General features: G+C 44.6%; 1 protein-coding gene across 5 annotated transcripts; it reads right to left on the reverse strand.

The window, feature by feature from the left end:
- Positions 1-12851: 12851 nt before the first annotated feature.
- Positions 12852-50511, reverse strand: SPATA2 (spermatogenesis associated 2). Of its 5 annotated transcripts, XM_039499473.1 has the most exons (4): positions 50352-50477; positions 44661-45088; positions 41848-41927; positions 12852-12954 (listed from the first exon to the last, which is right to left on the reverse strand). In XM_039499473.1, exons 2-4 carry the CDS (start codon positions 44976-44978, stop codon positions 12942-12944), a joined length of 411 nt encoding a protein of 136 aa, XP_039355407.1. In that variant the 5' UTR covers positions 44979-45088; positions 50352-50477; the 3' UTR covers positions 12852-12941. The 5 variants fall into 5 exon arrangements, with proteins under 5 accessions (XP_039355407.1, XP_039355405.1, XP_039355403.1 ...); XM_039499471.1 differs by lacking the exon at positions 12852-12954 and having other exon boundaries at positions 39789-41927; positions 50388-50511; XM_039499469.1 differs by lacking the exon at positions 12852-12954 and having other exon boundaries at positions 39789-41927.
- Between the last annotated feature and the right edge of the window lie 5558 nt (positions 50512-56069).

Genomic DNA, 56069 nt, shown 5'->3' on the forward strand with positions numbered 1-56069 from the left:
TGTCCAGCAGCTACCTATGGGTGGGTATTTTTGCCCTCGAGTAGTTACATGTTTTTAAAAAGTAGTTAAAAGGTTAGAGCAGAGCCTGGAAGTGAGGATTCCTGGGATCCATTCTTGATTCTTCTGCTGAATTTCTCTGTGACATGGACTAGTCTGTGCCTCAGTTTGGAAAAAAAAAGTACGGGGGGCAATTTTGAACTGGATCCTGAAATGAATGGTGAGCCAACAGAACGGTTTCATGAGGGGGATGCTGTGGTCACATGTATGAGAAGTGGGCAGGTGCGTGTGCTGGAATCTGCAGAGCTGGAACTTGGGCAAGCCACAGAGAAAGGAGCTGCACAGGTATCAGCCTTGTCAACATTAATAGCTGTGCATGCCTGTAAAGGGTTGATACTGTGGGTGGCAAATTTTATAATTATCAAGTAAGTCACACTCACAGAGGCCGCAAGTGGCAACAGTAGACAATACTGGGCCTACCTATATGTTTTCCAAGTCTCCTGTGTTTGAAGTGTACTAAACTGATTTAGCTTGAATTGAGGCCAAAAAATGATTGCAAAAAAGGCACTTTCTGTGAAATAACACAAGCTTTCGCTACAGCTGATTGTCTCTGTCCAGCAAAATCCAGGGTAAGGTGGTGGAGGTTACTGAATGAAAAAGATGAAGCTGACAGGAATTAATCAGCCTCTTGGCACTTATGTAGATGTAGAGAGACATTCCTGGGCAGGACTTTCTATTTCTTTCAATACAACTACCAACCCCAGGAGCTAACACCAACACTACTCATTTGGAAACAAGTTTAACCAGAAAAAGCAAGTCCTGTGGAACCAGAGCTTATGCATGGGCATGTAGGAAAGATGGTCAGTGGACAGAGCACTGGCCTCACACTTGGGAGCTCAGCTATCAATTCCTGGCTCTCATTGCTTCCCTGTGACAGCTTGGTTTGCCACACACCTGTGCCTCACTTCCTCATGGGGCTAAATACTTCCCTACCTCATGGGTGTTGCGAAGATAAAATCCATTCATGACTGAAGTCATTACATGGCAAAGAGGGTCATGTCAGCATCCCTAGATAAAGCAAAGGGTTATGCTAGAAGAGAGTTTTACAGGGCTTTGGAGCTGTGCTCCGGCTCCAGGCAAAAACCTGCAGCTCCACTGCTCCAGAGCTGCTCTGCGCTCCAGCTCCAGGCTCCGCTCTAAAGCCCTGGTTTTACAAGGTTCATTGGCGAGCCTCAGTGGTTCAGAGACAACTTGAGGTTGTTTACTCAAATTGAGCCCATACACGAAATATTTGCAGACTCACCCATCATTACTGCAGAGTCCGAATTCCTATTGCTCTGGACTCAAATTTCTGTGTATTTGATCCAGAAAAAATAGTTGGCCCCAGAAACCATCTTGTCCACAATAGCAAAGAAAACAGTTTCCCCAGCACAAAGATATCATTGATGAAGACGACTTCTCCCTGTCACCCTCCTCTCACTTCTGAGAGCCAATGCCACATGGGATAATAATATCTCAGTGCCCCATCTTGGCATTATGGCAAGGGGACACACGGCAGTAGGTCTATATAACACTGACAAGGAGAAGTGTCATGGAGAGAGATTGTCTCACCTTGTCCTTATCTTTACATCTACCAGACGTTTCTTTCTTTCAAGTGTTCAGTTGGAAAAAGGAGAATTCTGAATGCTGTCACCTTTCACAGCCCCAGAACAACTGTGTATTGGTTTTAACTTTCTTCTCACCTTGTAAATCTCATATCCAATAATAAAGGTCAATAAAGGTAATAGTGTTGATGTAGCATACTTAGACGTCTGAAAAGCATTTCACTTGTACTTCATGATGTTTTGATTAAAAAAACTAGAACAATATAAAATTAACATGGCACACATTAAGTGGATTACAAACTGGCTAACTGATAGGTCTCAAAATGTAACTGTAACAGGGAATCATCATCTAGCTGGTCTGCTTCAGTGGGGTCCCACAGGGATCAGATCTTGGCACTATACATTTTAACATTTTATCAATGAACTGGAAAAAAACATAAAATCATCACTGATAAAGTTTTCAGATGACACACAAATTGCAGGGGTGGCAAATAATGAAGAGGACAGATTCAGAGTGATATAGAGTGCGTGGTAAACTGGGCACAAGCAAACAATAGCTGGTTTAATATGGCAAAATGTAAATATATACATCTGGGAACAGAGACTGTCAGGGGAGGGATAACTCAGTGGTTTGAGCATTGGCTTGCTAAACCCAGGGTTGTGAGTTCAATCCTTGAGGAGGCCATTTGGGAAACTGGGGTAAAAATCTGGGGGTTGGTCTTGCTTTGAGTAGGGGGTTAGACTAGATGACCTCCTGAGTCTCCCTTCCAACCCTATAGGTCAGATTCTGATCTTATTTCACAAATTCTCCCCTTGAAGGCAGTGGAATTACTGGAGTAGTGTGTGACTCAGCATGAATAGGGGACTCAGAATATGACTCTGTGTGGCTTTCTTTAGGACACAGCTGTAGAATGGGTTTTTGCAGTCAAATTGCTACAGGTGTGAACATCTGATCTGCTTCTAGATCAACTGTAACTAGAGCTACGGACCATTTCCACTGAACGGAATGAGAAACAAGAAATTTGCAGTGTCGTGCACTGCACTGCACACTATATGTGTTGGGGAGAGATGCCCTGCTGGATACTTCAGTGAAGCAGTGAGTGAAAGTTCCTGTGTGGGGAGCTTGTGTCCAGCATCAAACAAAGGTTCAAATACTTTACCCTCAGCATCCAGCAATAACAATGGCAAAGTGGGAGAATGATTCTTACCAGTCACACACTTCTCTTGTCAGAACATGACACCCTGGGTCAGATCCTCAGCTGGTGTAAATTGGCACCACTCCATTGAATACAATGGAGCTACACTGATTTACACCTGCTGAGGATCTGGCCTCTCTGTGTTCTGGTTGACATTGGACACTTGATTAATTTATTTCCATAAATCATTCTCTACAGTCTTGCAATAAATTCCTAGGGCCAAATTCAGACCTGGGATAAGTGGGTGTATCTTCTTTGTTTATAGTGAAGTTGCACATTAAGCCTGGTCTGACTTTGGCCCCGGGAATTTAATACTGGGGAAAGGTGCTGGAGGTCAAAATCAGACACCTTTGAAAGAAGCTGGTACTGCAAGGGTTAACAGGTGCCTTATAATCCCCACCTGAGGGCATCGGGAGTGGTGGTAAGGTCAATTAGCAGATCCACCTGGCAAGGTATCAGGTTTTCCTTAAAGGCATGAGACAGTTCAGTTAGTGAAAAGATACAAGAGAAAGGAGGTGGGAGACTAGTTGCTGCTGCCTATCTTGCCTAGCTACTCTGTGTAGTAGAAATCAGGAAAGAGGAGAATTAAGAAAAGCCAGGGGATGGGATGGAAAGGAGTTAGTTCCTGTGGTGGGGTTTTGAAAGAGGAACATAATTCTAGGGAGGCAGCCGTGGGGAGCTGGTGCTCAGTTGAGGAAAAGGGTGTCAGGAAGGATTAAAGCTCAAATCCAATGAGAGGAGAGGTGGTTTAAGTCTATATCTTTGGGTTTGGATTCTTTGGAGAACTTTGGGGGAATCCTGCAAACCACAGCCCTGAAAGAAGGGTGGAGCTTGAGCCCTTGGGGTCAGGGATGTTGCTATGGGGTCAGCCCAGAAAGGAGCTGTTGGGGAGACCCATAGATGGCTGAGGTAGGAAAAAGCTCCAGAAGGATGCAGGGGCACTGAGTAGACAGACCTTGCCAGCTTAATACTGGCTTCCTGGGCTGCAACCTACAAGAGAGGGAGAAGAGGGGTCCCCCCCACCAGTCACTGGAAAAGGTGGTGTGAGGACCCCAGAGAGCAGGGGTGAAAGGACTACTGAGTCCAGACCTGGGGGAAAGACTTGGCTTGAGTACTGCTTGCTGGACTTTCTGTTACCCTCGAAGGCTAGGATTAAAAGTAACCTGGCTGGAGAGCTGAGTGAGGAGAAGGTGCAGATGACTGCAGGGCCAGAACAGCTGTTGGGGGAGCTCAGGCTACATTATGCTCTGCTTTGCTGCAAGAGGGGCCTGGTGCGGGGTGGGTGTTAGCAGTGAGTACAGTGTACTGTGCAGCCCTGGAGATCAAAGGCCTCTAGTCATTCCCAGAATGGGTATAGCAGAAGTGTGAGGTTCCCCAGGGGGAGCTCTCCTAGGGAGAAGGTATCTAACTGTCCTTAGGCTATAACTTTAGTTTTCAGCCTGTCTGCTGCAACTGGAAACTGCCACTTATCATCACTATGATGGTCTTTGGTGGTGTGAATACAGGTCACTAAACAGTTGCCAGATGGTAACACTTGGTGCCATACTGACCTATGCTGCATGTGTATTGGTGGTCTTAAGGTCAGATACTCCACTGGCCATTACCAATTCCTTGGACCCATCCAGTCCCCTAGATGAAAAAAATCTTAGTGGGCAGAGTCCAGTTCTGGATCTGATCCTTTCTCTTGTACTTTGTTTCATTATAAAATAATCACGTTAGCAGACTTCTGGCAGAGGGTTTTTATAATAAACTGCAGTCCTAACTCATGCCTTCATTCAGAGGGTGAATTAATCAGTCATTTCAATCCACCTGGGCTGCTTAAATGAGCAAGGCAGAGTTCCCTGCTTCTACCTCTTGAACTGAGAGATCTGTGCATGGATTGCACACATTTGCAAGCCATTTTAGCTGTATAAAAATGCTATTAGGCTTCCATGTGTTACTGACCCCTCTCTGAGGCACCTAGTGCTGGTTTTATTACATGTACCTCCTACCTCCCCAGTTTATTATTGGATTTGTTCTTTTTATTTTATTTTTAGTGTAAGAAGGGAGGAGGTGAGGATCCCAGAATTGCATTAAGGGTTTTTATAGTGTTATGGCTGGGAGGTAATTTGTGAATTTATTGGATTTCAGTGGTTTGGTTGTACACATGTTTTATTTTTAAATTAGATGAGGTTATCTGGCACTCCTTTGCAAGCACTTTAGTCATTGTTAAAAGCATTGATTCACTACAAGTCAGAGAAGGTTGTACATTGCGGCTGATCAGGTTGGCTGAGATTAGCTTGATATCTATAGATTTCCCATGTCTGTGGGGAATTTACTTAATGGTTTGTTAGTGATGAGTAACAGTATTTGATTAATCACTAATGATCTCTTTGGCCCTCTTTGACTGCTACAGGTTTGTTTACCCTAGCTGGCTTTAATGTTGAGTCTAACTGGACTTTCCCAGCATAACACAAATAGCCTGCAGCATTATTGTAGCCTGCACCCAGCCTACTAGGAGGGATACACATTGCAGTCACATGTCTCTGTAGTTTTATGTACTTCTGGCTGGTGGGAATGCATTTGGTTGCAGTGGGGAAAATGCAGAGTGCATCTTTGTTCATGAAAAGTCTTGAGTCTTCAGTCTCAGAACAATTTTTCTCCTAAATTTTACCAGTTTTAAGTTTTATGGTAGCTTCTTTTTTGTTAACTTTAGGGAAACAATGTGGAAAAATTGCAGCCTCCTATTACTTTATTCTGTAAATAGGCGTGTGCATTTATTTATCTGAATGGGCTTTTTCATGCAGTGTCCGGACAAATGTGTGCAGGACATAAGTTCTCTTGTTGCCTTAAGGTATAACTGTCTGTGACATTCTCCCCAGACAAAGGGTCATGTGGCATAGTGGCCTTATCACAAGACTCAGAGCCAGAAACCCCTAAATTCTGAATCTGTGACCTTGAGCAAGTTAATCTTCATTCCCTGTCTACATCCTGAGGATACTACATATGAAAGTGGCTGAAGTATGTTTATAGTGGTGCTTGACCTACTTATACCACTAATAACATTTAAAGATGAGTAATACCTAGCGCTTACCCAAAGCTGTACAAGCAACTAACAATTTTTCAAGAAATTAATGAACAAAAGGTCAATGAAGAATAGAGAACAGGGTCTTGAATCTCAATTTCCTGCCCTAAACATTAGGCAATAGCTTTCCTTGGCCTGGGTATGGAATCATAGACATACTTTGCACAGGGGTGTACATACCTTGTGATCTTTGAATGTCAATTGAAACTCTCAATACCCAAAACAAAAATTAGCCCCAGAATATCAAACTCTGCATCGTTCCAAGACAATTAATGTTATACAGCACTATAGATTTGCACAGTACCCTACGGATGAATGAAAGGCATGTTCCAGGCCCCCAAAACTTGCAACTTAAGTAAAACAATGTGTCTCTGATATGATTTCCTTGTAACAAAATGATTAAAAAAAAAAACCCTCAGTCTTACATTCTGCAAGTACAGCTGGATTTTTCAGAGATCCAGGGATACTTGTACAACCCTCCACCTGAAGAATGAATTTGAGTCTACACAGCTCAGAACTTCACAGGACTAGAGACTGATCAGATGTTTGACTTTAAAAAAGGAAACTCATTTATTTCCATTAGAAAACTGTCAAGAGACCAGCGCATTTTTGTGTGTGGGAGGTCTTGAAATTAACTCTTGCCCTTCCTGGTGCCTTCTAGACTACTGGATAAGTGAAAGATTAGGACACAGTCTTCAACGGTTTAATCAGTAAAATGCTCAAAATGAAACATTAAGGAGCACTAGTTCTCCAAGGAAAGCAATGGGGTTTAGTATGTTAAATATTGAGCTGGGAGCTAGGTACGGCTGAGTTCTAATCCTGGCTATACCATTGACTCATGGCCATTGGTAAGACACTCAACCTTTCTGGCTCACTTTACTCTTCTGTATAATGAGTATAACACCTATCTACTTCATTGAGGATGGGGGAGGTTAATTAGTTGTTATACAGTGCTTGGAAAATGTAAAGTTCATATCAGAATAAAACTTAGGGCTGAAAATTCTACCCTTAACCTCTAAATGAAGGCTTCATCTTCTAAATACCCTGAATACTGAATCTGGACTTCAGCAACTGCACATGTGAATCATTTGTACCCACAATGACTGTGATTGCACAAACTAGTACTTTAACAACTCTTATGGGAAATTTTTCATAGGAGTCTTTAAAACAAATGTGCATCTCCAGAGTCACATGTGCTTTTGCGGAAGGTCTGCGCACATTTTGTAGATGCAACTTAAATTTCCCACATTTGAAAATATGGCTACCCCTTAAAATCATTCCAGAGAGTGGGAAGTGGAAAAGGGGAAAATTTTGCCAATGAAGATAGTGATGAAGGGAAGGTATAGCATACTGTGAAACCTGAGTAGAGAAAAAAGGCTACACAATACTTCATTTCAAGTTACCAGCCCCATACAGCACAGAATACTTCTAGACCAGGAATGCTGATCAAGAATCTTAGCTCCAGTGAAAACAATAGAAAAAAAATCCCAGTTTGACATCTTAAAAAGACAAGACACATTTTTGGTCTCATTATGAACTTATTAACAAATAAAAGTCTCTCCTGTAGCTACAAGAATCTGGCTTTACTCCAAAGATTGTGAGAATGATCTCTCTCATAAAATTTATAATTGGGATAAACTTGTAGTAATTTACAACAATACTCTGTTTCAAATACTGAAGGATCAGTAACAATTTTTTTAAATCACTCGTCCTTTTATGTACATACATAAAATTGGCTATAAAATATAACAAGGACTAATGTGAGGGGTGATTTTTTTTTAACAAGCAAGCATGCTGGTAATTTTATGTTTAGAGGAAGTGATATGTAATGGTTAGTCTGGGAGCCTGAACTCCTGGGTCCTAGTCCTGTCTTTGCTTCTGATTTTAGCGTGACATTGAGCAAGTTAAGCTGAAAATGCTTATGGGCCTGGAGGAACTAAGTTATGAAGAAAGATTAAAGGGACTAATTGGTTGATGCTGGGTCCTGCTCTAATGGCTTATGGGAGATAACAAATGAGGCACAAGAGGTGGGTGAAGAACTTCCTGGGTGGAGGAGCAGCATAGGGCCAATAATGTCTCTTTACACTGCTCCCTCTTGCAAGCCCCACTGTAAGGAGCATTCCTGAGGCTGATGCAGAGCCAGGGATGGGAAAGGGAATATTCATAATGCTTGATGTCTGGCCCACAGCGGGGTCCATTCGGAGCCCAGACAGGTTGCGAACTTGCGGTAACTTAGAGCAGTCCCTGGCATGAGACAAAAAGGAAATAACTAGGAATGTAAAGAGATGGCATAGCCACTCAAAACTCTCCTGGCCAAAGCACAGCTAAATGTCCTGCAGAAAATAACCCTCAGTAGCAGGGGACTGGCTAGGATTTGCCATCTCTAGTTATGATTCTCTCAGAGCCTCAGTTTCCACATCAGTGAAATGGGTTGATGACAACCTGCATCACAGTGGTGTTGGAGGTGTAATGTATTGCTTGTAACATGTTTTAAGATCCCTGGATAAAAGGTATTATCATCATCTGTTTATTTATCTTAGCACACAACTCACCCAGTGATAAGAGGTTTAAAACAGGTCATTAGGCGACTCTGCAGGAGAAACAAGGTTTAGCTTACACAAAGTGTAATTGACAGCCATGGTGTGGGAACATGTTCCATGACATGAGCATGAAAGCAAATTGCAAGCCGAGGAGGTAGTGAAGCCTGAAAGAACCAAATTTGTTTATATGCAAATGAGAGAATTGTCGGCAGAACCATGAATCAGTGCCAGGCTGTGTGGATGAAGCGGTGGGAGCGTACTGCCCAGTCCCATGCAAAGGGGACAGAGATGCTTACTCCCCGCTCATGCTGTCATGTAAACCTAGCTTATTCCTGCTGAATAAAGCATCATGTACTACAAACTGTTCTCATCAATAATCGAGACGAGAGCAGCAAAACAATGTGACAAAGCGCAGGGACCCGAGACTCCCCTAGTGAAAGAACTCTGGGGATTTTGTATTCAAAAGAGCACGAGAGAAAAGCTATTCGCTCTAAAGATGGGTCTGAATCATCGATCTGTGTCAGTGGGAGAAGATGGAGACTCTGGGCCGGGGGGTTAGGCTTTGCCCTTCACAATGTGTGAGATGTGATTTCCCCCCTGCAGCTTCCCGACAGCTGTGGAGGAGGCGAGAGAGGAGGAATTAGAGCTCCCAGTAGTGTAGACAAGACCTCAGTCCCCACAGTCACTCACCTGTGATGCTAGAGGCTCTGGGAAGTGGGGTGAGGTAGAACAAATGCATGTGGGAACACAAGATCCAGAGGGGCCATAGGCAGGAGATGGACAACTCCTGTTACACAAATGGGAAGGTTGTGTCATGAATGTGCAAGTGACTAGAAATAGCACTGCATCCCGACAGGCTCAGACAGCCAGGCGTGCAAGAGGGTGGGGAGGGAGTCCTGAGCGATACAAGGCAGCAGCGCTGTGCGCCCAGAGCTACATGACTGAGTCTGTATTGTCTGAGCTGAAAGGAGGGTTGTCCTGCAGGCAAATGAAAAATTAGCCAGTGGTGTATTCTGCATACAAGGAAGCACGGAGACAATCAGGAGGGAACTATTTCCAGGGTAACCAGGATTAATGACTTGGAGTGTGGGCCAAACAGCTGTCTCTGATACTGACGATATCTCTAGGCAGCAAAAGGCTGGGTACCACATGCAGCCAACTATCTCCTCCCTGCAGGCGGATGCTGGGGTACTGGAGAAGGCCTATATTTAGACTACCTGTTGGGATAATATAATGTTGCGGGGGGGTTCAGGCCCAGTAGTGATAAAAGATAATTGCACCTACTTGCAGGGCCAGTAGTAATGACACTTAGCACATATATAGCATGTCACCACACCATAAAAGCATTAATGAATGGAATCTCACAACCCCACTGTGACGTAGGTAGCTAAGGGCTATTTTCACCATTATAAGGACTTTCAGTATTGCCTGTGTGAGTCATCAGCACAGCTTGAATTGCAGCATAAATCTCTATTACATGAGCTAATGAAGTAAAGCCTTTGGGTGGTAATAGTAGTAGTAGCAGTAACCTGCTAACTTATAGTGGAGTAGTCATTAGAAAGAGATGCACACAGACTTTGCCAATGTTTTACATATGCAAAGATGTCCATACATTTTCATGCATAATTATTGCAACTGCACATGCAATAGTCACTTACATATCCAACTGGCTATTTAATGGGATATTGTGTACAAAAAATGCCTGAAAAACATGCAGTTGCATGCACATGTACTGAAAATCTGGCTGGCCAATGGGTTAATGATTTTCCCAAAGTCATACTGTGAAACAGTGGCAGAGGTGGGTTTAGTTCACAAGAATTCCTGGCTCTGTCACCTTCTCTAACCTCCAGACAATGCTGCTTCATTAAAACAAGCTGCCTCTAAGAACAGCAAACAGCTTCTTAGTTTTCCAAGCACAGAAGTCTGCAGAGGATCGTCCAGGTGGGCAACACTACCCATCAACCAAAGCCAAAATCGAGGTTTCATTTCAGAAGCTATATAAATATAAAAAGCATTACCTTGAAATTGGTTTCTCTCTTTCATAGTTTTTCACTTAAAAGTTCTGCTCCATTAGGCTCCCCCTAATGTTTATCACCTCTGTAGAACTATTTGATAAATCCTTTTTCCTTGTGAACCTCCGCCTGTGCTGTTAATTCGTTTTCATTTGACACAGTCATTTCTTCCTGCCCTTCGAAAGAGACCTGTGTTGTGTTGCGTATTGTGCAGCACGCTCAGGACGTGTTTGCACACGTGGTGGTTAGAACGGGGGGTGGGGGCTGTGAACTGGGACACCTTACTTCTAGCTCAAGCTCTGCTTCTAAACTTCTGTGTGACTTCTGGCAAGTGACAACCTCTCTCTGTCTCAATTTCTCCAACCATTAAACACGGCTCATGCAATTTCTTTACCTCAAAGGGGTATGCTGAGGCTTAATTACTGTTTGGGAAGCCTTCAAGCCCCTCAGAGGCAGACTTATTTCAGTGAAAAATCTCACTATCCCTCTTAGTGCTGGAACACACATAATGCTAATATATAGCACTCTTCAACCAGAGAACTGTTACCGCTTTACAAAGGAGATGTGTCCTTACACCCACTTTACAGATAAGGAAACTATGAACTAAAGGACAGTGAAATGACTTGCTCAAGGTTGGGGACAGAGCTGGGAACAGACTAGCCATTACCCGATTCCCTAGTTTGTTAATGAGAGTCTTTCTGTTACCCAGGATAACCTCCAGAATAGTATGTCACTCCTGCATATCAGGACTGGAGAAGTTACTGTAGAACTAGCTGTTAGAACCCTAATCCATTCCTCAGAGCAAACCTCCATTAGGTTAGATGTTTGGATCAGCTCAGATAAGGATTCCTGTCCTTTCCCTGACTCTGAGCATGCCTACCGCTCTCTCTTTACCAGCCCTGTGACTTTTCAATAGGATCTGCCACAGGCAAGTGGGAAATATTAAAGAAATACTTGGCAGGCATCCAGCTGAGATTCATTCAAGTTAATCAATGAAAAGAGCTCCAGTACCCAGCACGGTTCCACAGGGATTAACAGATCAGAGCAAGCAATAGGCTGATAGCTTTTTTTAAAAATGTTATGGGCAAAGATCTATAAAAAAAAATAAGCAGTGGGGTGTTAAAAGGATAATTAGTGAAGGAGAAAGAGCCCCTGGATGCCAACCTGGGGAATACTTCACTAAAAATAAAAAAGATCTGCAAATACGTTATCAGTAAATACAATGGAAAATAGAGAATTGATCCATTAAATAAAAATAGTGTGGAATTGACAGCAATGGGTAGGGGAGAGTCAGCTTGTTGACTGTTATATTTTTACAGATGGGAGATAGGTTAGCAAGCTGGCTAAGGCAGTTGGTAGATCCTTTCTAAAGCACTTTCCATCATCAACACACTTCATGAACACAGTATGGTAGATAGGCACAGATCGGTTCAGAAGTCAGTAAGTAGGTCAATGGCCAATCCAGAAGAAGACAGGCCCATAACATTATGAAGGGGGTAAAAGAGATTTTCCCAAGGGCTTGCACCTGTCACATTGACTCCAATGGAAGAAGGACTGAGCCCCAAGTCCTGTGAGAAGTCAGATTCTTAGGAACTAGGAAAACTGCTAAACTTTCCCACAGATGGGCCCAACTCAAAATCCTGAATCTAAACCACCTCTGAGTTTGGGTGTTTGAAATTTACATTTGGATTTGGAGTTGGATTCCCATTTTGAAGCTTGAACCCCTTCCTAAAGAAGGGAATTGCAGAGCAGTCACAGTATCTTAACAGTACTGGTGAAAGCAAGTCAGCAGCAATCAAGCTCTTAATGTACCCAACTTTTAGGGTATGTCTACACTGAAAAAAGAGAGAGAGATTTCTTAATTTGGGTTAATAAACCCAGAGTAAAGATTGCTTTGGATCTGCCCCCAGTGCTCTATGCCTAGCTCTGGAACAGTGTGGGCTAGTTTTTAAATCGGGGGTCTGTGAGCCATGACTGTATCCTGCATGTTATTCCTGGCTCTATTGATCTCTTTATGTCCCAGTTTCCCCAGCTGTAAAATTATAATATTGTAGCCTCACTGTCAAGCAGTAGAAGATGTTCAGGATCTTGCAGGTTGACTTCCCAGTGGAGGAGAAATCAGTGATGAGGAGTGTGGGTATCTTAAATACAACTTCTTTTATTTACACATATTTTCCAATCCTTGAACAGAGGTGGTCAAAAACAGCATGCAGGCAAACCAATGCCAGGTTCCCAAGAAGCAAACTCCCATCAGTTACCAAGGCAGAGAGCAAACTCTCCTGCTACTCTCACATCTCCCTTTACCCAGATTCTTGCATGACCAAAAATTAATACACAAGATGTCTTCCCAAGTCTGAACACATGCTATGAAAGACACCTTGGAAGACTAGGAATAAAAGTAACACCTACCATAACAAACTAGATAATTTTTATTATGTGTTGTGAGATCTTTGGATGGAAGGATGTAGGCGGTTTTATTCACAGCACTGTTCTGTTGCCTTGGGTAAGTCGCATAAGCGCTCTATGCCTCAGTTTCCCCATCTGTAAACAGAAATAATATTTGATTACCACAGAGAGTGATGAGATTACATTAATTGCCTGGGCAATGTTCTGAAATCTTCTCATGATCGGTTCTATAGGACAGCAAAGTAATATTTTTCTCTCCATCTCCCAGGCACATTCTGTACCTACTAATCTTATCTATTAGTCTACTGTGCCTCCCTATGTCAAATGTCTTACTGAAATCTGTGTCCATCGCTTCCCGCTTGCCTCTCTGCTCAGTGCATTATCGCCTTAAAAAAAAATCCCCACCACATTTGTTTGACAAGATTTATCTGTGATGAAGCCTAGCTGGCTGGTTTTTAATCAACTCATATTTCTCTTGATGTTTTGTGATCTCATCCCTTATTAATGTCACTAGGATCCTACCTACGACTGAGGTCAAACTCGCTGATCTATAATTTCCTGAGTATACATTTACTGAAGCAGCATCTTTGTGGAGTTAAAGAAGCAGCTCCGCTCTGATGAGAGAGAACTAAAATCAGAACTCCTTCCAATTTTCACAGGGAGGGAATTCTGATTAATTTCTTTGGATCCAAACCCCATCCTTTTGAATTTCGTTATGGTTATGGGTTAGAGCCAAAACTGGAGAGGGGCCTATTTCTTGAGTTCCAGTTCAGATGCAGTCAAAAACTTTGGCCAATTTTACCAGTCCCAAGCATTAAAAATCATGAGTTTGGCTCATACATTTTTTTCAATTGACTTCTGGCTTCTAAGCCTTTAGTATTCACTTGGGTCCCTTTTTCAAGCTTTTCTCCTCAACTATGAGAGCTAGAAACTTTTTTTTTTTTAATGAAAACTGAGATTTTCCACAACCCCATGAATCCAGGAGCTGGGGCTTTAAGAAAATCACCAAATATGCTAAGATTTGGAATAAAATTGAGAGTTCTGGAAACACTGGAAGCTCCCTATCTGTATGTCAGCTGAACCTTCAGTTAAAAAAAAAAGCAATCAGTGTAATTGCTTATTAAGGGCTCTATTCTTCCCTCAATAGGCACACACACAACTCCCATTAACATTAGTGGAGGGGAAACACGAACTGGAACTTCCTTTCAAACATGGAGGAGGATGTTGTGTTGCAATCCAATACACCATTACAGTATAAAGAGAGCTGGTCAAAACTCAAAATCTCCATTCCATGGGAAATTTTTACATCTCCAAATTTTTTTGTTCCAAATCAGAGCAAACCCCTAGAAATATCCCAGAACATGACATTTAAAAAAAAAACATTTTGGGTAAATTAAAAACATTCAGACTTTGATTTTTTTTTAAAAAATTATTATAATTTAACATAAAATAAACATAAAACAGTCATTTCCATATGAAAAATCAAAGCCTTCCATTGTAGAAAGGTCAAAATGGAATGTTTCAACATTATTGAAACACTTGGTTTCTTTTCTAAATGAATTTTTTTTGTGAAAAATCAACATGTTTGCACAGAAAGTTTTGATTTCAACAAATCAGCATTTTTATTTTCTTGTGGGGAAAAGATTGTAGGAAATTTTTTGGCCGGCTGTACTTATAAAATACACAAATACATGGGTGGAAGGACCTCGGTCTAGAACCCCAGACCTTCAACTAAAAGTAGAACGCCTAGAGCTAGAAGCATTAGCAGACCCCTTGGCCAGGCTCTGAGCTAGAGGGTAATATCCATAACAGTTCCTTGCACAGCCAGTATATTACAACTTGACACTGAGTAGGTTGCCATTCAAACCAAAGGGTGGTGACAACACAGGCTATAGGCATTCATGTTGCCTGGTGGGCTGAGGGTATGTCTACACTACGAAATTAGGTCGCTTTTATATAAGTTGATTTTTAGAAATCAATTTTATACAGTCGATTGCGTATGTCCACACTAAACATATTAAGTCGGCAGAGTGCGTCCTCACTACCGTGGCTAGCATCGACTTACGGAGTGATGCACTGTGGGTAGCTATCCCACAGTTCCCGCAGTCTCTGTCGCCCTTTTGAATTCTGGGTTAAGCTCCCAATGCCTGATGGGGCAAAAATATTGTCGCAGGTGGTTTTGGGTACATGTCATCAGTGCCCCTCCCTACATGAAAGCAATGGCAGACAATCATTTTGTGCCTTCTTTCCTGGGTTACCCGTGCAGAGGCCATACCACGGCAAGCGTGGAGCCTGCTCAGCTCACCGTCACCTCTGCTGTTGTGGGCAAGTCTACTGTGGGGGCTGCTGTGATCCAAGTAGCCAATGCAATCATTGATGTTCTGTTATCAAGGGTAGTGACTCTGGGAAACGTGCTGGCCTTTTTAGATTTTAGGTGCATCATATTCCTGTCCTTTGTCACTGGTGAAGAAGTCTTGCGGCCGTACATTCCAGTCCGGTCGGCACTGTAACACCCCATAGCACTTCTGTGGTTGACACATGTAACAGCTCCAGGGCTCTTGCTCTTTTGCCTTGGCCGAGGTACCTTGCCCTACCCGGACCTCCAAGCATTCGACACAGAAACACCTCCAGCAGCTGGCATTGCTACACAGCAGCAGCTCCTTGCCTTCGCAGCAGATGGTGCAGTAGAACTGCTAACAGTCTTCATCCACTGCTTCCGCTGCACCTCTGCTCTCCTGCTCCCCAGTGATGAACTTGGGGGATCCGTACTGGTCCTCCTGGATGCTGCTGGCAGCAGATGTTGCAGTAAGACTGGTAACTGTCCTTGTCGGACATGTAGCTTAGCTGTGGGTTCTGGGAACGTCTTCCCTGCCCGGCTCCTAGCAATGTCCAGGGCATGGTGTATGACTCCATCACTTCCCCTGCAACTCTGCACTCCTGCTCCCCAGTGACGAGCTTGGGGGATCCGTTCATGAAGCCTGGACAGTTGTAAGGAGCAGTTCAACTATAGGCTGAGCAAGAGCAGAATGGTGGCAGAATGTGCCTTTGGACATTTAAAAGCTTGCTGGCGCTGTTGGTCAGACCTCAGTACAACCAACATTCCCATTGTTATTGCTGCTTGCTGTGTGCTCCATAATATCTGTGAGAGTAAGGAGGAGACGTTTATGGTGGGGTGAGAGGTTGAGGCAAATCGCCTGGCGTCCGATTTTGAGCAGCCAGACACCAGGGTGATTAGAAGAGCACAGCAAGGCAAGCTACGCATCAGAGAGGCTTTGAAAACCAGTTTCATGACTGGCCAGACTTTGGTGTGACAGTTGTGTGTGTTTCTCCTTGATGCAAACCCGCCCCCTTTGTTGATTTTAATTCCCTGTAAGCCAACCACCCTCCCTCCTTCAAAAAAAAGTAACTATTGTTTTGAAACCATGCATTCTTTCTTTATTAATTTTTTTTAAAAAGAGAGATAACGGACAAGGTAGCCCAGGTGGGAGGAGGGAAGGACAAGGCCACACTAAAAATCAAACTGCTTGAATGACAGCCTTCTGTTGCTTGGGCCATCCTCTGGAGTGGAGTGGCTGGCTCCCCCCACCCACATTCTTGGGCATCTGGGCGAGGAGGATATGGAACATGGGGAGGAGGGCAGGTGGTTATACAGTGGATGCAGTGGGGGTCTGTGCTCTTGTTGGCTTTCCTGCAGCTCCAACTGATGCTTCATCATGTCCGTTTGGTCCCCCATTAGCCTCAGCATTGCGTCCTGCGTCTGCTCTTCACACTCACTTAATTCTTTCCTGGCCTCTGCCACTGAATGCCTCCATGCATTAAACTGTGCCCTGTCAGTGTGGGAGGACTGCATGAGCTTGGAAAACATGTCATCGCGAGTGCGTTTTTTTCGTCTTCTAATCTGCGATAACCTCAGGGACGGAGATGATAGGGGGAGCATAGAAACATTCTACGCCCTATGATTCTGGGGGGACTGCATGGTCACCTGTGCTGCTGAGTTCACCAGGCTGACCAAACAGGAAATGAAATTCAAAAGTTCCTGGGGCTTTTCCTGTGTACCTGGCTCGCGCATTGGAGTTCAAAGTGCTGTCCAGAGCAGTCACAATGGAGCACTCTGGGATAGCTCACGGAGGCCAATACCATTGATTTGCGTCCACACTAACTCAAATTCGACCCAGCAAGGTCGATTTTAGCGCTACTCCCCTCGTCGGGGAGGAGTACAGAAGTCAATTTTAAGAGACCTTTAGATTGACGGAACGGAGTTGGTTGTGTGGACGCCGTCATTTTTAAATCGACCTAACGCAGCTAAATGCGACTTAACCCCATAGTGTAGACCAGGGCTGAGAGTTGCAAAGGGGAATGTTTTTAAGAACAAAAGAATGGCCATACTGGGTCAAACAAAAGATTGATCTAGCCCAGTATCCTGTCTTCTGACAATGGTCAGTGCCAGGTGCCCCAGAGGGAATGAACAGGACAGGTAATCACCAAGTGATCCATCCCCTGTCGCTCATTCTCAGCTTCTGGCAAACAGATGCTAGGGACACCGTCCCTGTCCATCCTGGCTAATAGCCATTGAAGGACCTATCCTCCATGCAGGGCCGGCTTTAGGCCTATTCCACCAATTCCCCCGAATTGGGCCCCGCGCCCAGTGAGAATCCCTTCCCTGGCTAGAGGCGCCTTTTTAATTTTTACTCACCTGGCAGCGCTCTGGGTCTTCAGCGGCACTTCGGCGGCGGGTCCTTTACTTGCTCTGGGTCTTTGGCGGCACTTCGGCGGTGGGTCCTTCAGTGCCGCTGAAGACCTGGAGTGAGTGAAGAACCCGCCGCCGAAGTGCCACCAATAACTTGGAGCACTGACCGGTGAGTACAAGCCCCACGGGTTTTTTATGTGTTTTTTTTTTTAAATCATCCCTGCCGGGGCCCCATCGAAACTGTTCGAATTGGGCCCTGCACCGCCTAAAGCCGGCCCTGCCTCCATGAATTTATCTAGTTCCCTTTTCAACCCTGTTATAGTCTTGGTCTTCACAACATCCTCTGACAAAGAGTTCTACAGGTTGACTGTGTGTTGTGTGAAGAAATACTTCCTTGGATTTGTTTTAAACCAGCTGCCTATTAATTTCAGTTGGTGACCCCTAATTCTTGGGTTATGAAAAGGAATAAATAACACTTCCTTATTTACTTTCTCCACACCAGTCATAATTTTATAGACCTTTATCATATCTATCAAGTCCCACTCTTTTTAATCTCTCCTCATACGGAAGTTGTTCTATATCCCTAATCATTTTTGTTGTCCTTTCTGAACCTTCTTCAATTCCAATATATCTTTTTTGAGATGGAGTGACCACATCTGCACACAGTATTCAAGATGGGGGCGTACCACGGATTTATATAGAGGCAACATGATATTTATCTATTCCTTTCTTAAAGATTCCCAACATTCTGTTCGCTTTTTTGACTGCAACTGCACATTGAGTGGATGTTTTCAGAGAACAATCCACAATGACTCCAAGATCTCTCTCTTGAGTGGTAAAAGCTAATTTAGACCCCATCATTTTATATGTATAGTTGGGATTGTTTTCCAATGTACATTACTTTGCATTTATCAAAATTGAAATTCATCTGCCATTTTGTTGCCCAGTCACCCAGTTTTGTGAGACTTTGTAACTCCTCACAGTCTGCTTTGGATTTAACTATCTTGAGTAATTTTGCATCGTCTGTAAACTTTGACACCTCAGTTTACCTCTTTTTTCCAGATCTTTCCTGAATATATTGAATAGGACTGGTCCCAGTACACACCCCTGGGGGACACCACTATTTACCTCTCTCCATTCTGAAAACTGACCATTTGTTCCTACCCTTTATTTCCTATCTTTTAACCAGTTACCAATCCATGAGAGAACCTTTCCTCTTATCCCATGACAGCTTATGCTGCTTAAAAGACTTTGGTGAGGGACCTTGGCACTATATCCAGTGAATCTCCCTTGTCCACATGCTTGTTGACCCCCTCAAATAATTCTAGTAGGGTGATGAGGCCTGATTTCCCTTTGCAAAAACCATTTGGTGATCATGTACATGTTATTACTTACAATACCCTTCTAGTTCACAGCTATTTCATAAAAGGGTGGTGTCTGAGCTGTGGGGATAGGGTGTTGTTTTCATAGCTTGCTACGTGGTGTTATCTTAAAGGGAACAGATGTGCTGTGATCAAATAGCATTCCCTAGCTCCAATTTCTTATGTCCTTTGTGCATTGTGGTGTCTCTTTGGTAGCCACACCTGCCTGCTTTTCCAGACAGAACTGTGGAAGGGTTTTTCCAGTTTTAGGTTCCAGTCCTTAATTGAAGAAATTGGGAAGTTAAAGGCCTAATTATCAGCAGAATATCTGCAAATGTGCTTACTCCTGCACATCCATTTATGTCAACGAAGCCTTGCATTTGTGTACGCAAACAGAATCTGTGCCCCGGACTGTGTACGTAGGGGCATGTCTGCTTTCCTAAACTATATCCACAAAAGCTTATTTGCACATCAAATGGAGAATTCCATAGGCACTAATGTGCCAGTGGCGGGTACATTTTGTTTTGGCCACATGAAGGGAAGAATTTAGGATTTCATAATGTTTCAACTCTGATACTTTATAAAGTCATTCTACAAGGATCCATAGCCCTTTACCAAACCCCAGAGCTGGCCAACCTTCCTGCACAATGGTTTTCTCAACACCTCTAACTTTCCCAATGTTCCTATGCTTAGGGTGACCATGTTTTCCCAAAGAGAAAATGAGACACCCCTAGGGCCAGCTCAAGGCCCCCTCACCGCCCCCCACATGGGGCTGGCCTGAGCCCTCCCTGCCTCCCATCTGCACAGGGCCAGCCTGAGGTCCCCTCCCCCTGCAATGCACAGGGCCGGCCCAAGCCCCCCTGCCACCTGTCAGCATAGTGCCAGCCTGAGGCCTCCCCCTACCCCCCATGCACAGGGCAGTTCAAGCCCCCCTGCTATCCACCCAGGGCCAGCCTGAGTCCTCCCACTCCTCCCCATGCACAGACAGGCCTGAGTCCCCCTGCTGCCAACCCCTGCGCTGCCAGCCCAGTTTTGCAAAAAAAAAAAAAATTGGGGTGACTGGGACAGAGCTTAAAAAAGGGACTGTCCTGGCCAAAATAGGACCTATGGTCATCCTTGCTCTCAGGCATTCTCCATTTTTTTAAAGCAACTAATTGGATTCCTCTTCCCCCTCAGCACTGGTGTGAGAGGAGGGGAAACCTGAGTTGATGTTAGCTCCTCCTTCACCAAGAACAAGCGGGTTCCCCCCACCCCTGGCACACAGCTCTTGCTACTTCATGTTAACTAATGATAATAAAAACAGTTAGGGTCTAGATGCTGGAAGCACCCAGGAAACAATTGACTCCTTCCTGCCAAACCTAGCAGTCATAGGTGGCAGGTTATATACATCTGCCGTGCCCGGGCTCCAGGAATATTTGGAGCTGGGTCTCTCCCCCGGCCCCCGCAGGCCTCCCGCCCCGCCGCGTCCCTGCCTGGAGCAGGTCCCAGCCCCCGCCTACCACCCCTCCCCCTGCGTGTCCCCCGCCGCGCCGCGTCCCTGCCTGACAGAAAGCAGTGCGGCGCCTCTCCCCTGCCTGCTCCCGGCTCCTGGCAGAACGGCTGTCTGCTGCCCCAGGGTCCCAGTGCCTGCCCGCCGCTAATGGCGAGGCAGACTGCCCTTACCCCTCATCCCCCCGCACCCTAATCCTCAGCCCCAGCCAGAGCCCTCATCCCCCCGCACCCTAATCCTCAGCCCCAGCCAGAGCTCTCATCCTCCGCACCCTAATCCTCATCAGGGCCGCCCAGAGGATTCCGGGGGCCCGGGGTCTTCGGTGGTGGGGGGGCCCTTCCCTGCCGGGACCCGCCGCCGAAGTGCCCCGAACACCCGCGGCGGGCCCCCGCCTCAAATTACCGCCCGGCGGGACCCGCCCGGCGCAGCCGGTCTTGGCGGTAATTCTGCGGCGAGGGCCCCGCGCTGGTCTTGGGCACTTCGGCGGCGGGTCCCAGAAGGGAAGGGCCCCCGCCGCCAATTACCGCCGAACCGAGCTGAACCGGCGGCGGGTCCCGCTCCGTCTTCGGCGGTAATTCGCCAGCGGGGGGTCCTTCCGCCCCGGAGCGGAAGGACCCCCTGCCGGCGAAGACCGGGAGCGAAGAAGCTCCTGCGCCCGGCCCCGCGAAAGTTTTCCGGGGCCTCTGGAGCGAGTGAGGGACCCTGCTCCAGGGGCCCCAAAAAACTCTCGTGGGGGCCCCTGTGGGGCTCGGGGCCTGGGGCAAATTGCCCCTCTTGCCCCCCCCCTCTGGGCGGCCCTGATCCTCATCCCCAGCCCTGATCCCCCCCGCACCATGAACCCCTCATCCTCAGCCCCACAGCCCTCACCCCTGCACTACCTCCTATCCCCAAACTCCCTCCCTGAGGGTGCACCCCTCACGCCTTCCTTTGTCCCCACCCCCAGCCCAGAGCCTGCACCCAAACTCCATCCCAAAGCCTGCACCCTGCACCCCTCCTGCACTCTAATCCCCAGCCCAGGATCTGCACCCCAGACCTCCCCCCCGCCAAGCCCACTCCCAGAGCCTTAGGCAGGTGGGGGCAGAGTTTGGGGGGGCAGGGTTGGGGGGCGGGTTCTGGGCACCACCAAAATTTCTACAAACTTGCCACCCATGCTAGCAGTCCGTTCCTGTAACTCAGACAGCAGCTTTGCTGCAAGGCTACTGGCATGGAAATCAGCCCTACCAGCATCGCTGCAGTTAACTAGAGTAGGGCTGGCCATTTCAGACACAAGTGGAGTGAGCGCCTTTGAAAAAATATTTTTTTACCTTGAAAGCAGCCAGTTTTGGTACCTTATTAAGTTCTTAGCAAATGTGACTGCAGCGAATTCCCTTTGAAAATATCTTAGTTTAAATACATCTTTGCACGTATAGTCAATTTGTTTCTAATTAATATTCCCTTTGAAATCTGTCAACTCCCTTCACACCCACTGTGCTTCTCTGACTTGGAACACAGAACGAGAGTATTTCAGGAAAGACGCTTAGGCATGTGGAGGCATTAGATACCACTTCGTTATCTTGCTCAGTTTTTAAAATCAATTTCTCCTCCTTTCCTTTGAAGAATTTCCAGGCCAATGACTTCCTCACCTTATCTCCCTATTCATACTACTATTTGGTCTAGGTGTTACTTAATGAGCATTCTGCCCTGAAGGTGCAAATTGAATGATATTTCTATCCCACATTTCCTTAACTCTATACTTTGTTTTTAAAATAGTTGAATTGTTTTAAAATTGTTTTAAAACAGTTGAATTCTTTTGTCTTGTGTTAATATTTTGGGCCTGATCCTTCTCTCTCACACTAGTGAGAATCAGGAGCCTACTGCTCTGGAGTCAGTTACATCAGTGTGAACCCCAAATTACTTCTTTGAGAACTGAGGGTGCTTAGCACACTGAGGGATCAGGCTCTTTTGAAGAAACACTGTTCAATTCCTGTCATCTTTAAGGCCACACTCTGCTTTCTTCTATTACATTTTTTTGGTGACTATAGTGCCTGTGAAAGAGGTCAGATTACAGCTATGCAGCCTGAAGTCTTATTTAGCCCCTGAGTGGGCAGTGGCAGTGCAAGCTTCCCCCAACAGCCAGCCTTGGCCGTGTGTGCTAATGATGCCTGAATGAGGGGAATTCAGTCCTCAGCTTCTCCTCAGGCTGCCAACAAGTTGCCAATTGGTGATGGGTTCTGTGATGGTGAATATTTATCCCCAGGAATTGTACTGACAACTAACACAATAATTACACACCAGTCACCAAACTAAAAGACAGCCCCAGTCAGGGGGTAGATAAGACTTCAGGCTGCATAGCTGCAATCTGACCTCTTTCACAGGCCCGATAGTCACCAAAAAAGGTAACAGAAGAAACCAGAGTGTGGCCTTAAAGATGACAGGAATTTAACAAGCAGCAAAGAATCCTGTGGCACCTTATAGACTAACAGACGTTTTGCAGCATGAGCTTTCGTGGGTGAATACCCACTTCTTCAGATGCAAGCAGTGGTGCTTGCATCCATAGGCGCCGACTTATATGGGGCTCTGGGGCTTTAGCCCCATGAATAAATCCCAAGCAGGGGCTCTGCCCCACCAATATTTTTTCTCCCCTGCTTGGAGAGCCCCCCGCCGCGGCTGCCCAGAGCCCTTTAAATCCCAGCCGCGGCCGGGAATCAGAGGGCTCTGGGCTGCCTGCTGCAGCGGGAAGCCCAGAGCCCTCTGATTCCCGGCTGCGGCTGGGATTTAAAAGGCTCTGGGCTCCCCGCGGTTGCAGGCAGCCCAGAGCCCTCTGATTCCCGGCGGCTGGGATTTAAAGGCTCTGGGCTGCCCGCGCAGCAGACAGCCCAGAGCCCTCTGATTCCCGGCTGCGGCTGGGATTTAAAGGCTCTGGGCTCCCGCGGTTGCAGGCAGCCCAGAGCCCTCTGATTCCCGGCGGCTGGGATTTAAAGGCTCTGGGCTGCCTGCGCAGCAGAAAGCCCAGAGCGGTCTGATTCCCGGCCGCGGCTGGGATTTAAAGGGCTCTGGGCTCCCCGCCGCAGCAGACAGCCCAGAGCCCTCTGATTCCCGGCTGCGGCTGGGATTTAAAAGGCTCTGGGCTCCCGCGGTTGCAGGCAGCCCAGAGCCCTTCATCCCAGCCGCGGCCGGAATCAGAGGCTCTGGGCTGCCTGCAGCAGAAGCCCAGAGCCTCTGATTCCCGGCCGGCTGGGATTTAAAGGCTCTGCGCTCCCGCGGTTGCAGGCAGCCCAGAGCCCTTTAAATCCCAGCGCGGCCGGAATCAGAGGGCTCTGGGCTGCCTGCTGCAGGAAGCCCAGAGCCCTCTGATTCCCGGCTGCGGCTGGGATTTAAAGGCTCTGGGCTCCCGCGGTTGCAGGCAGCCCAGAGCCCTTTAAATCCCAGCCGGCCGGGAATCAGAGGGCTCTGGGCTGCCTGCTGCGGCGGGGAGCCCAGAGCCCTCTGATTCCCGGCCGCGGCTGGGATTTAAAAGGGTCTCAGCTCCCCCCGGTTGCAGGCAGCCCAGAGCCCTTTAAATCCCAGCCGCGGCTGAGATTTAAGGGTTCTGGGCTCCCGCAGCGGGCAGCCCAGAGCCCTCTGATTCCCGGCCCGGCTGGGATTTAAGGCTCTGGGCTCCCTGCGGTTGCAGGCAGCCCAGAGTCCTCTGACTCCCAGCCGGGCTGGGATTTAAAGGGCTCTGGGATCCCGCGGCTGCCAGCAGCCCAGAGCCCTTTGAATCCCAGCCTCTGTCTGCTGATTGCCCCCTCCCAGACCCCTGCCCCAACTGCCCCCAGAACCTCCACCCCTATCTAAGCCCCACTGGTCCTTGTTCCCCAATTACCCCTCCCGAGACCCCTGCCCCTAACTGCCCCTTGGGACCTCAGCCCCTATCTAAGCCTTCCTTCTCCTTGTCCCCAACTGCCCCTCCTGAGACCCCACCCAACTCCCCCAGGACCGCACCCCTACCTGTCCCCTGATAAACCTTAGACTCCCATGCCTATCCAATTGCTGCCTGTCCCCTGGCTGCCCCTTCGAACCTCTGCCCCATCCAACTCCCCCTGCTCCTTGTCCCTTGACTGCCCCCCGGAACTCCCTACCTCTTCACCAACCCCCAAACCGCTTCCTGTGCCACTCAGACCAGCGTATCTGGCTCCATGCAGCTCCAGACAGTTGCTGCCATGCTCCCCCATGGAGCCCACAGCCCTCTCCCACCCCCAGCACCTGCCTTCCAGATTTGAACACCTCAAAATTCAGGAGTGCTCAAGCTCGGTTTGGGCAGCTTTTACTTCATTTCTCCCAAATCAGTTTCCCCTGCAAGGTGCCAACTGAAGGTGTTGGAGAACAGAGAGATCAGGTGGCCTCCTAATGCCTGGAAAAGAGACAAAGGCCGGAGGAGAGAGTGTCAGTGCCTGTGCGGACTTCTGGGAAGTGCACGGTGTGGAAGGGGATGCTGTGATGCTTTGGAACATCTCCATACAAAGCCAGTCAGGACTCTGGGGGAGCCTCCTCTCTCGGAGCATACTGTCTCCAGGGCAAGAAGCTTACACCTTCCTGGGTCTGACCTCGGAGCATTCAGCATGCCCTTCCACGTCATGCACTTTCCAAAGTGAGTCTGCCCAGGCTGGTCCTGGGGCAACCAGAGGTCGCTGCACCCCAACTCTGCAGTCAGATGTGACTCTCAGCCAGACAGTAAAACAGAAGGTTTATGACGGGAACACAGTTTAAACAGAGCTTGTTGGTACAGAAAACAGAACCCCTCTGTCAGGTCCATCTTGGGGGGTGAGGAGCCCAGAACCAAGTTCTGGGTCTCTCCCAATTTCCCCAGCCAGCTCCAAACTGACACTCCCTCCTCTGGCCTCTGTGTCTCTTCTGGACAAGGAGGCCACCTGATCTCTTTGTCCCCAACACCTTCAGTTGGCATCTTGCAGGGGAAACTGAGGCACCCACACAGTATTCAGAGAAAATATTAAGAACATTCCCACTTCATCACAACAGATGCAACAAAATATAATACTGTATATTGAAGTAGGCAAGTGCTGCTTCTGACTTTCCACTTTTAATTGACCCTTGTAATCTTGTGGCACTGACGCGTTGTAGCTTCATTTTATATCGGCTTACAGGGCGGGAGCGGGGGGGCACCACCATTTTGGGCCCCACCAAAAATTATACAAACCTGCCGCCTATGCTTGCATCCGAAGAAGTGGGTATTCACCCACGAAAGCTCATGCTGCAAAACGTCTGTTAGTCTATAAGGTGCCACAGGATTCTTTGCTGCTTCTACAGAACCAGACTAACACGGCTACCCCTCTGATACTTGAGGAATTTAACAATGTTTCTTCAAAAGAGCCTTTTGATGAAGATGAAATTTACCTGGACTTTTAGCCCCCTTGGAAAAATAAAGAGAAAGGCAAGGGTTATGAAAGAAAAAATTAGACTTGTGCTTCACTCATCCTGTCACTTTAAGCAGATATTGCACTTGTGTTTTAAGACTGGTTTTTATGTGGTCATATGATTGCTTGACTGAAAAATATACAATGCCTACACTGACAGGGAAAATCTCTGGCTTCAGCCATTTTCTGGTCATGAAAATTTATTCTGACTGAGGAAATAATAAAGTTCTTCACTGGAAAGTTTATGAGAGTGATATGCCTCAGGCTGAAAAGCAAAATCAAATTGCTATCAAGCCAACATTTATTCATAATACACGTCACCTGTCCCACTCGGAGAAGAATGAAAGGCTGGTCACAAGGCTTTGGGCTTGTAGTGATGGGACGAAAGGGGGTTTAAATGTAGGCAGTGGAGAGTGCTGATGAACACCCAGATCATGACACTTTATTTCTTCTGAGGTCCCAGACTGGTCAATCCTACCTTTCAGTCTGAAATCACGAGGCAGATGCAGCGGACACACACATTTTGGCAATAGCCAGACTTTATAACACAGTACACTTGCCACGGCAGCTGCCCTCAAAGCTTACAGAGGGCAGGTTTCAGCTCTGCTGAGACTGGAGCAGGGCATTCTTAGTGACGAGAGAACGGGAATGGAACTCTCTCCTGGAGATGAGTGAGCGCCTGGCTAAAGCCTGACTATTTTTACAGTACAGGGCGAACACCCCTCTTGGCAAAAGTCATCCTTTGATCACGAAAACAGACAGCGAAGGCATTAAGTGCTGTGTGAGTATTCTGAGTCACAAAGCCTGAGTTTAGGAGTGGTGAAGAGCAAGGATCACTTTATGATCAAGCTGAACGCAAGGTTTAACGTCTGTATTGGGAGTCTGGACACTACAGCTATGGGGGCATTAGAAATATGCTGGGTTGTTCACAGTAATGCTTAGTGTGATACTTCCACCCATAAACAGATGCCAAATCCTGTTCCTTTTTCCAAAGAGCTGGAAAGACCTGCCTGCAGTGGAACCACATGCAGGGGGCAGGATCTCTACAGCAACTTCCTGCAGAGAACCATTGCATGTGCTAATGCATAGACCCATGCTAATACATACAAAGAAAGTGAAAGTTATTCCAGGCCTGAGGCTGGAGAAGTTTTTTCCTCTGCAGAGACCCACAGTGCCAGGCCATCCTGGATAAACAAAATGATAAATACACTGCAGCAAGAAATGTACTTTGTTCACTTACTGTGATGAATATCACTTAGTTTTGATTGTTCAGGATAGTTCAGAGTACAGTAGAACTTCAGAGTTACAATCACCTCAGGCATGGAGGTTGTTCATAATTCTGAACAAAACCTTATGGTTGTTCTTTCAAAAGTTTAGAACTGAACATTGACTTCATACAGCTTTGAAACTTTACTATGCAGAAGAAAAATACCTTTTAACAATCTTAATTAAAACAAACAAGCACAGAAACAGTTGCCTTATCTTGTCAATTTTTTTAAAAATTTCCCCCCCTTTTTTAGTAGTTTATGTTTAACACTGTACTGTATTTGCTTTTTGAGGGGGTCGTGGGGGGGCGGTCTCTGCTCTTGCCTGACTGTGTACTTCCAGTTCCAAATGAGGTGTGAGATTGACTGGTCAATTCGTAACTCTGGTGTTCGTAACTGAGGTTCTACTGTATCCTAGGGCCTTAGGGCCTGCAATTCTACGGCTGCAAAACTGTCCTCCTGCATCTCTCTTCATTTTTCTTTATTAATTATGGTTCTAGCCCTCAGCTGTCCAGAAAGCCTTAATGTAAATTTTAAATTAGTCTTTCTGAGTTTGCAGACAACCGGAAACATCTGTAAAATATGTGAACTGTCCTGTTCATCAGTGATAACTCTGAAGCCTAAAGATGACTATTTAAATGTCAGCACTGTTAAGTATTTCACTAACAATGATTTTTTCAGAAACATCCAGGTAACATGACTACCCACAATCCTAAACTGCCTTCCATGCTTCCTTAAGTACCAAAAGCCCCAAATGTGACATACCTCCCCTTTTCCCCTTGACAACTTGAGGCCATTACACATTAATACAAAATCAGCAGCACATTGAAAAGATGGGAACAGCTTCAAATAAACTGTATTGAATATCAGTAAGTAACCCAGGGATTACTGTATGCATTATTTAATGTCACATCTAATGGAATGAGAACCTCCATTTTCATATTTAAATAAACACAGTAGCTGCACCAGAATGCCACACAATCCAGGGAGCCTAGCTGCAGAATTTAGGTCCAACTTCTTACTAAGCACACAGGGCCTTGGTCTAAGTACTAGCAGACCTCATCACAGAATCACCTGTTAACCTCTGCTCCTCCAGTAGGGAAAGCCTGCCTGGTCGTGGATGCAAATGAAAGTCTGAGGTCAGTGTCACAGTTCAGGGCAAATGCACCTCAATTCCCCCTCCATGGTCACTCGAGGGCACCCACTCTGGGATTCTAGTTCTTCAGCCATCACCTCTCTTGGGTGGAGCCCTGTGCCACACTCCCTCCTGACTTGAGTTTTTCCATACTGAACAGTTCCTTGTCTTCACTGCAGGTTTCCCACCAAGCCATACGACCTAAACAGGCCTGTGTCTAAGTTTCGGCTTTCTCCTCAGAGGCTATGAGCAGCTGTAATTGCCCAGAGTTAAAAGTTACCACACAGCCCTTTCTAGGCAAGTACGTTTATTCTTAAGGTGAAGGCATTATAGTGAAAACATATTAAAAACAATAAAGGATGTACATGCAGGCTAATAAGCTTACCAGATGTCGCCCCTCTGTCTTATAGTGCATCAATAGGCCAAATTCTTCCAACCCTCCCCAGGAAGGACTGCAGACCTCCTTGAGCAAAAGGGCCTGGGTGTTTGCTGGATCAGAAAGAAGCCTCTGAGTCAGGTTAAACTCAGGCTATTTATCCAGAAGTTCTTTCTCTGCCTGTTGGGCTCTGGAGAGTCCAGTTTGAACCAGTTTACATGAGTGTCTTCAGATGGTGGGACTTCTCTGGAGCCCTTACAAGCTGAGTGAATTTGCCTAATCACCTCCCACTCCCTCAAGTCCTGGAGGGCTGTGATCCCCCTCCCCCGTGGAATTACATACAAACCCTGACCCATAATGAAACATAACTTAATACAGTAAGATGTCCCAAAGCTACTGCAGGAAATTGCCATGTCTGTCACAGACAGGTGTGCCAATTATATTTACCTCCTCAGACTATGTCATTTATATAGCACCTTTCATTCCAGGAGTTCTGATTGCTTTATAGACATGAAATTAAAACTCAGACCTGCTCTGGGGTCATTCATTCTCTCTCATTTTACAGATGGGGAAACTGAAGCACAGAAATAAAATGACACACCCAAGACTGTGCTGACATTCAATGGCAGAGCTGAGACTCGAACCCAAGCCTACTGACCAACAGCCTAGTGTCCTAATTACAGAACCACATGGCCTAAAAAAGGAACCGGGAGAGGGGGAGGAAGTGTCACAGGGTCTGAGCTATGCCCCAGCCAGTCCTCTGGGAATGACCCCTTTAGTGCACCAGGCCCCAAGGACCCACACAGTTCCACAGGAGTAGGCCCATACCCTCCAACACTCTGAGGCTGTCTACACTATCACTTATGTCAGCGTAAACTTGTGTCACTCTGGGTGTGAATAAGCCACCTCCTTGAGCAATATAAATTAGACCAACCTAAGCACTGGTGGTGGGCAACGCTATGTCAGCAGGAGAGTTTCTCCCAATGACCATAGCTACCGCGGCTCGTTGGGGGTGGATTAATTAAGTCGAGGGGAGAGCTCTCTCCTGTCAGCTTAGAGCAGCTATGCTAGAGAGCTTACAGATTGGACCATTGGCACAAGCATTCCCTTTCTCTCTCTCTCTCTCTCTCTGTGGCTCCCTACAGTGAATCCTGCTTGTACTTTGCCCCATTCAGGGTGCAATACTCTCAGTGAGTATTCATAGTGACACAGGAAGCCTTTTCCAAACCAAGATAACTAAGATTCTGTATGCCAGGTGACTAATAATTAGAGGCAGAGGTTAACACAGAGAGGCAGAAGGTAAGCCATGGTCCACCCTGGTCAAACCAATGCCCTGATGGGCCAGCCAAGCTGTGATGGGCTCTACCTGTTTCTCTCTGTTCTACCCTTTGCTTGCCCTGTCCAGGCACCTGAGGCCCTAAAAAAAAAAAAAAAAAAAAAAAAAAAACCCAAAACACTTCTACTTACCTGCCCATCTTGTTTTTCAGCTTCATTCACAAGTCCCACTTGCTGGGGTTTCCTGCTGTTGGGTGTTGATTTGTGCCGTTGTTGGGGCATCTCTTTCTCTTGCTGTTTTCAGCCAGCTCTTTAATGATCCTATTCATTTCCCCCAAATAGCAAGGTGATACACACACCTCTTGTCTGCTGTGCCATTCCAGGAGCAATGTTCACCCCACCCACTAGTTAGCAATGCCGCATGCAGAGAGAAACTGAGGCATGCCTGGGATTTATAAAAATATTACAGAAAATTCCCACTTCATCACAGGGAGTTTATGGATATAGTTTTCTATCCCCTGCACAGAACATGGTGTGACTATTTCTGAATGAAACAAAGGTGCTGAATGTGTCCATCACCACATCCTGCTCACATTTTCACTTGGTGGATTCAACACAAGGGGATAGTAACAGTCAGACCCTAGACTGCAGGAGTAGGCAGGATACTGTGATACTTAACATAGTTATACTTTACACCAGTGGTCTCCAAAGTGGGCTGTGCAAGAGGATCCTTCGGGGTGTGCAGCAGGAGGAGCGCTACCTTCCCCCTCCACCCCCCACCCCCAGCAGTTTGGCTGGGAGTCCGAGTGGCTTATTTATTTATTTATTTTTGCTTTGACAGTTTGGCTGGAGCAGGGGGTGCACACTCATTTTTACTGATGGGGCATGCGATGAAAAAAGTTTGGAGACCGCTGCTTTACACAGCAGGCAGTGAATAAGAAGAGAACCTTTAATTCCTGGTTGCAGCTAGTGGAGTTATACCAGGGCTGAATTTGGTCTAAAGGCTTTTGGGCTCAGCTACCAGGATCTAGGTACCTACAACCTCCCTTCCCTTATGAAGCAGGGTTTGTGTTTTAAAAATAGGACACCACCGCATTTATTAGCAACTCTCCGTGCTCACTGCAGTACATACAGCAATGCATTTGTCATGCTCTATTTTGCACCATTAAAATTAACTAAGCTCCAAACTGGTAAAATCTTCACATCAAACACACTAAAACACCACGGGCTTGGGGACTGTAGATGATTGTTGTGTGTGTATGCATATCTCTGAAGCATGCTTGTGATTTTTATGTCAAGCAAAAAAGAGTCAGATCAGAGATTTCAGTGTGTTTCAGATATTGGGGGTCAAACAGAGGAATAAGAGTGAAAACAGAACATTTTAAAACCTTGAAAAGTGTCTACATTTTTGCACTGCCTGGCAATGATCTCTGCTAACCTTGTGGAAGGAGACAGAGATGGATTTCAACAAAGTCTTGATGCTGGGACCTGTGGAGTTTAAACCGCCAGGGCTAAGGAAGAAGAAAGATGATGGGGATCCTGGAGATTATCTGTGCACAGAGGCAAAACAGAGGTGAGGGTGACATTTATCCAAGCCTGCACAAGGTCATCCACACTACTTAAGACCCTCTCCTCTTTGTGAGAAGAGATATGGGCAGAATAGCTGCACCTGCTTGTGTGTTAACTTCTCACTAATTCTAATGTTTCTTCGGCTTAGTATCTGAAATACACTATTCTATTCTGCACACACAAGCTCAAAATCAGTGGGGGAAGGGAACAGAGACAGTGACAGCCCCTGCCTAGTACCAGGTAGTTGGTCAATGCCATAAGCCAACCTTGCTCAGGACTTCCACAGGAATTGCTCTCTACTCTTCGGGCTACAGCAAGAGAGGACTTGTGGCCCTAAATCATTAATGCAGGTGTCTCAGGCATCACAGAAGAGAGCCTGGAGAGATTAGCACCTGATAATTATAACACACACAAGTATCTAATGTGAGCAGAGAGAGCTTTCTGGAAAATCACATCTCTTTGATTTCAAAGTATTTTTCCAACAGCTCTTCCCCCTAAAGTCTCTATTTTTCACACTGGAAACAGTATTTTCTACATTGTATAGCTTCCACTGTGTTGTCAACTGTTATCCTGTTCTCATTCCTTAAACTGAATGCATCTCCTTCCCACCATTAATTATGGTCCACACTATGCAATTAATTCACTGCAGAAACCTAATAAATGTACCTTTTAGAAACTGGCCAGAACTGATATTACTCCCCTAAATCAGACCTTCAACATGGAAACTGCTGTGCACAACTAGTAACTGATACCGGAGTGCCATCTATAGCTACTTTACCGCAAAGCAGAGGATATGCATACTAGAGTTGCCTTCATGGGGTTTGATTTAAAAAAAAAAAAAAAAAACTAGATGAATTTATTACTGGTGAGAGGTGCCACACTAGCACCCCTGGAAAAGGGTTCTCAGTTGAGCACAGTGTAGGTACACAGAAAAGCTGCCCCAATCCCGATCTGAAGCTGACATCTCCTAGAAGGGAGAGGGTAGGTCAGTCTCCATGGCTCATTCAGTCCCTGGCTTTTCTACAGAGACATCTCAAAAAAGAGCTGATTACAGATGCCCATTAAGGCCAGAGGATTCCATCCTGTCTTGCTAGATGACATGAAAAAGATGCTCCCACAGTGTCCTTGATTTTAGATGCTGGAATCAAACCCAGGTGCCCCCAGCATAAGGAGAAATAGAAGTGGCAGTCTCTGCATCATATAAAATCTCAATGCAGAGAAGATAACTGAGCCCCACACACCCCCACAAAACATGGGCACATGCACTGGTTGCTAACATGACAGTTTTCCAAGGGGAAGTGGTGGAACTGAGTATTTGGTGAAATTTTGCTGTGTTTACAGCAGTGTTAAGCAGATCTCTTAGGACCATAAAGGGTTAATCCTGCTCCCATGAATACAGTCTGAGTAAATAGGCTTTGGACAGGATGTATAAGGTAGGTAGAATCATCATCCCTCTCAGCTCCTGTCAGAGTAAAATAGCATTAGTTGTGGTCAGTGAATCCACATAGCCACAAACCCTTCCCCCAGGCTGCCATGGACAGAGGCATCAAGCTGTGCTCTACACACCCCTAGCACAGTCTCTTTGGGACTGAGACACCCACCGCCATAAAAAATCCACTATTTCTCTTCTACTACAGGCTTTCGATAGCCCTAAGCATTTAGGCCATGAACTGTAACACTACACTATGTGCCTGGCTCTACCTGATAATACATCAATATCGTAAAAAAATTCACTGCCCAGACCCTCAGGGGACACAGACACACCTGGTGTGGGCAAGCGAGCTTTATTGGGAAGGGAGAGGGAATGTCTCTTTCTCCTCTCAGTCAAAGATTGCTGATGAGAAGTTCTACCAGAATATACACTGGGAGTCCAATCAGAGTCACAGGGTTATTTAGTGTCCATGCCCGCTCACTTTTTGCATCTTTGCTAAAAAGAAAATCCGTTGTGATGAGAAACTAGGCTGAGACTCACCAAATTCACTTCACAAAGGCATCAGAGGGTAACTTTTCATCACTATTGCCTTCATTCAGATTTGGACCAATGACCTAAAGGTGCAGGTTCTCTCTCTGTTTCTTGCTCATTCTCCATTTGCCATCTCTTCTTGGAGAATCTTAGAGGCAGCCTGTCTTCCAACAGAACAATTTACATGCTAAAGAGTAAAGATACTGAGATTGTTTAAACACAGAATAAGTCCCAAAACATTGACTAGTTTTCAGGCCATAACACCTGAGTGAAGGAGTGGTTTTAATGAGATCATCAACGCCGCACTTCAAATCACATACACAGAGATTTATGATAGACCGAGCCTGCATTTCCTTTGGGACCTTTCCCTTCTCCAGCAGCTATATGTTGTATTTATCAACATTAGAGAGTTGAAAACTGTGTGTGTTTTAGCAACTGGAGAGTCTTCAATATTTGCCTCTCTAAGGCTGGGTGTTGACTGTTTCCTACAGACCTGTCGGTGCTGGTGTCTAATAGTGTTCCTAGCATACGCTAAGGATTGATGTGTTATCCAGATCCTTCTTGTGATTAGTAGTAGATTAGCAGATACCGGACCACACAAGTTACAAATACAGAGTGCTTTTTTTCTACAGTGCACAAGGGATGGGTTGAGATGTGTCAATCACAGACCATGTGGGAGTAGGCAAGGCAGCTTGTGGAGATTCTCTCTCCCTCCTCTCCTACAAGGAGGTTCAGCTTGAATATAACTAGAGTCCTGTAAACAGGCTGTTACTTTCAGACCTGCTACTTGGTAGCAGCTGTTTTGATTATCCAAGTTTATAGCTTACATATGCCTCTGGCAACAAACCTCAACTAGGTCACTCCTGGAGTTCATAGTCTAGCTCAGGGGTAGGCAATCTATGGCATGCGTACCAGAGGCGACACGCGAGTTGATTTTCAGTGGCACTCACACTGCCTGGGTCCTGGCCTCCGGTCCGGGGGGCTCTGCATTTTTATTTAATTTTAAATGAAGCTTCTTAAACACTTTAAAAACCTTATTTACTTTACATACAACAATAGTTTAGTTCTATATTATAGACTTATAGAAAGAGACCTTCTAAAAACGTTAAAATGTATTACTGGCATGCGAAACCTTAAATTAGAGTGAATAATTGAAGACTCGGCACACCGCTTCTGAAAGGTTGCAGACCACTGGTCTAGCCTAATTTGAAAGTAAATAAGAGGTTAGAATTTGTGCATGTGCAATGATGAGATGTGCAATATTGCCTCTAGTCAGAAAGATAACAGCTCAACAATACTGATAACAGCAATTTGGTTTACAATAGTATAGTGTGAAACTCTTAGATAGGATAGTTAAGACAGAGCCTGTTGCATACAAAGGAATGCAAATAAAATGGGCCCTATTTAGGGGAGGGCAAAAGTTTCCTTTCCACCAAAAGGAGTATTATTTTTAAGTTAAGCCTTCCCTTTCCCTCCCCACAGCATGCTTGGCTCCTGACCCCAGAAGCTGGCTATGTTCCACTCCCTGCCCTGCGTGGCTGCCAGATAGAGTGGCCAAACGTGCCGGGGAGTGTGGGGAGCCAGCACAGTGGAAGAAGGAAAAAGCCCCCCCCCCCCCCCCAGGTAACGTGTAGGGAGGGGAGAGCGCACTCCTGCTGTAGTGTCTGGTTTTTAAATATTACAAAGTTGGCAACCCCAGTTGAAGATGAAGTCTCCTCTGGGAAAAGTACTGAACTTGTAAGCCATTTCCAAAGCAGGGAACCAGGTAGGCCCCAACTGGCAGCAAGTAGCTGGAACGCTCATTATACTAAACATCTCAGGCCTGCTCCTGCACCACTGAAGCTAAGGGGAGTTTTGATGTTGTCTTTGAGAATGGGATCAACTGAAAATTCACTGCAAGAAAAGTTGCTAAATTTCTAGAAACATAGTTCGGAAAACAATCTGAATTCTCACCGTAAAGCAGGAATTGCTTTGATAGAAACTAGCCACCTTATGAAAATTACAGGAACAGTAGTAGTCTGACCTTGGGCCCCCCGCAGCCAAGAAAGGAGCCTATTAGTAACTAATAGACACTGTTAAGATAATTAACATTTGACCTACCTTGAGCTAACTATAATCTAGGCTTCAGTGGCTTCCAGATTCCTAATGTGTGAAGAAAAAAATCCTTTTTGATTCCAAGCAGTTAACAAAAACAAAAAAAAATTAAAGTAAGCCTTGAAGTAGGTTATTTTTTTCTAAATTGGGCCCCCCATCTTCCCCACCCACATTGCTATCATATACACCCTGAAATAGTCAGGGCCTGTGCCGACGACTCCACAAGAGTTTATTTCACTCTCATAGCCTCACATGGGCAGCCCAACCTTCCATGTTGCTTCCCTGACTTTGGGTTTGTCTTTACTGCAGAAAGTTGTGTGTGTTCTTAACTCAGGATAGCAGCTCGATTCAACTCCAAGGCTCCCCTACAGGCTTTAACTCGAGCGCTAACCCAAGTTGCCTTGTCCTCACTGCTATTTTAACCAGTTAGCTAACTGGGGTTAATAACCTGAGTTAAGTACATGCTTCCTCCCTCTCCTGGTGAAACACACCCTTTGCCACACAAGCCTACTAGCAGCTGTTAGCTGCTCCACAGCACAGGTACCTGTAAAGCCATACTAGAGAGTTTGTTGTGTTATTACCCAAAGGTCCCAACAATCTGAACTGGGTTGCTGGCCACAGTATAAACATGAACTTTATTCCTATCCCAAAGTTCTTACGATGCTGTAAGGAGCATTATTATCTTCCACACATTACCACGTGCTTGGAAATTTATTAAATAAGCCTATCAGAGAAAGGAGCTGCTCTCTGGCTCTATCACTTGTATCCTCACAAACCTGTGAAACCTTAACCATATAGTGTACATACAGATTTTCATGGTTTCAGAACAAAACTACCACTGAAGGATCCTCAGCATCACCCCTACACAGAGCAAAGGGTCAGACAGATTACCTGATCCAGTAATTTGTGACTTTGTACTCTGGAGCACAATGAGGTAATTGCCATGAGGCTAGTGCATACAAGCAGAAATTTATTTTAATTGAAAATGGACAGGGAAGAGAAATAGCAAATGGAAGAGGCCATTGCCAAAAAATGTTTTCAAGATGGGTACAACTGTAAAACACGAGTGTAATTATAAAGAACAGATAAACAGTGCATTCAAGTTAAAAGCTCTCTCACAAGAATAAGCACAGATGCCTTAATAAAGCTGACCTTAAAGAAATAACACAATTACATAATTTTCAGAATTAGATGTAGAACATCCTCCCCACCCCCCCACCTCCCAAAAAAAAAAATCTAAGAGCGTTCTTAGCCTGGCTCTCTTGCTAGCTACATACTACAACTGACACATTAAAAATATGATCCAATGCTCAAAACGTTAAAAGAAAGCTGGATCATAGCCTAAATAGATACATTTGATATGTTACCTTACTTTGTTTAACTCCCACCTTTGTCTCTCACTCAGAGGCTCAGCATGCGGACAAAATCATAATCACTACAGAGATCAAATCAGTAAGATCTAAAAATCTCTTCAATATTCTTTAAAAAAAGGCAACTATATTAGAGCCTTTAACAGGTACTGTTGGATATTTTTCAATAACACACACTAGGTGCTTAGAACCCAGAGGGATATCCTCCATACAATACCTTTAGAGTGCAAATTATACAAGCTGTCAAGCTAAACTACTTGACAATGTGTCTAAACTTTTATCAAGGCAATAGAGGAAGCAAAACAAATTGAACATAACTAGAAGTGTCAGGCAGTAAGAAAGTAATTTTTTTTGTATATGCACTAGAAATACATTAGCTCTACATACACAGAAGTCCAGGATGCAAGCCACTGCAAAAATGTTTTAGTTAAAATTCTTGGGCCTGATCCTCCCAGACATGCATCTGGAACTCTGATTTCTCAAATGATCTGGAAATAAAGAGCTTGCAGGACTGGGCCTCTACTGGTTTAAGACATTCACGTAATAGTTTTAAAACGTATTCAAACCCAAAGTCAGTCTAGTTTGGAATTTGGAAGATAGTTTTACTCCAAAACCAGTAGGATGCAGGCAACAAGCTCAACTCAACTGCCAAAAAATGCATGTGAACAGTTCCACTTATTTTACACAAAAGCTATAGCATATGTATGTACATCAGGAAGCTGATTTTAAAAGAAGCACATATGTCCTCATAATGGTGACGTCAATCAAGTCTGACAAGTAAACTAAAGGAGGATCTCACACCATACATATCTGCTCTGTATATCCTCAATAGTCTTAGAAAGCAATATGACAACCTTCACATTATGGACCAAGCAAATTCATGCTGCTAGGTTTCTAAAATAATTTTTTTAAAAGTCTACATTTAATGAGAAATGTTCTGAATTTCCATGAACTTGAGGCTCCTGGTTGACATACACTTACATGCGGGTCAGTGCCCAAATGAGAAACTTTTGTGCAAAGTGTGTATGAGAGACATCTAAATGCACTCAACTTCCCCTCCCACCCTCCATAAAGACACAGGCCTTTAAGAGAAGGCTTCAAAACATGTTCAGATGTTTTAACAGAAATCAGATGCAAAACACCTGCATTTTAAGTTAGCATATATTTTACTGTCTCAATCACAGCAACCCATACAGTAAGATACACAAAAAATAGAGCATGGTATCACTAGCAATTCAACACAGTTTTGTACTACAGTATTCAATGACAGATATAAACACAGGACTTTTCCTTTTTAAAGCAAATATAGTAGTCCCTGCTATGTTCACTGTATAAGTTACGTGGCATCACAGTTTGAGTTAATTACTGTAGTGAAAGTAACAATATGGAAGTTGAACTAGTGAACTAGAAGGTACATTGTATAGCAGCCAAAAACAGGCGTGACACTTCAGAAAGATGAACAGAAAAAGTAACTACCAAAATGAGAGCCACCCTTACAGACTGTATTTTAGTAGTAAAATTCTTTTAAATTCTGCATTATATACATACTGTATCTACATGTGTTCTATTTTATACATATATATGTATGTATTTATAAAAAGCCATTAAGATTTTGAAAACCTTAACATCATTCACCTAAGCAATACTGAGCCTAGCCCAATGGTTCCCAATCTATGGGTCACAATGCACCATCGGTACATGGGGTCACAGAGGACAGACACCATTTTGCTCCTACAGCATGACCTTGCACATACAGTGCAGGCAAGGTCACAGTGCATGGATGATGCCATGTTGTTCTACAAAACGGCATCCTCCATGCTATCTGGAGTCCTGGCAGGAAAAAATTCATTAAAATGGGGTCATGCCAACAAAAAGGTTGGGAACCCCTGCCGTAGCCTTCAGTCAGCAAGATAATACCTGCTTATAACATTTTCAGTTGCAGTCACTTGATTTGTCTTGTGAAAGCCATTTACTTTATTTCTTAATGCAAGTCAGAGTAGCCTCTCTCAGCCTTCTATAAAATCAAGTTTGGCCTTTTCTTTTGTATATCTGACACTTATGGCTAAAATATTTTAGTAAGTTTACAATATTAACCTATTTAATTTCCCGCAACCCAAAACAATAAGAAAACATTGGTGACCAATCATTCATGCATGTTTTTCCACACAATGGACATTTGGGAAGAAAACAAAACAAAACCTAGAATCAAACTGTTCAAAAATGTATTATTTTAGGGCAAAGTGGATTAATTTTAAAAAAATATAACAAACACTTTAGATAATTTCTTTAGATATTTTAAATGTTTGATTCCAATACTCAGATTGAGTTCCCTAAATATTTTGTCTTAATTAGCTTGTCTGAATGTAAAAGACAAAAATAAGAGGGGGCTCTTGCAGATTTTCTTTTTCCATAAGACTAAAGTCTGTTCATAGAAGATGTAGTTTAATTTATTACATGGTTTGGCGGCCAAACTGTACAGCATCCTGCACAATGGAATCCTGGTCTAGGACTAGGGCTCCTAGGCACGATAGTCATACAAATAAATAATAAAGTTTTATTGCCTGATTCTCGTCTACAACTGATGGATTTACTCCAGTGAGAGTCATACAAGCTCTCTGAATTTTAATCAGATCACTGCCTTGCCAGCTGAGCTACGCTATAGACTCTGCAGTGGATTTAGATGCAGGGTATCATCTATGCATACAAAGTTCCCATAAGCATAAGGGAAGAAAATGTGCACTTAGGCCCAAAATCCTGCAGTCCTTACTCAGGAAAGACTCCAATTAATTTAGAAGAAGTGTCTCCTGAGTGAGCGCTTTGGGTGCTTTAAAGAAGGAAGCAAAGAAAACAAATTTTTTTCTGAGCCAATAATATCAGTCTGCCACAGTGACTGTAGTAAACCATGAAATACAGTACAAGGAAAAAAAAAAAAAAGAAGCCATCTGAACAAATAACCCAGAGAAGCTTCATAGTTACATAATGATTTTACCACTTTTAGAATTTAACATATTGAATCTATTTATTAAAAAATAAACTGTTTCCAAATCACCTATTTACAGTACAAAGAATGGGATTTAATACATGTGCAACAGAAGATGAATAAAATCAGTACTGAACTGGAAAGACAACACTCCAGGCATAATTTAAGTGACATGTATACAGATTCACCTTTTAAAAATACCACACAGTAAAAACCAGTAGGATGGTATTGGCAACACTAGAAAATAAAGCAAGAACTCTCTTCAAATTCAGATTGTATAAGCTTGAGATAAACATCTTGGGGGATGGAAGGGAGAAGGAGGAAACATGAAGACATGAAGAGGAGATGTCCTGGTGTTTACATTTTAGAGCTCAGGAAATGCAGCCAAACTCTTCAAAAATTAGTCCTTTTTGGCAACCAAGTAATTTTCAAATACTTCCTACAAGTATTTTAAAGTTACTCTATAAAAACAGACAGTGATTTCACAATACACTGAAAATGCTGCTCTTAATTTCATATACTCTTACGTAGTTTTATTTGGGTGAGCCAATAACTGCAATATAATAACAAAGATGTGGTGTCACTTAAAGTGCAACAGCTGCCAAGTCTGAAAGGAAAATGTGCTCTTCTCCCCCATCTAAATTGAAAAGCAGTTATCAGATAAGAACTACCTAAATGGTAGAGGCATGAACTCTAATGTATACACAGCATTTGTGAAGCCACTAAAAATGAAACTGGCACCTAGTCATTGAAATGTATTTCCAAAAACTGGACACATCTTTTTTTTTTTTAATATTTATATATAAAGAGGTCAGTATCATATTTGTTACCAGTGAAATCAGAAAATTCCATGTGTTTTTAGCCCTTGTTTCTCCTCTCAAACACAGAATTTCAAGTCTATCTATAAACAAGGTGGGGCAGCTGGGTTGATTTATAGTTTAATTGATTGTTAGGCATGAATCTGTGTAGCTCACTCTTTCTACAGCAGGGATCATAATAGTAAGCATTGAGGCAAGCATCACATGAGACTTTTGAACAGAATGTGCATGTGTTTGCAGCTCCAGATCGGTTACAGAAGCCACAGCGCAGGGTGCCTGAAGGCTTGGATTTTGAACTGAGCTGAGTAGCTCTTTCTTGACTCTGAGTCTGTAATGCATACTGAGATTTCTCTCTTAAAGCAGAGCCAGGAGACAAGCCATCATTTGGAATTGCTTTGATTGAATAACTGCTCTGCTTCACTGCTGGATATTCCTGCCTATAGATGAGCAGATTGTCACACTTTTGGCAAACAGAAGTGCCGCAAGTTATGCCACAATTCTGGCACTTCAGGGAAGTTGTCTCTTTGGCTAGATGCGTACGTTTGTGGTAAATGGGATTGGCATCATTTCTTATTAGCCATACATCAGGTTTACTAACTTCATGTCTTTTAAAATTTAACATACTTCTAGAATCAGGATCAGTGTATAAGTCTAAGTCTTCTTGAGCAGAAATATAAGAGTTGTAGGGGACATTTGTTCTTAACATGCCATTGGGATGGGATGAAATTGGCAGAAATTCATCTGAACACCCATGTGGAGAGCTTGACATAGCAAGAAGAGATGGTGATGGACGTATTATTTCATCTTTAATGTCATCTTCTGTATCAACCAAAATTGGTTCTTTTCTGAGACTCAACGAAGTCATCAATGGTGGTTTCTTGTTTTCCCAATAGCTGTCATATGTATCCACGGATTTAGAAGGCTTGCTTACTTTTGGCTTGAAGTACTCTTTAGGGGCTCTTTCACTAGCAGATTTCTGAAGAACCATGCGTGCCATAGAAGTGTTCAAGTTTTCTTTGCATTCTGTGCGCCGTTTCATAGCTTCTGAGCAGCCTCTAACATCTTCATTGCTATTTTTTCGCTCATTTACAACATCAAGCTCCAAATAACCTTTATCCTTCACTTGCAAGTGAATTTCAAGCAGTTGTTCACACTCTATTTTTGCCAAAAAGAGTTCAAATGAAACCATTTTTACTTGGAAGGCATCAACCAGCTCTTTGAGCTTATACATGGTTCCCAGTTCTTGGACATACCCCATGTAGTTCAGAATCTGTCTTACATCCTCCTCAGGTAGTGTGGACTTTACATAATAAACAAAAGGTCCCGTGTAGGTCTGGAAGGGGGAAAATAAAGGAAAGTTAAGTTATAATCTCAGTGGCAGACTAGATGCTCAGACACTACAGAGCTGGGTACAATATAGGTGCCTTGTTAGTCCTATCTAATCAACCTCTGACAATCAAAGACTACATCTACTCCAAGAAAGTTGAGCCCAAATTCTTTAGCTCTCCTGTTTGACAGACTAAAAATTCTGCATCAGCTTCAGATAAATCCAAAAAAGGAAGGTTTTGCTTAAATTTGAAGACCATATGACCAGCATGTAATCCTCTTGTTATTAAATTGTTTATTTTAAGCTTCTCCTTAAATATTCCAGTTTTAACGGACCAGAAATTGAATTTACAACACAACTGCACTGTACAAGCTTTGGTGGGGGAAAGATGGAGGTTTCCGAAGTGGGTAGTGGACAGCTAAATATTTAAGAATCTTGTGGCCATATTGGGGACATGGGATCACAAAATTAACTCGATGTTTCTGCTAAAGCAATCAGTGAAATTGTTAATGTTGACATTAAAATCTTATCCAATTTCAAACTTAAATGTACTGAAATGAACAGTGTGAGTTCAAATCTCAGCAAATACTTCAAGATGTTTGCAGACTGGAGAAGAGTGTTGCATTGGTTTATGCCATTCACATTTCAAAGGTTTTCTTCATACTATAATGCTTGAAACATTTTTAAATGACAGTTCATATTTGGAGGAAGGATGGATTTTACAGCAAATTCTGCAGCCATGAAACATTGACAATAATCTGTACTTCAGCTGCCCTATCTACAATAGACGTAATATTTATTATGTGCATTTACAAAGTGCCTCAGATGAAAGGTGCTTCACAGGCTAATAATTATTAAGGACAGAAAATCCCTCAAGAAGAGGAGCAAGTCTCCTGGGAAAGAAGTTAAAAAGACAAGCCTAAGATGCAACACACATGTACATACAAGTATGTTCTAGGACAGTTTTTACCAAGGCCTATTAGGTACACTCTCTCTTTTCTAAAAATCCAAGGCCATGGGAGATTCCCCGCCTTGAGAAACTCAATGAGCACTTGCTTACTGATTCAGACAGAAAAACACAGCAACCAAATGAATCATTTGCAACTCTGTGAAATACTGTCCCAAACTTATCTTTTATGTTTGGGAAACAACTGACCTTTCTTCTGAGCTGCTTAGCTTAATGTAAATATCTGGCCAGGGATAATCATAACATTTTAAAGCAGAGAGTTCACTCAAATCAATTTGTACAATATGCTTACAGTTTTTCTTTCAGATGACTATGTGTCAAAAAGCTAATGAAGACATAAGTGTCTCACTTCAAAACTTATTAGTATTATTTTTCTAAACAAAATCTCAAACACTGAGCTAAGGTGTAGCAGTGGGTTAAATATTTCAGTCTGAGCAGAGCTGACAGCCATCAATATTGTTGACAAAATTGACTCCAAAGAGGATGATGGTTTACAGTGTTTGATTTGGAAGGTACATTCTACGTTTTCTTAAGTCTTAGTCATGTTTTACATGTCAAGAGTCTACAGTGTAAAAAAAAAAAAAAAAGGCTTGTGGGGGATGAGGAAACATATGGATCCATAAGAAATATCCCTTGTGATGCAACATAGCTGAGATGTTTGCTCTGACTGGAGTTCAAATCCTATATTGGGTCACAAGTGGAAATGATTTGGCTCTGTCAACCTTGTACATGGTGGTAAAAAGAACTACAATATATGACCAACGTCTACATTGTTAGCATCCCAAGAGGTGCCCTAGACTGGAATAGTCAAGATCTTACTTGTCAGGACTTCAGTGCAATGAGGAAGTAGACCTATGGAGAGTTCTACTAGTCTGGAATAGTCCCGTCCGTCCCATCCCCCTGTCCTCCCCCTCAAAAATGTAATAGAAACTACTGATTGCACAGTGCATTTTTTTTTTAAAAGGACACTGTAGTTTAGTGTATAGAAAAATGCTTTGTAAGGCTATATTAGAAGTGTTTATATGCAACTTTCAAAAACAATTTTCTGTCTGGATTTCAAATGTCACCTGTAGTGTTCACAACTCAAACACTGCAGCTTTGATCCACTATAAATGAGAACCCAAAGACAAGACAGACTCAAAACTGACAGTGGAAGAGAAGCTAACTAGTCTGCTTCCATGATCTAAGCTGAGCTATATGCAATTATTAAACAAATAGCACAGATGATGAGAAGTATATTAGGCTTTTAAAATACTATCAGTCTCAAACAAAGACCCTGACACAGGTAAAGAATTTGAAAGGACATTAAAAAGAAAAAAAAATCCAGGCTCCATGTGATCAGGAATGAAGAAAGATGTTCTTAAAGCAAACTAAAGAAGTTTGCTTGCCAGTGTGAAATGAGTTGAGGTTTCCAATCCAATTCCTGGTAAACAAGTGTCCACTTCACTAAACACTGCACATTGCAATTAGTGCTAAATTAATAGCAGTTATGGCAGAAAGGGCAAATATGGAGTGAACTTAGAAGTCAACTATTCATTCACCCTAGTGGTATTCCCTCGCTGTCAAAGTCAGGATACAACAGTAGGCCAGTGGGGGGAAGCCAGAGGGGGATGCTTGCACTGATTCTGCCTGTTTTATGGATACAGAGAGGATTTCAGACTCCAGGACTGCGTATCTGTCATGCAGCAACGCAAAAAACACTCAGGAATAAAGTTAGATGAAACTACAAATCATTGTTCTAATGTATTATCACCGCATGTGAAACGTCTTACCTTTATAGTTTTGAATTCCTTCTTCCAAGGGTAAAGAAAGAGATTAATTCCTATCATCTCCAGCATAGCGAATGCAGTATGGAGAGAACGTAAATTTGAGGATTTCAGGGATCTTAGTGAATTTTCAACCATCTCATAAAATTTAATCAACCGGAATCTATAAAAGGGATCAATCTTGGGAAGGCAGAGTAAGGCTGAGGCTGCCACTCGCAGATATTCATCATTAACAGGGCGCTGTTTGTTGTCAGAAGCATTCAATTTGGATTCATGGAACTGTACATACTTCTTAAATAAATCGTCTTTATATTTCGTATCCATTGAAATAGGATTTTGGCTCACTCTTGGGTGGCTACCTCGTCTCTTCCATGGTTACTCTGCAACAGGCGGATTACTGAGCCTTTTACAAGTTCTCAGTAATCGTGATTCTTCTGGAATAAAAAGAAAAAACAAAGACAAGTCATTACAGCTGTACTACTCCAGCATGCCTGTAATTTCCACATACCCACAGGAGCCTGTGGAAGTGTTCATGGAGCAGTGGATCCCAACCACAAACTCTTCAGGCTTCTGTAATCATGTAATAGGTGTACTGGTCTTTTGGTGCCCCATGGTGCCCACAGCCATTATACACTCCTCTCCAACTGCATCCTAGAACAAAGTCAAGCCAGACTGATATAGACATTTGGGAGTTAAATCCCATCAATGAGTCCACAACAATTTCCCCAAGCCCCATCTGGCTCTTTGAGCCAGGGCAGCCTTAGCCCCAAAGAAATTAGGTGCACGTGAGCCTAAAGAGAGCAGAGATGCTTTTTGGTCCATAAGAATAGAATGGTTTGATGACTAAAAGCAAGGGCATGGTGCGATGAAAACAAAGTGACCTGTTTATACTGTTCTGGGGGCTAATGAGTTAAACTGCATGAAGAGAACTATAATCAGAGACTTTATTCATCTCTTATTTTGCTTTCTCCAGAAAAAATATATAAATAACATGAACTGCTCCAAAAGGGTTCTTTCTACTTAACTCAGGACTTCTGCTGTAATTCTCTCTAACTGCATGGACTGCACAGCCCAGCACGCTAGTCTTTCTAGCTGTACCTTATCTGTGAGCCTCTGTGTGCTACTGATAATCCTATCCAGCTGTGCATATTCTACCTTGCCAAGGAGGTGGGGCTGTTCGACACTCATCTCACAACTGTGGAAGAGTTTGCATGCAACTGAAGAGGAGGCAGTGGGCAGCAAGTGGCACAGCCAAGATTTTAGCCTGAAACTTGCAGTTACATCAAAAGGCTGGAATCCCTACTTTTAACAACTAGTACGGGCCCTGCTTGGACCCACTATGCCAGTGTAGTACAAAACCTTCGTTACTTATGGTTTTTACAAGTGTACTAATATGTGTGTTTCTACTTTAGTGACTTGATGTCTCTTGCATAGGCAAACCCTATGAGCCAAATGTAAGTCAATGGAGTGTTGTCTTTCTGAGTCTGCAGTCAGCCTAAAACAATGACTCAAAAGTGTAAACTCCTCAACTTACATTAAGCCCATGTAATGCCATCAGTAATTATTCAGTTGCTGATCATTTTAGCAGATGGGAATGAAGAGAGTGTGTGTGTGTGTGTGTGTGTGTGTGTGTGTGTGTGTGTGTGTGTGTGTGTGTGTGTGTGTGTGTGTGTGTGTGTGTGTGTGTGTGTGTGTGTGAGAGAGAGAGAGCGAGAGAGAGAGAGAGAGCGAGAGCGCGCGCTGTTGGACAGAAGATACATCAGGAAGACATTAAGGAAGAAGACGACGGAGGGGAAAAAAGAGAGGACGAAGAAGAAAGAGAAACAAAGGGCAGAAATTTCAATGGTCCCAAATTCAAGAATATTCTTTCACCCAGTAATGCTGAATACAACAATGAGGAAGTGAACAAACAAGCTAGAAGTTTTGCACAAAGATGGCTTGTACATGCTTCCCTCTTGAAATCAGTGAGAGTTCTGCTGGGAATTACAGGGAATATGGAGTGCTAAATTCATACCTCAGCCCAAGATCCATAAATAAAAATGCAATTGAGTCTTCTCCACAGGATGAATTTACTGCCCCTTCCCTAAAGTTATTTCTGTATTTGTATAAAACAGAACTGGACAAAAGCAGCAGAATGCCACTACTCAACGACCACCTCCCTCCCAAATTAAATAATTAGGCTATGCAAAAGAGCTCTGATTGTTTCCAATTAACTGGGACTTTCAAACCAGTCTGGATAATAGACTTAAACAGGAAACAATCCTGCACTAGAATGGAGCTGGATTAGATATCCTAACCTCCATCTCTATTTTCAATAATTGTATGATACAGCAGCTTTGTTTCATGAATGGGGCATTACGATTAGGAAGTCCCCTAAAGACAAGTAAGTCCTTTGTAAAGATCTTATGAATCATAGAATATCAGGATTGGACGGGACCTCAGGAGGTCATCTAGTCCAACCCCCTGCTCAAAGCAGGACATTCATAATCATCTCAAGCTCCCATGACTTGCCATTTGTGGGCATGCCAGGGTTCACCAGCTCATGTCTGAAAATCAAAATATGAGACAAACTAAGGCTATGTCTACACTGCACACCTTACAACAGCATGGCTGTGCCACTGCAGCTGTGCCACTGTAAGGTGCACAGGGTAGCCGCTCTTTGTCACCAGGAGAGAGCTCTCCTGGTGACAAAATAAAACCACTTCCAACAAGGGGCAGTAGCGTTGTCACTGGGAGCATGACTCCACCAATGAAGCACTGTCCACACCGGTGCTTTCCGTCATTTAAACTTTTGTTGTTCAGGGGTTTGTTTTTTCACACCCCAGAGCGACAAAAGTAACAACGGAAGTGCCAGCGTAGATAAAGCTTTAGACAGAAGCCAACAACTTTCAAGAGAACTCTTGTTTTGCCTCTCAACATTTACAGTTTAACTCCCTGAAAAATCCTATCTTTAACAGTTCACTAATCAGCAGGCGGGTTCTAACAGGTGTTAGATGGCAACAGTTTACTTCCACCATACATGGTTACAGTACTTGATAAGAAATTCAGTGCACAAATAAACCTGGTTGTATGGCAATGACTTTCCCTGGCTCAGAAGATTGTTAAAGAATATTGAGCCCTTTGCCTGCAAATCACTCACTGAAAGTTGTAACATCTCATGGCTATTTGATAACCTACATACTATGAGCTGTCGTCGTAGTCCAGTTCCTAGTGGACATAAAGAAAGCCACTAATATATCTGTACCCCTTCATCACTGAAAGTCTCAGCACAGAAATCAAAAAACGAATGGGCCATAGAGATTCAGCGGCCCTTCCAATCCAAGGAACGTTTACTCTAGCGTAGAGGTGAAATACCGTCATAGCAACATGAGGAAACTTTACAATATGCTGCTACTCATGCTGTCACCTTTGAGGCTGAAATAGGATTTCAGTCGCTAAGGCTTTCATCAACACTTAAAAAAAAAAGAAAACTATTGTATTGAGCACAAGAAAATGCTTAACGCCACAAAAATGTTTTTGAATGTTAAGGCATCCTAGATTATGATTAAGTTTATTAAAAGACAGCAGCCTACAGGGTACATTAATGTATCACCCTCAATCAAAGCCATCAGTTTGTTTATAAACTGTAGTATTTCAGTTAAGAAGAGTTGCCCCAGAAGTACTAAAACTCTTCAAATGACAAAGCTAAAGAAAGATAGCTGACATATTAAGCATAATTATAAGACAATAAATGTGCCACCTTCAGAACTGTGATTACATTAGAAAAAGCTGAATTATCATTGTTCTGAAATTGCCAATCTATAGGGAAGTCAAATAATTCTGTCCCACTAAGAATAAACAAAACCCACGCAGTCTTACATTGTCTTTAAAATGGTTTCTTAAGCATCTGACAAGAAAAATCCCCTGACCCACAGAAGAAAATCCCCATGCTATTTCAGCCATAATTCTTAACTACTCAAATTGGTACCATTCAAAATACTCATTAGCTCTTTGAATCAGGACTTTATAAGAGGGATTCCTTCACCCAGGCAGCGAGAACATAGCTTTCATATTACACTGAGCTACTCAGCATGAAATGTGGCTGAACCATCACAATAATTTTACCACAAACCCACAGGCATATCCCCTGAATAGCAATTTTAGGTTGAGAGGCTCATGCAACAGGGTCTTATTGAGCAGGCAGCTATTTTAAAAAAAAACAACAAAAAAAACGAATTCAACTGAACCTATACAACAAATTGACTCCGTGTACCCAGCTCAGTTTCTGAACCTATAGCTAATGGATTGAAATCCTGATCTAACCTGGCATCCTTCTCAATCCTGTTTCCATGAGATGCTGTTTGGGAAAACCAAGCTCTCCCCCGCTCTCCTCACTTAATATGTTGCCAGTTCTACATTTTCAAAGAAAGCATTCTCCTGGAATATTCTTCCACTACTAATCATCAGCCAACTTTGCTGCTAATTCTGCCTCAGAGCCTTCCTGGGCCAGGTACAAAGTCAAGAAACTTTATTAGAAATCATTACTGGCCTTCAATTACCTGCATGGGCTCCCATCCTCTCTGCTCCTTCTGAGTACATTTACACTCAAAAACCAACCAAACACCACAGCATCAAGCCTCAGAGCTTGGATTGACTGACTCAGGCTACAGAGCTAAAAGTAGCAATGCAGATTTTCCCAATCGGTCAGGAACTCAAGCTCTGAGACCTCTCTCCCTCCCCTCAGATTTCAGAGCTTCAGCACATCTATGCAGCTACCATTAGCCCGACAATGTGAGCCTAAGTCTGTTGACTGGGCTTTGAGACTTGCTGCCATTTGGTGATGGTGGTGCTATTTATTTATGTTTGCAGTGTAGATGTAGCCTTAGGGCCCTTTTCAAAACCGGCTGTGCATGAGACAGTCAATGGAAGAGCCTTGTCTGTATACGCTACATCGTGGCATTAGTTTTTTTCATAGATCCCAAGGCCAGAAGGGAACATCGGGATCACCTAATCTGACCTCCTGCACAACACAGGACATACAACTTCTCCAGAATAATCCCCTGGGCAGATCTTTACACCCTTAGAGGCACCTTCTCCCAGCTCCCCTCCCCCCCGAGGAGGAAGTCTCCGATGACATTACCGGGGCTGGGGGAGGCCAAGGGGAGCCCGAGATCTCTCGGGCCCTTCTGCACCTGTGCTTGGCGGGGCTCCGCGCGACAGGGCTGTACCTGGCTATACAAACCTCCCCCGGCTAGTGAAAGCGAAACCCGGACCCGCAGCGGGGCAGGCCGGGCACCCCGCACCGGCAGGCGCAGGAGAGCCGGGCGAAGCGGGGGTCCGACAAGGACCCGCAGCGCTTACGACCCGGAGCCACCCGCGGGCGCCCGAGAGGGACCGCCCGGGAAGGGGCAGCTGGGACAGGGCCCGGCTCCGCCTCGGGGCTCTCCCCAGCTGGGGCCGCCTCACTCACAGCTTGCAGCGAGGCGAAACCAGGTCCCGCTCGCGCGACCAGCCACCGCTGCCGCCCGCCTGCAGGAAGCCGCCCGTGCCCCGGATACAGACCCTCCGTCCTCCCTCAAGCAGCCGGAAGTGAGCCCTGTGGGGGGCGAGTGGGGAAGCAGAAGGACCCGGAAGAGCTTTGGCGCATGCCCAGTGCTCTCGGGAAGGAATCGACAGTACCCTGAGCTCGTACGGGAGCTCTCCGCGCCTCTCTCTTACCCGTGCCGGCCCCCCCCCGGCGAGGCAACCGCATACCCCTCCGTCCAGCCGAAGCGAAACAGCGGCAGCCACAACCCGGCAGCAAATCAGTTTAGAGAAAGTGACGTAATACGGTTGCATGTTCTCATTGCGCATGCGCCGCTCGTGGGGCGTAATCTCCCGTGTGATGTCATAGGGAGGGATTTAAAGGGCTAGAGTAGCCTCTGGCAGGCTTTTTCCTGTCATGGCCTGAGGGCTCTCCCCCTATAGGCCTGCAGAGTACCTGGGGCCTGGGTACCCCTGTCCAGCAGAGCCTAGGCTGGAAGTGGCCTGCTGAACAAAACTGGGCTTTCCACAACAGGGCGACTCCGGCGGCAGGGCGCTGATTGTCCTGGGACGTGCCTGGCCACTGCCAGCCCAGCTGGAACTAGAGTCCAGTTCAGCTGGAGCCTTGTTTGGTGAGGGTGCAGATGGATCAGGCTTTGAGGCACTGGCGAAGGGCTTGTCTACACTATGGACATGCATCCGACGAAGTGGGTGTTCACCCACGAAAGCTTATGCTCCAAAACGTCTGTTAGTCTATAAGATGCCACAGGACTCTTTGCTGCTTTTACAGATCCAGACTAACACGGCTACCCCTCTTTTATATAAAATTTAGTTAACTTAAGTCTACATACAACCACAGCAGTAACTAAAGTGGTGTTTCACGTCCACACCATGCTTGTTCTGTCAATAGTGCGCATTCTCCCCAGCAGTGCTGCCACTGACTGAAGTGAGGCATTGTGGGGCACCAACTGCTTGAGCACTCCTCCCACTCCGCCGCAGGCTGACAGCCCGAGCTGTTGGCCTGGTGCAGGGCTCACAGGTGGAGTATGGGGCTGGCAGGTTTCCTGCAACACAGCAGCCAGCCTGTGAGTGCCCAGCTGGAGACAGGATTCTGGGCACTGATAGGCTCTTCATACCACAGCAGAAGCCCTGGGAGCCTCATCTGCAGGCAGGATTTTTGGTGCTGCTAGGCTCCCAGCTCCAGAGCAAGGAGCCTACCAGCAGTGAAATTGAGTCCAGCTGTCAGCCCTTGAATGGGACTGACAGCCAACAGGTGATGTAAGCAATGCAGTGTCTACAAGGACATTCTATTGCCCTAACTACATCGACCTAACCGGAGCCTCGCATGAGGTGGAGTTATTAAATTGGTGTAGTGGGCAATTTACATCAGTGGGAGCAACATTGTAGTGTAGAAACTTACAGAGTTAGGTCAACATAAGCTGCCTTACATTGACCTAACTCTGTAGTGTAAACCAGGCCTCAATGACTGAGAAGCTCCTCAGAGGCTTTGCAACCAATGCCTCAGAATAGGACAAAGTTGCCACCCCACAGACTCCACCTTGAAAAGTAAATGCTGTCTCCGAGCTTGGGTCTGGCCATCTGTGGATGATTTAACTGTCAGAAAATGGTATAGGGTAAAAAAAATATTGTGAATACTTTTAAAGTTTTGACCTGGTTTAGTGGTTCCTGCATAACCTATGCTGCACAGAGATCCAGAGAAGAGGATGAGCTTTGGTCAGTCTACAGCTATAGGTTCCAAAATTGCCAATGCTATGTATTCAAAGAGCCCAAACCATGAGACTTGAAAATAAGTCTGTGGTGGGGATTAGTTCGCTTTTGGTTTTTGAGCTTTTAAGGTTCACATTCTCCACCTTTTTCTAAAACCATGAGCTAGAAACATACTTTTAAATGAAAATTGAGATTTTCATGTAATTACAAGAATCCAGCAGCTGAGGCTTTAGGAAAGAAAACATTAAATATTGTAAGACTTGTGATAAAACGGCAAGAGTTGGCAACATAGCATGGTATATTTCTTGGGACACCCATAGCACTCCAGCAGAACTGCTAAAAAACAACCACTTATGTGGAGTGGCAACAGCATGCTGCACTACAGTGGAAGGAAGAAAAGTTTAGACAGGGTCACTGGGTTACTAGTCCTGCTTATACTCAGGATGGTATGGGATTTTGAATGATCCCAAAGAGTCAGAACCTTGGTCTTACATCTCATCTGAAAGACATTAAGGCCACTTCCAGCAGCACAATTTCCTCCCTTTCTAGGGAAGGAGAAATTAGTTCCATCATAATCACAGTGAAAAATTAATTGTCCTTTTAAATAATGTGGCTATTCAGTCACAACAATGAAATCAATTGATAAATCATGATACAATTATTTTATAAATTTCTCTAATATCTGGTTGGTTTGAAAGCCACAAAAAAAGCAGCATTATCCTTTTCTAAAAAGGTCAATATTTCTTCCGTAGCCAGAGCAGCCTTGAAGTAAATGAAGGGGAAAATAGCATTACATTTTGTTACTACAAGACACCCAAAACCATATGCAAGTAATAACATAATGAATAAAATGTGGACAACCTACAGCCTTGAGGCTAATGTCAAAAACCAGGCAGATTCTGCCTGCTGACTACAATTACTTACACTCTGTTGCTTTAGCTATTTTTTAAAGTATTTGTTTGTTTTTAGTAACAGGAACATTTACCTCTTGTTTCACTTAAGATCAGTCTGAAACTAACAAACTCCATTTCCTGTACATTCTGCTTGAAGGGAGCTGATTTTTGACATCCAAGCCTGTTCACTTTTTCTGCTATGGTGACAGGTTTCAAGAGTGGTAGCCGGGTTAGTCTGTATCAGCAAAAAGAACAAGGAGTACTGATCACATCATCCACACCATCAGAGGCTCGTTCACCTGCACATCTACCAATGTGATATATGCCATCATGTGCCAGCAATGCCCCTCTGCCACGTACATTGGCCAAACTGGATAGTCTCTACGCTAAAGAATAAAGGACGCAAATCAGACGTCAAGAATGATAACATTCAAAAACCAGTCGGAGAACACTTCAACCTCCCTGGTCACTCAATTAGAGACCTAAAAGTCGCAATTCTTCAACAACAAAAATTTAAAAACATACTCCAATGAGAAACTGCAGAACTGGAATTAATTTTCAACCTGGACACCATTAAATTAAGCTTGAATAAAGACTGGGAGTGGATGGGTTATTATACAAAGTAAAAACTATTTCCCCATGCTAATTTTTCCCCTACTGTTACTCACACCTTCTTGTGAGCTGTTGGAAATGGGCCATCGTGATTATCACTACAAAAGTTTTTTTTCTCCTGCTGATAATAGCCCACCTTAATTGATTAGTCTTGTTAGAGTTGGTATGGCAACCCCCATTTTTTCATGTTCTCTGTGTATATATATCTTCCTACTGTATTTTCCACTGCATGCATCCGATGAAGTGGGTTTTAGCCAGTGAAAGCTTATGCCCAAATACATTTGTTAGTCTCTAAGGTGCCACAAGTAGTCCTCCATCTTTTTTCTGTTATGTGAACCATAATAGGCTTGTTCTACTAACAATGTTTAGATTCTAAGACTGCTGCTGGTGAGTGCTAATGTGTGTATTTTACAGATGAATAGAAGCTGAGTGTTTTGCAAGACCAACTCTGAATGTTTCTCAGGGTATGGCTACACTATAGTTGTTCTTACTCTGCATCTTCAGTGCCTTGTGTTCCACATATGGCAGGAGACTCCATCTGATAGAGCACTCGGTGAATTCAATTTTCAGGAGGCCTATAGCACTTTCAGCAGCAGCAAGGTGTTAGCAAAGTCTAAACTATAAGACAGAGTCAGGCACCATAAGATAAGGGCTTGAATCTGACACATTAACATTTTGCAGCTGGTTCAGAAATTGAAACTCAGGATGAAATCTACCCGTGGATATGCATGTGCTGTTAATATGGGTGTTGTGAACACAGTTCTGAGAAAAGAACAGAGACCTTCTGTCATTGGCAATGTATCCCTGGCTTTGATTTTCTAATTCTGCTAGTTAAGTGACAAGTATCTTTTGGCACATGAATGGAAACATTTGGCATCACCTATACAGTATTTTTTCCTCCTGTATTTTTCCTTCTGTCTTCCTGATTTGCATTTCACACCACTCCTCTCTCTCTAACTTCCTCCCAACCAAATGTTAATTCTGAAACATTCAAAGTTTTACTTAAATCTTGCATAGTGGGACAGTGTGTTAGGACAATATCTGCAACATGCCCCATACATAAATTGCTACCACTTTGGTTAAGAAAAGATGCTTATTTTTTTTATAAAAAAGATTTATCATTATTCTGTTCAGTCACTCATAGCCCTTAAGGTGAGAAGGGACCATAATGATCATTTAGTCTGACCTCCTGCACATTGCAGGCCACAGAACCTCGCCCACCCACTCCTGTAATAGACCTCTAATCTCTGACTGAGTTACTGAAGTCCTCAAATCATGATTTAACGCAGTGGTCTCCAACCTTTTTACGCACAAGATCACTTTTTGAATTTAAGATCAACCCAGGATCTACCCTGCCCCTTCCCCGAGACCCCGCCCTGTTCACTCCATTCCTCCCTCCCTCCGTCACTCACTTTCCCCCACCCTCACTCACTTTCACTTTCAGGCTGGGGTGGGGGTAGAGGGGTGGGGGAGTGGGTGCATGCTCTGGGCTGAGGCCAAGGGGTTTGGAGTGTGGGAGGGGGCTCCAGGCTGAGCCTGGGGCAGGAGGTTGCGGTGCAGGAGTGAGGGGTGCGGGCTCTGGGAGGAAGTTTGGTGCAGGAGGGAGCTCTGGGCTGGAGCAGAGTGTTGGGGGTGCGGGATGAGGTATGAGGTGCAGGCTCCGGCCAGGAGGCGCTTGCCACAGGCGGCTCCTGGTCAGTGGTGCAGCGGGGCTCAGGCAGGCTGCCTGCCTGCCCAGGCCCCATGCTGCTCCTGGATGCAACTGGCTGCTGGCATGTCTCTGCAGCCCTGGGGCAGGGAGGCGGCTCCATGTGCTGCCCCTGCCCCCAGCACCGTCCTTCAGCTCCCAGCCAATTGGAGCTGTGGGGGCAGTGCTTGCAGCCAGCTGCTTCCAGGAGCGGCATGGGGCCTGGGCAGGCAAGCCGCCTGCCTGAGCCCCGCTGCACCGGATCAAGCTCGGCTCCTCAACTGATGCACCTGTAGCGGCACTTGGGCGGGCTCAAGGCCATTCAGTCAGGAGTGGAAGCAACTTTTAGTGGCCCGGCGATTGCGATCGACTGGCAAAGGCTCCAGGATCGACCAGTCGATCGTGATCAAGGCGTTGGTGACCACTGATTTAAAGGCTTCCAGTTACAGAGAATCCACCATTTACATTAGTTTAAACTGGCAAGTGACCTGTGCACCGTACTGCAGAGGAAGACAAAAATACCCCAGGGTCTTTGCCAATCTGATGTGCGGGAAATTTCCTTCCTGACCCCAAATATGGTGATCAGTTAGACCCTTCGCATGTGGGCAAGACCCACCAGCCAAAAACCTGGGAAAGAATGATCTGTAGTTACTCAGAACCCTCCCCATCTAGTGTCCCATCATTGGCCGATGGAGATATATGCTGCAGTCGCAAATCAGTTGTAGGCAGTCTCATCATACCATCCTCTTCATAAATTTTTCAAGCTCAGTCTTGAAGCCGGTTAGGTTTTTTGCCCCCACTGCTGCCCTTAAGTGCAATCTTAAGCACGAAAGATTCACTGTACTGCATCAGACCATCAGTCTGTTAAAGTCTTGATCCTATATCTCACAGCTGCAGTGTTGCATATGTAAGTACGATGAGCAGGAGCATAGGGGAACCCAGTTCTGCAATAATGGTGCAAACACATCCCTCGGCCCGCGCCGCTTCCTGCAG

This window comes from Mauremys reevesii, linkage group 13 (assembly GCF_016161935.1).
Source record: "Mauremys reevesii isolate NIE-2019 linkage group 13, ASM1616193v1, whole genome shotgun sequence".
In the NCBI taxonomy this organism is placed as follows: domain Eukaryota; kingdom Metazoa; phylum Chordata; order Testudines; family Geoemydidae; genus Mauremys; species Mauremys reevesii.

Excerpts from the sequence above, each read along its gene's own strand:
- SPATA2 (XM_039499471.1), bottom strand. The coding sequence starts at position 44,978 with ATGGATACGAAATATAAAGACGATTTATTTAAGAAGTATGTACAGTTC. Across the intron at positions 41,928-44,660 it reads AGGAATTCAAAACTATAAAG|ACCTACACGGGACCTTTTGT; the intron begins GTAAGACGTTTC and ends TCCCCCTTCCAG.